Raw genomic sequence first — 72089 nt, forward strand, 5'->3', positions numbered from 1 at the left:
GAGGTCCTACGTTTGACCTACCTCACTGAGAATAAACGTCTCCATCTGAATGGGTACATGTAAAAACCTCTTCTTGGACTCAAATTCTCTCTCTATGTGGAGGGGTATTGGACCTACTATAATTAAAACACCTGAAGCTAGGAGGCGGGGAGTGCACGATCAGAAGGCTAGAGAATACATTTCAAAAACCTGACCTGCACATCCAAACATAGACTGAGTGTGAACAGGTGCTGAACCCAGAGTCGCCAACTCGTATATAGTTAAATAATAGGGCAGCACACTGCAGCGCCAAAACATGCAAACTTGAAAAAATGAAATTTGAACTGCATTACTGCACTAGAAATATGAAAAATGAGAGCTTTTAGCGCACAAAAATGGCCAATTTTATGTGTACCTCGTAGCCACGTTAAGGCATCTCTCTTATACGAGGTCCTACGTTTGACCTACCTCACTGAGAATAAACGTCTCCATCTGAATGGGTACATGTAAAAACCTCTTCTTGGACTCAAATTCTCTCTCTATGTGGAGGGGTATTGGACCTACTATAATTAAAACACCTGAAGCTAGGAGGCGGGGAGTGCACGATCAGAAGGCTAGAGAATACATTTCAAAAACCTGACCTGCACATCCAAACATAGACTGAGTGTGAACAGGTGCTGAACCCAGAGTCGCCAACTCGTATATAGTTAAATAAATAGGGCAGCACACTGCAGCGCCAAAACATGCAAACTTGAAAAAATGAAATTTGAACTGCATTACTGCACTAGAAATATGAAAAATGAGAGCTTTTAGCGCACAAAAATGGCCAATTTTATGTGTACCTCGTAGCCACGTTAAGGCATCTCTCTTATACAAGGTCCTATGTTTGACCTACCTCACTGAGAATAAACGTCTCCATCTGAATGGGTACATGTAAAAACCTCTTCTTGGACTCAAATTCTCTCTCTATGTGGAGGGGTATTGGACCTACTATAATTAAAACACCTGAAGCTAGGAGGCGGGGAGTGCACGATCAGAAGGCTAGAGAATACATTTCAAAAACCTGACCTGCACATCCAAACATAGACTGAGTGTGAACAGGTGCTGAACCCAGAGTCGCCAACTCGTATATAGTTAAATAAATAGGGCAGCACACTGCAGCGCCAAAACATGCAAACTTGAAAAAATGAAATTTGAACTGCATTGCTGCACTAGAAATATGAAAAATGAGAGCTTTTAGCGCACAAAAATGGCCAATTTTATGTGTACCTCGTAGCCACGTTAAGGCATCTCTCTTATACGAGGTCCTACGTTTGACCTACCTCACTGAGAATAAACGTCTCCATCTGAATGGGTACATGTAAAAACCTCTTCTTGGACTCAAATTCTCTCTCTATGTGGAGGGGTATTGGACCTACTATAATTAAAACACCTGAAGCTAGGAGGCGGGGAGTGCACGATCAGAAGGCTAGAGAATACATTTCAAAAACCTGACCTGCACATCCAAACATAGACTGAGTGTGAACAGGTGCTGAACCCAGAGTCGCCAACTCGTATATAGTTAAATAAATAGGGCAGCACACTGCAGCGCCAAAACATGCAAACTTGAAAAAATGAAATTTGAACTGCATTACTGCACTAGAAATATGAAAAATGAGAGCTTTTAGCGCACAAAAATGGCCAATTTTATGTGTACCTCGTAGCCACGTTAAGGCATCTCTCTTATACGAGGTCCTACGTTTGACCTACCTCACTGAGAATAAACGTCTCCATCTGAATGGGTACATGTAAAAACCTCTTCTTGGACTCAAATTCTCTCTCTATGTGGAGGGGTATTGGACCTACTATAATTAAAACACCTGAAGCTAGGAGGCGGGGAGTGCACGATCAGAAGGCTAGAGAATACATTTCAAAAACCTGACCTGCACATCCAAACATAGACTGAGTGTGAACAGGTGCTGAACCCAGAGTCGCCAACTCGTATATAGTTAAATAAATAGGGCAGCACACTGCAGCGCCAAAACATGCAAACTTGAAAAAATGAAATTTGAACTGCATTACTGCACTAGAAATATGAAAAATGAGAGCTTTTAGCGCACAAAAATGGCCAATTTTATGTGTACCTCGTAGCCACGTTAAGGCATCTCTCTTATACGAGGTCCTACGTTTGACCTACCTCACTGAGAATAAACGTCTCCATCTGAATGGGTACATGTAAAAACCTCTTCTTGGACTCAAATTCTCTCTCTATGTGGAGGGGTATTGGACCTACTATAATTAAAACACCTGAAGCTAGGAGGCGGGGAGTGCACGATCAGAAGGCTAGAGAATACATTTCAAAAACCTGACCTGCACATCCAAACATAGACTGAGTGTGAACAGGTGCTGAACCCAGAGTCGCCAACTCGTATATAGTTAAATAAATAGGGCAGCACACTGCAGCGCCAAAACATGCAAACTTGAAAAAATGAAATTTGAACTGCATTACTGCACTAGAAATATGAAAAATGAGAGCTTTTAGCGCACAAAAATGGCCAATTTTATGTGTACCTCGTAGCCACGTTAAGGCATCTCTCTTATACGAGGTCCTACGTTTGACCTACCTCACTGAGAATAAACGTCTCCATCTGAATGAGTACATGTAAAAACCTCTTCTTGGACTCAAATTCTCTCTCTATGTGGAGGGGTATTGGACCTACTATAATTAAAACACCTGAAGCTAGGAGGCGGGGAGTGCACGATCAGAAGGCTAGAGAATACATTTCAAAAACCTGACCTGCACATCCAAACATAGACTGAGTGTGAACAGGTGCTGAACCCAGAGTCGCCAACTCGTATATAGTTAAATAAATAGGGCAGCACACTGCAGCGCCAAAACATGCAAACTTGAAAAAATGAAATTTGAACTGCATTACTGCACTAGAAATATGAAAAATGAGAGCTTTTAGCGCACAAAAATGGCCAATTTTATGTGTACCTCGTAGCCACGTTAAGGCATCTCTCTTATACAAGGTCCTACGTTTGACCTACCTCACTGAGAATAAACGTCTCCATCTGAATGGGTACATGTAAAAACCTCTTCTTGGACTCAAATTCTCTCTCTATGTGGAGGGGTATTGGACCTACTATAATTAAAACACCTGAAGCTAGGAGGCGGGGAGTGCACGATCAGAAGGCTAGAGAATACATTTCAAAAACCTGACCTGCACATCCAAACATAGACTGAGTGTGAACAGGTGCTGAACCCAGAGTCGCCAACTCGTATATAGTTAAATAAATAGGGCAGCACACTGCAGCGCCAAAACATGCAAACTTGAAAAAATGAAATTTGAACTGCATTACTGCACTAGAAATATGAAAAATGAGAGCTTTTAGCGCACAAAAATGGCCAATTTTATGTGTACCTCATAGCCACGTTAAGGCATCTCTCTTATACGAGGTCCTACGTTTGACCTACCTCACTGAGAATAAACGTCTCCATCTGAATGGGTACATGTAAAAACCTCTTCTTGGACTCAAATTCTCTCTCTATGTGGAGGGGTATTGGACCTACTATAATTAAAACACCTGAAGCTAGGAGGCGGGGAGTGCACGATCAGAAGGCTAGAGAATACATTTCAAAAACCTGACCTGCACATCCAAACATAGACTGAGTGTGAACAGGTGCTGAACCCAGAGTCGCCAACTCGTATATAGTTAAATAAATAGGGCAGCACACTGCAGCGCCAAAACATGCAAACTTGAAAAAATGAAATTTGAACTGCATTGCTGCACTAGAAATATGAAAAATGAGAGCTTTTAGCGCACAAAAATGGCCAATTTTATGTGTACCTCGTAGCCACGTTAAGGCATCTCTCTTATACGAGGTCCTACGTTTGACCTACCTCACTGAGAATAAACGTCTCCATCTGAATGGGTACATGTAAAAACCTCTTCTTGGACTCAAATTCTCTCTTTATGTGGAGGGGTATTGGACCTACTATAATTAAAACACCTGAAGCTAGGAGGCGGGGAGTGCACGATCAGAAGGCTAGAGAATACATTTCAAAAACCTGACCTGCACATCCAAACATAGACTGAGTGTGAACAGGTGCTGAACCCAGAGTCGCCAACTCGTATATAGTTAAATAAATAGGGCAGCACACTGCAGCGCCAAAACATGCAAACTTGAAAAAATGAAATTTGAACTGCATTACTGCACTAGAAATATGAAAAATGAGAGCTTTTAGCGCACAAAAATGGCCAATTTTATGTGTACCTCGTAGCCACGTTAAGGCATCTCTCTTATACGAGGTCCTACGTTTGACCTACCTCACTGAGAATAAACGTCTCCATCTGAATGGGTACATGTAAAAACCTCTTCTTGGACTCAAATTCTCTCTCTATGTGGAGGGGTATTGGACCTACTATAATTAAAACACCTGAAGCTAGGAGGCGGGGAGTGCACGATCAGAAGGCTAGAGAATACATTTCAAAAACCTGACCTGCACATCCAAACATAGACTGAGTGTGAACAGGTGCTGAACCCAGAGTCGCCAACTCGTATATAGTTAAATAAATAGGGCAGCACACTGCAGCGCCAAAACATGCAAACTTGAAAAAATGAAATTTGAACTGCATTACTGCACTAGAAATATGAAAAATGAGAGCTTTTAGCGCACAAAAATGGCCAATTTTATGTGTACCTCGTAGCCACGTTAAGGCATCTCTCTTATACGAGGTCCTACGTTTGACCTACCTCACTGAGAATAAACGTCTCCATCTGAATGGGTACATGTAAAAACCTCTTCTTGGACTCAAATTCTCTCTCTATGTGGAGGGGTATTGGACCTACTATAATTAAAACACCTGAAGCTAGGAGGCGGGGAGTGCACGATCAGAAGGCTAGAGAATACATTTCAAAAACCTGACCTGCACATCCAAACATAGACTGAGTGTGAACAGGTGCTGAACCCAGAGTCGCCAACTCGTATATAGTTAAATAAATAGGGCAGCACACTGCAGCGCCAAAACATGCAAACTTGAAAAAATGAAATTTGAACTGCATTGCTGCACTAGAAATATGAAAAATGAGAGCTTTTAGCGCACAAAAATGGCCAATTTTATGTGTACCTCGTAGCCACGTTAAGGCATCTCTCTTATACGAGGTCCTACGTTTGACCTACCTCACTGAGAATAAACGTCTCCATCTGAATGGGTACATGTAAAAACCTCTTCTTGGACTCAAATTCTCTCTCTATGTGGAGGGGTATTGGACCTACTATAATTAAAACACCTGAAGCTAGGAGGCGGGGAGTGCACGATCAGAAGGTTAGAGAATACATTTCAAAAACCTGACCTGTACATCCAAACATAGACTGAGTGTGAACAGGTGCTGAACCCAGAGTCGCCAACTCGTATATAGTTAAATAAATAGGGCAGCACACTGCAGCGCCAAAACATGCAAACTTGAAAAAATGAAATTTGAACTGCATTACTGCACTAGAAATATGAAAAATGAGAGCTTTTAGCGCACAAAAATGGCCAATTTTATGTGTACCTCGTAGCCACGTTAAGGCATCTCTCTTATACGAGGTCCTACGTTTGACCTACCTCACTGAGAATAAACGTCTCCATCTGAATGGGTACATGTAAAAACCTCTTCTTGGACTCAAATTCTCTCTCTATGTGGAGGGGTATTGGACCTACTATAATTAAAACACCTGAAGCTAGGAGGCGGGGAGTGCACGATCAGAAGGCTAGAGAATACATTTCAAAAACCTGACCTGCACATCCAAACATAGACTGAGTGTGAACAGGTGCTGAACCCAGAGTCGCCAACTCGTATATAGTTAAATAAATAGGGCAGCACACTGCAGCGCCAAAACATGCAAACTTGAAAAAATGAAATTTGAACTGCATTGCTGCACTAGAAATATGAAACATGAGAGCTTTTAGCGCACAAAAATGGCCAATTTTATGTGTACCTCGTAGCCACGTTAAGGCATCTCTCTTATACGAGGTCCTACGTTTGACCTACCTCACTGAGAATAAACGTCTCCATCTGAATGGGTACATGTAAAAACCTCTTCTTGGACTCAAATTCTCTCTCTATGTGGAGGGGTATTGGACCTACTATAATTAAAACACCTGAAGCTAGGAGGCGGGGAGTGCACGATCAGAAGGCTAGAGAATACATTTCAAAAACCTGACCTGCACATCCAAACATAGACTGAGTGTGAACAGGTGCTGAACCCAGAGTCGCCAACTCGTATATAGTTAAATAAATAGGGCAGCACACTGCAGCGCCAAAACATGCAAACTTGAAAAAATGAAATTTGAACTGCATTACTGCACTAGAAATATGAAAAATGAGAGCTTTTAGCGCACAAAAATGGCCAATTTTATGTGTACCTCGTAGCCACGTTAAGGCATCTCTCTTATACGAGGTCCTACGTTTGACCTACCTCACTGAGAATAAACGTCTCCATCTGAATGGGTACATGTAAAAACCTCTTCTTGGACTCAAATTCTCTCTCTATGTGGAGGGGTATTGGACCTACTATAATTAAAACACCTGAAGCTAGGAGGCGGGGAGTGCACGATCAGAAGGCTAGAGAATACATTTCAAAAACCTGACCTGCACATCCAAACATAGACTGAGTGTGAACAGGTGCTGAACCCAGAGTCGCCAACTCGTATATAGTTAAATAAATAGGGCAGCACACTGCAGCGCCAAAACATGCAAACTTGAAAAAATGAAATTTGAACTGCATTACTGCACTAGAAATATGAAAAATGAGAGCTTTTAGCGCACAAAAATGGCCAATTTTATGTGTACCTCGTAGCCACGTTAAGGCATCTCTCTTATACGAGGTCCTACGTTTGACCTACCTCACTGAGAATAAACGTCTCCATCTGAATGGGTACATGTAAAAACCTCTTCTTGGACTCAAATTCTCTCTCTATGTGGAGGGGTATTGGACCTACTATAATTAAAACACCTGAAGCTAGGAGGCGGGGAGTGCACGATCAGAAGGCTAGAGAATACATTTCAAAAACCTGACCTGCACATCCAAACATAGACTGAGTGTGAACAGGTGCTGAACCCAGAGTCGCCAACTCGTATATAGTTAAATAAATAGGGCAGCACACTGCAGCGCCAAAACATGCAAACTTGAAAAAATGAAATTTGAACTGCATTGCTGCACTAGAAATATGAAAAATGAGAGCTTTTAGCGCACAAAAATGGCCAATTTTATGTGTACCTCGTAGCCACGTTAAGGCATCTCTCTTATACGAGGTCCTACGTTTGACCTACCTCACTGAGAATAAACGTCTCCATCTGAATGGGTACATGTAAAAACCTCTTCTTGGACTCAAATTCTCTCTCTATGTGGAGGGGTATTGGACCTACTATAATTAAAACACCTGAAGCTAGGAGGCGGGGAGTGCACGATCAGAAGGCTAGAGAATACATTTCAAAAACCTGACCTGCACATCCAAACATAGACTGAGTGTGAACAGGTGCTGAACCCAGAGTCGCCAACTCGTATATAGTTAAATAAATAGGGCAGCACACTGCAGCGCCAAAACATGCAAACTTGAAAAAATGAAATTTGAACTGCATTACTGCACTAGAAATATGAAAAATGAGAGCTTTTAGCGCACAAAAATGGCCAATTTTATGTGTACCTCGTAGCCACGTTAAGGCATCTCTCTTATACGAGGTCCTACGTTTGACCTACCTCACTGAGAATAAACGTCTCCATCTGAATGGGTACATGTAAAAACCTCTTCTTGGACTCAAATTCTCTCTCTATGTGGAGGGGTATTGGACCTACTATAATTAAAACACCTGAAGCTAGGAGGCGGGGAGTGCACGATCAGAAGGCTAGAGAATACATTTCAAAAACCTGACCTGCACATCCAAACATAGACTGAGTGTGAACAGGTGCTGAACCCAGAGTCGCCAACTCGTATATAGTTAAATAAATAGGGCAGCACACTGCAGCGCCAAAACATGCAAACTTGAAAAAATGAAATTTGAACTGCATTGCTGCACTAGAAATATGAAAAATGAGAGCTTTTAGCGCACAAAAATGGCCAATTTTATGTGTACCTCGTAGCCACGTTAAGGCATCTCTCTTATACGAGGTCCTACGTTTGACCTACCTCACTGAGAATAAACGTCTCCATCTGAATGGGTACATGTAAAAACCTCTTCTTGGACTCAAATTCTCTCTCTATGTGGAGGGGTATTGGACCTACTATAATTAAAACACCTGAAGCTAGGAGGCGGGGAGTGCACGATCAGAAGGCTAGAGAATACATTTCAAAAACCTGACCTGCACATCCAAACATAGACTGAGTGTGAACAGGTGCTGAACCCAGAGTCGCCAACTCGTATATAGTTAAATAAATAGGGCAGCACACTGCAGCGCCAAAACATGCAAACTTGAAAAAATGAAATTTGAACTGCATTGCTGCACTAGAAATATGAAAAATGAGAGCTTTTAGCGCACAAAAATGGCCAATTTTATGTGTACCTCGTAGCCACGTTAAGGCATCTCTCTTATACGAGGTCCTACGTTTGACCTACCTCACTGAGAATAAACGTCTCCATCTGAATGGGTACATGTAAAAACCTCTTCTTGGACTCAAATTCTCTCTCTATGTGGAGGGGTATTGGACCTACTATAATTAAAACACCTGAAGCTAGGAGGCGGGGAGTGCACGATCAGAAGGCTAGAGAATACATTTCAAAAACCTGACCTGCACATCCAAACATAGACTGAGTGTGAACAGGTGCTGAACCCAGAGTCGCCAACTCGTATATAGTTAAATAAATAGGGCAGCACACTGCAGCGCCAAAACATGCAAACTTGAAAAAATGAAATTTGAACTGCATTACTGCACTAGAAATATGAAAAATGAGAGCTTTTAGCGCACAAAAATGGCCAATTTTATGTGTACCTCGTAGCCACGTTAAGGCATCTCTCTTATACGAGGTCCTACGTTTGACCTACCTCACTGAGAATAAACGTCTCCATCTGAATGGGTACATGTAAAAACCTCTTCTTGGACTCAAATTCTCTCTCTATGTGGAGGGGTATTGGACCTACTATAATTAAAACACCTGAAGCTAGGAGGCGGGGAGTGCACGATCAGAAGGCTAGAGAATACATTTCAAAAACCTGACCTGCACATCCAAACATAGACTGAGTGTGAACAGGTGCTGAACCCAGAGTCGCCAACTCGTATATAGTTAAATAAATAGGGCAGCACACTGCAGCGCCAAAACATGCAAACTTGAAAAAATGAAATTTGAACTGCATTGCTGCACTAGAAATATGAAAAATGAGAGCTTTTAGCGCACAAAAATGGCCAATTTTATGTGTACCTCGTAGCCACGTTAAGGCATCTCTCTTATACGAGGTCCTACGTTTGACCTACCTCACTGAGAATAAACGTCTCCATCTGAATGGGTACATGTAAAAACCTCTTCTTGGACTCAAATTCTCTCTCTATGTGGAGGGGTATTGGACCTACTATAATTAAAACACCTGAAGCTAGGAGGCGGGGAGTGCACGATCAGAAGGCTAGAGAATACATTTCAAAAACCTGACCTGTACATCCAAACATAGACTGAGTGTGAACAGGTGCTGAACCCAGAGTCGCCAACTCGTATATAGTTAAATAAATAGGGCAGCACACTGCAGCGCCAAAACATGCAAACTTGAAAAAATGAAATTTGAACTGCATTACTGCACTAGAAATATGAAAAATGAGAGCTTTTAGCGCACAAAAATGGCCAATTTTATGTGTACCTCGTAGCCACGTTAAGGCATCTCTCTTATACGAGGTCCTACGTTTGACCTACCTCACTGAGAATAAACGTCTCCATCTGAATGGGTACATGTAAAAACCTCTTCTTGGACTCAAATTCTCTCTCTATGTGGAGGGGTATTGGACCTACTATAATTAAAACACCTGAAGCTAGGAGGCGGGGAGTGCACGATCAGAAGGCTAGAGAATACATTTCAAAAACCTGACCTGCACATCCAAACATAGACTGAGTGTGAACAGGTGCTGAACCCAGAGTCGCCAACTCGTATATAGTTAAATAAATAGGGCAGCACACTGCAGCGCCAAAACATGCAAACTTGAAAAAATGAAATTTGAACTGCATTGCTGCACTAGAAATATGAAACATGAGAGCTTTTAGCGCACAAAAATGGCCAATTTTATGTGTACCTCGTAGCCACGTTAAGGCATCTCTCTTATACGAGGTCCTACGTTTGACCTACCTCACTGAGAATAAACGTCTCCATCTGAATGGGTACATGTAAAAACCTCTTCTTGGACTCAAATTCTCTCTCTATGTGGAGGGGTATTGGACCTACTATAATTAAAACACCTGAAGCTAGGAGGCGGGGAGTGCACGATCAGAAGGCTAGAGAATACATTTCAAAAACCTGACCTGCACATCCAAACATAGACTGAGTGTGAACAGGTGCTGAACCCAGAGTCGCCAACTCGTATATAGTTAAATAAATAGGGCAGCACACTGCAGCGCCAAAACATGCAAACTTGAAAAAATGAAATTTGAACTGCATTACTGCACTAGAAATATGAAAAATGAGAGCTTTTAGCGCACAAAAATGGCCAATTTTATGTGTACCTCGTAGCCACGTTAAGGCATCTCTCTTATACGAGGTCCTACGTTTGACCTACCTCACTGAGAATAAACGTCTCCATCTGAATGGGTACATGTAAAAACCTCTTCTTGGACTCAAATTCTCTCTCTATGTGGAGGGGTATTGGACCTACTATAATTAAAACACCTGAAGCTAGGAGGCGGGGAGTGCACGATCAGAAGGCTAGAGAATACATTTCAAAAACCTGACCTGCACATCCAAACATAGACTGAGTGTGAACAGGTGCTGAACCCAGAGTCGCCAACTCGTATATAGTTAAATAAATAGGGCAGCACACTGCAGCGCCAAAACATGCAAACTTGAAAAAATGAAATTTGAACTGCATTACTGCACTAGAAATATGAAAAATGAGAGCTTTTAGCGCACAAAAATGGCCAATTTTATGTGTACCTCGTAGCCACGTTAAGGCATCTCTCTTATACGAGGTCCTACGTTTGACCTACCTCACTGAGAATAAACGTCTCCATCTGAATGGGTACATGTAAAAACCTCTTCTTGGACTCAAATTCTCTCTCTATGTGGAGGGGTATTGGACCTACTATAATTAAAACACCTGAAGCTAGGAGGCGGGGAGTGCACGATCAGAAGGCTAGAGAATACATTTCAAAAACCTGACCTGCACATCCAAACATAGACTGAGTGTGAACAGGTGCTGAACCCAGAGTCGCCAACTCGTATATAGTTAAATAAATAGGGCAGCACACTGCAGCGCCAAAACATGCAAACTTGAAAAAATGAAATTTGAACTGCATTGCTGCACTAGAAATATGAAAAATGAGAGCTTTTAGCGCACAAAAATGGCCAATTTTATGTGTACCTCGTAGCCACGTTAAGGCATCTCTCTTATACGAGGTCCTACGTTTGACCTACCTCACTGAGAATAAACGTCTCCATCTGAATGGGTACATGTAAAAACCTCTTCTTGGACTCAAATTCTCTCTCTATGTGGAGGGGTATTGGACCTACTATAATTAAAACACCTGAAGCTAGGAGGCGGGGAGTGCACGATCAGAAGGCTAGAGAATACATTTCAAAAACCTGACCTGCACATCCAAACATAGACTGAGTGTGAACAGGTGCTGAACCCAGAGTCGCCAACTCGTATATAGTTAAATAAATAGGGCAGCACACTGCAGCGCCAAAACATGCAAACTTGAAAAAATGAAATTTGAACTGCATTACTGCACTAGAAATATGAAAAATGAGAGCTTTTAGCGCACAAAAATGGCCAATTTTATGTGTACCTCGTAGCCACGTTAAGGCATCTCTCTTATACGAGGTCCTACGTTTGACCTACCTCACTGAGAATAAACGTCTCCATCTGAATGGGTACATGTAAAAACCTCTTCTTGGACTCAAATTCTCTCTCTATGTGGAGGGGTATTGGACCTACTATAATTAAAACACCTGAAGCTAGGAGGCGGGGAGTGCACGATCAGAAGGCTAGAGAATACATTTCAAAAACCTGACCTGCACATCCAAACATAGACTGAGTGTGAACAGGTGCTGAACCCAGAGTCGCCAACTCGTATATAGTTAAATAAATAGGGCAGCACACTGCAGCGCCAAAACATGCAAACTTGAAAAAATGAAATTTGAACTGCATTGCTGCACTAGAAATATGAAAAATGAGAGCTTTTAGCGCACAAAAATGGCCAATTTTATGTGTACCTCGTAGCCACGTTAAGGCATCTCTCTTATACGAGGTCCTACGTTTGACCTACCTCACTGAGAATAAACGTCTCCATCTGAATGGGTACATGTAAAAACCTCTTCTTGGACTCAAATTCTCTCTCTATGTGGAGGGGTATTGGACCTACTATAATTAAAACACCTGAAGCTAGGAGGCGGGGAGTGCACGATCAGAAGGCTAGAGAATACATTTCAAAAACCTGACCTGCACATCCAAACATAGACTGAGTGTGAACAGGTGCTGAACCCAGAGTCGCCAACTCGTATATAGTTAAATAAATAGGGCAGCACACTGCAGCGCCAAAACATCCAAACTTGAAAAGATGAAATTTGAACTGCATTACTGCACTAGAAATATGAAAAATGAGAGCTTTTAGCGCACAAAAATGGCCAATTTTATGTGTACCTCGTAGCCACGTTAAGGCATCTCTCTTATACGAGGTCCTACGTTTGACCTACCTCACTGAGAATAAACGTCTCCATCTGAATGGGTACATGTAAAAACCTCTTCTTGGACTCAAATTCTCTCTCTATGTGGAGGGGTATTGGACCTACTATAATTAAAACACCTGAAGCTAGGAGGCGGGGAGTGCACGATCAGAAGGCTAGAGAATACATTTCAAAAACCTGACCTGCACATCCAAACATAGACTGAGTGTGAACAGGTGCTGAACCCAGAGTCGCCAACTCGTATATAGTTAAATAAATAGGGCAGCACACTGCAGCGCCAAAACATGCAAACTTGAAAAAATGAAATTTGAACTGCATTACTGCACTAGAAATATGAAAAATGAGAGCTTTTAGCGCACAAAAATGGCCAATTTTATGTGTACCTCGTAGCCACGTTAAGGCATCTCTCTTATACGAGGTCCTACGTTTGACCTACCTCACTGAGAATAAACGTCTCCATCTGAATGGGTACATGTAAAAACCTCTTCTTGGACTCAAATTCTCTCTCTATGTGGAGGGGTATTGGACCTACTATAATTAAAACACCTGAAGCTAGGAGGCGGGGAGTGCACGATCAGAAGGCTAGAGAATACATTTCAAAAACCTGACCTGCACATCCAAACATAGACTGAGTGTGAACAGGTGCTGAACCCAGAGTCGCCAACTCGTATATAGTTAAATAAATAGGGCAGCACACTGCAGCGCCAAAACATGCAAACTTGAAAAAATGAAATTTGAACTGCATTGCTGCACTAGAAATATGAAAAATGAGAGCTTTTAGCGCACAAAAATGGCCAATTTTATGTGTACCTCGTAGCCACGTTAAGGCATCTCTCTTATACGAGGTCCTACGTTTGACCTACCTCACTGAGAATAAACGTCTCCATCTGAATGGGTACATGTAAAAACCTCTTCTTGGACTCAAATTCTCTCTCTATGTGGAGGGGTATTGGACCTACTATAATTAAAACACCTGAAGCTAGGAGGCGGGGAGTGCACGATCAGAAGGCTAGAGAATACATTTCAAAAACCTGACCTGCACATCCAAACATAGACTGAGTGTGAACAGGTGCTGAACCCAGAGTCGCCAACTCGTATATAGTTAAATAAATAGGGCAGCACACTGCAGCGCCAAAACATGCAAACTTGAAAAAATGAAATTTGAACTGCATTACTGCACTAGAAATATGAAAAATGAGAGCTTTTAGCGCACAAAAATGGCCAATTTTATGTGTACCTCGTAGCCACGTTAAGGCATCTCTCTTATACGAGGTCCTACGTTTGACCTACCTCACTGAGAATAAACGTCTCCATCTGAATGGGTACATGTAAAAACCTCTTCTTGGACTCAAATTCTCTCTCTATGTGGAGGGGTATTGGACCTACTATAATTAAAACACCTGAAGCTAGGAGGCGGGGAGTGCACGATCAGAAGGCTAGAGAATACATTTCAAAAACCTGACCTGCACATCCAAACATAGACTGAGTGTGAACAGGTGCTGAACCCAGAGTCGCCAACTCGTATATAGTTAAATAAATAGGGCAGCACACTGCAGCGCCAAAACATGCAAACTTGAAAAAATGAAATTTGAACTGCATTACTGCACTAGAAATATGAAAAATGAGAGCTTTTAGCGCACAAAAATGGCCAATTTTATGTGTACCTCGTAGCCACGTTAAGGCATCTCTCTTATACGAGGTCCTACGTTTGACCTACCTCACTGAGAATAAACGTCTCCATCTGAATGGGTACATGTAAAAACCTCTTCTTGGACTCAAATTCTCTCTCTATGTGGAGGGGTATTGGACCTACTATAATTAAAACACCTGAAGCTAGGAGGCGGGGAGTGCACGATCAGAAGGCTAGAGAATACATTTCAAAAACCTGACCTGCACATCCAAACATAGACTGAGTGTGAACAGGTGCTGAACCCAGAGTCGCCAACTCGTATATAGTTAAATAAATAGGGCAGCACACTGCAGCGCCAAAACATGCAAACTTGAAAAAATGAAATTTGAACTGCACTACTGCACTAGAAATATGAAAAATGAGAGCTTTTAGCGCACAAAAATGGCCAATTTTATGTGTACCTCGTAGCCACGTTAAGGCATCTCTCTTATACGAGGTCCTACGTTTGACCTACCTCACTGAGAATAAACGTCTCCATCTGAATGGGTACATGTAAAAACCTCTTCTTGGACTCAAATTCTCTCTCTATGTGGAGGGGTATTGGACCTACTATAATTAAAACACCTGAAGCTAGAAGGCGGGGAGTGCACGATCAGAAGGCTAGAGAATACATTTCAAAAACCTGACCTGCACATCCAAACATAGACTGAGTGTGAACAGGTGCTGAACCCAGAGTCGCCAACTCGTATATAGTTAAATAAATAGGGCAGCACACTGCAGCGCCAAAACATGCAAACTTGAGTCCAAGAAGAGGTTTTTACATGTACCCATTCAGATGGAGACGTTTATTCTCAGTGAGGTAGGTCAAACGTAGGACCTCGTATAAGAGAGATGCCTTAACGTGGCTACGAGGTACACATAAAATTGGCCATTTTTGTGCGCTAAAAGCTCTCATTTTTCATATTTCTAGTGCAGTAATGCAGTTCAAATTTCATTTTTTCAAGTTTGCATGTTTTGGCGCTGCAGTGTGCTGCCCTATTTATTTAACTATATACGAGTTGGCGACTCTGGGTTCAGCACCTGTTCACACTCAGTCTATGTTTGGATGTGCAGGTCAGGTTTTTGAAATGTATTCTCTAGCCTTCTGATCGTGCACTCCCCGCCTCCTAGCTTCAGGTGTTTTAATTATAGTAGGTCCAATACCCCTCCACATAGAGAGAGAATTTGAGTCCAAGAAGAGGTTTTTACATGTACCCATTCAGATGGAGACGTTTATTCTCAGTGAGGTAGGTCAAACGTAGGACCTCGTATAAGAGAGATGCCTTAACGTGGCTACGAGGTACACATAAAATTGGCCATTTTTGTGCGCTAAAAGCTCTCATTTTTCATATTTCTAGTGCAGTAATGCAGTTCAAATTTCATTTTTTCAAGTTTGCATGTTTTGGCGCTGCAGTGTGCTGCCCTATTTATTTAACTATATACGAGTTGGCGACTCTGGGTTCAGCACCTGTTCACACTCAGTCTATGTTTGGATGTGCAGGTCAGGTTTTTGAAATGTATTCTCTAGCCTTCTGATCGTGCACTCCCCGCCTCCTAGCTTCAGGTGTTTTAATTATAGTAGGTCCAATACCCCTCCACATAGAGAGAGAATTTGAGTCCAAGAAGAGGTTTTTACATGTACCCATTCAGATGGAGACGTTTATTCTCAGTGAGGTAGGTCAAACGTAGGACCTCGTATAAGAGAGATGCCTTAACGTGGCTACGAGGTACACATAAAATTGGCCATTTTTGTGCGCTAAAAGCTCTCATTTTTCATATTTCTAGTGCAGTAATGCAGTTCAAATTTCATTTTTTCAAGTTTGCATGTTTTGGCGCTGCAGTGTGCTGCCCTATTTATTTAACTATATACGAGTTGGCGACTCTGGGTTCAGCACCTGTTCACACTCAGTCTATGTTTGGATGTGCAGGTCAGGTTTTTGAAATGTATTCTCTAGCCTTCTGATCGTGCACTCCCCGCCTCCTAGCTTCAGGTGTTTTAATTATAGTAGGTCCAATACCCCTCCACATAGAGAGAGAATTTGAGTCCAAGAAGAGGTTTTTACATGTACCCATTCAGATGGAGACGTTTATTCTCAGTGAGGTAGGTCAAACGTAGGACCTCGTATAAGAGAGATGCCTTAACGTGGCTACGAGGTACACATAAAATTGACCATTTTTGTGCGCTAAAAGCTCTCATTTTTCATATTTCTAGTGCAGTAATGCAGTTCAAATTTCATTTTTTCAAGTTTGCATGTTTTGGCGCTGCAGTGTGCTGCCCTATTTATTTAACTATATACGAGTTGGCGACTCTGGGTTCAGCACCTGTTCACACTCAGTCTATGTTTGGATGTGCAGGTCAGGTTTTTGAAATGTATTCTCTAGCCTTCTGATCGTGCACTCCCCGCCTCCTAGCTTCAGGTGTTTTAATTATAGTAGGTCCAATACCCCTCCACATAGAGAGAGAATTTGAGTCCAAGAAGAGGTTTTTACATGTACCCATTCAGATGGAGACGTTTATTCTCAGTGAGGTAGGTCAAACGTAGGACCTCGTATAAGAGAGATGCCTTAACGTGGCTACGAGGTACACATAAAATTGGCCATTTTTGTGCGCTAAAAGCTCTCATTTTTCATATTTCTAGTGCAGTAATGCAGTTCAAATTTCATTTTTTCAAGTTTGCATGTTTTGGCGCTGCAGTGTGCTGCCCTATTTATTTAACTATATACGAGTTGGCGACTCTGGGTTCAGCACCTGTTCACACTCAGTCTATGTTTGGATGTGCAGGTCAGGTTTTTGAAATGTATTCTCTAGCCTTCTGATCGTGCACTCCCCGCCTCCTAGCTTCAGGTGTTTTAATTATAGTAGGTCCAATACCCCTCCACATAGAGAGAGAATTTGAGTCCAAGAAGAGGTTTTTACATGTACCCATTCAGATGGAGACGTTTATTCTCAGTGAGGTAGGTCAAACGTAGGACCTCGTATAAGAGAGATGCCTTAACGTGGCTACGAGGTACACATAAAATTGGCCATTTTTGTGCGCTAAAAGCTCTCATTTTTCATATTTCTAGTGCAGTAATGCAGTTCAAATTTCATTTTTTCAAGTTTGCATGTTTTGGCGCTGCAGTGTGCTGCCCTATTTATTTAACTATATACGAGTTGGCGACTCTGGGTTCAGCACCTGTTCACACTCAGTCTATGTTTGGATGTGCAGGTCAGGTTTTTGAAATGTATTCTCTAGCCTTCTGATCGTGCACTCCCCGCCTCCTAGCTTCAGGTGTTTTAATTATAGTAGGTCCAATACCCCTCCACATAGAGAGAGAATTTGAGTCCAAGAAGAGGTTTTTACATGTACCCATTCAGATGGAGACGTTTATTCTCAGTGAGGTAGGTCAAACGAGGGCCTCGTATAAGAGAGATGCCTTAACGTGGCTACGAGGTACACATAAAATTGGCCATTTTTGTGCACTAAAAGCTCTCATTTTTCATATTTCTAGTGCAGTAATGCAGTTCAAATTTCATTTTTTCAAGTTTGCATGTTTTGGCGCTGCAGTGTGCTGCCCTATTTATTTAACTATATACGAGTTGGCGACTCTGGGTTCAGCACCTGTTCACACTCAGTCTATGTTTGGATGTGCAGGTCAGGTTTTTGAAATGTATTCTCTAGCCTTCTGATCGTGCACTCCCCGCCTCCTAGCTTCAGGTGTTTTAATTATAGTAGGTCCAATACCCCTCCACATAGAGAGAGAATTTGAGTCCAAGAAGAGGTTTTTACATGTACCCATTCAGATGGAGACGTTTATTCTCAGTGAGGTAGGTCAAACGTAGGACCTCGTATAAGAGAGATGCCTTAACGTGGCTACGAGGTACACATAAAATTGGCCATTTTTGTGCGCTGAAAGCTCTCATTTTTCATATTTCTAGTGCAGTAATGCAGTTCAAATTTCATTTTTTCAAGTTTGCATGTTTTGGCGCTGCAGTGTGCTGCCCTATTTATTTAACTATATACGAGTTGGCGACTCTGGGTTCAGCACCTGTTCACACTCAGTCTATGTTTGGATGTGCAGGTCAGGTTTTTGAAATGTATTCTCTAGCCTTCTGATCGTGCACTCCCCGCCTCCTAGCTTCAGGTGTTTTAATTATAGTAGGTCCAATACCCCTCCACATAGAGAGAGAATTTGAGTCCAAGAAGAGGTTTTTACATGTACCCATTCAGATGGAGACGTTTATTCTCAGTGAGGTAGGTCAAACGTAGGACCTCGTATAAGAGAGATGCCTTAACGTGGCTACGAGGTACACATAAAATTGGCCATTTTTGTGCGCTAAAAGCTCTCATTTTTCATATTTCTAGTGCAGTAATGCAGTTCAAATTTCATTTTTTCAAGTTTGCATGTTTTGGCGCTGCAGTGTGCTGCCCTATTTATTTAACTATATACGAGTTGGCGACTCTGGGTTCAGCACCTGTTCACACTCAGTCTATGTTTGGATGTGCAGGTCAGGTTTTTGAAATGTATTCTCTAGCCTTCTGATCGTGCACTCCCCGCCTCCTAGCTTCAGGTGTTTTAATTATAGTAGGTCCAATACCCCTCCACATAGAGAGAGAATTTGAGTCCAAGAAGAGGTTTTTACATGTACCCATTCAGATGGAGACGTTTATTCTCAGTGAGGTAGGTCAAACGTAGGACCTCGTATAAGAGAGATGCCTTAACGTGGCTACGAGGTACACATAAAATTGGCCATTTTTGTGCGCTAAAAGCTCTCATTTTTCATATTTCTAGTGCAGTAATGCAGTTCAAATTTCATTTTTTCAAGTTTGCATGTTTTGGCGCTGCAGTGTGCTGCCCTATTTATTTAACTATATACGAGTTGGCGACTCTGGGTTCAGCACCTGTTCACACTCAGTCTATGTTTGGATGTGCAGGTCAGGTTTTTGAAATGTATTCTCTAGCCTTCTGATCGTGCACTCCCCACTTCCTAGCTTCAGGTGTTTTAATTATAGTAGGTCCAATACCCCTCCACATAGAGAGAGAATTTGAGTCCAAGAAGAGGTTTTTACATGTACCCATTCAGATGGAGACGTTTATTCTCAGTGAGGTAGGTCAAACGTAGGACCTCGTATAAGAGAGATGCCTTAACGTGGCTACGAGGTACACATAAAATTGGCCATTTTTGTGCGCTAAAAGCTCTCATTTTTCATATTTCTAGTGCAGTAATGCAGTTCAAATTTCATTTTTTCAAGTTTGCATGTTTTGGCGCAAGGACAGCATGAGGTAGTGGCTAAGACACAGATTTCAGCTATGTGTCATTTCTTTTCGGCTTCACCACCCATGTCAACTTGATTACTCCCTCTATTTTTTGATTCCTCTTACGTGTATCATGCTTATTTTTTATTCATGTTTGTTTTAATGTGTAATATTTTGTGAATAAAAAATTGTTACTATCTCTCTTTTTGAGCAGTGTTATTTTAAATACCTGCTATCTGCTCTTTGGTGATATAGGTCTTGGAAAATGGCAGCATTTTTTTTTACCAAAGTTTGGATTTTTTTTAACCACTTAAATAAAAAAGAACATAGACATGTTTGGTGTCTATTAACTCATAATGCAAGAAATGATAAACCTTTGCACTCAACTTAATGCTCAGGTGAACTTTATTGTAGTACTTAAACGTTTCGGTCCAAAATATACAGGACCTTCATCAGTAACTACAAGGTGAAACGATTATATACATAAATACAGTGCAGTGCAAAATTATATACATAATATATACAAAAATTATACAAAAATTGCCAGTATATAATGTAACTGAGCCATATTAAAAAAGGGTCATATAAAGAAGCTATGTTTATAGACAAAACGTCATGCAGACCGAGAGCCATAACATCTGACATCAATGTGTTTTGAGAGCAAGGCTAGAGAAAAAAACAACAGAATAGGAGAGACATACCGTACTAGTGGGTAAATGAAGGGATAGGGAATTGAACCAATTAATCCCAGAAATCGAGCACAGGTTGCGCCTAAACAAAGAATTGTGAGGGGTGTTACATCCAAAATACCACAGCTGACGGCCCACATAACTATGAAGGGAAGCCATACCTGAAATGACCCTGTGAAAAGCGCCAACAAGGCTAGGGGGAGGGAAAAAGATGTATAATAAACATCTAAAAGGAAACCATATGGCCGGGAGAGTATAAGTATATCCGCAACAAGGTTGTATATTACCTGCAGGATGAGGATGGAGAGTGCTCTAGATAGACGCGGTGTCCCCCGCTAGTCTGGAGTGAGGTCGGCAAAAGCGCGCACTAATAGACAGGAGGCGAGTCCAGGAAAAAGACGTGCACGAATCAGAGTGCCCAGAATTGTGGGCGGAAGTGACGACGTGTAAGGAGCACGGGCGCGTCTCCTAGGAACGGAGTATGACGCCGGTAATCAGAGCGGAAGAGAGAGGGAGTGCAGCCTAGGGAGACCGCCCCACGAAACTGGGGGACGGCATAAATGGTTCCTATGGGAGATACAGCGCTATGCAGGAGGAGAGCAGGGGGTGGACCTACAATAGAATGACGTGGCCGGAGTGGGTGTCCACAAATCTAGAAGGCACAAAAATAACAAGTGAAGCAAATAGTGTCTCCGTGCTAAGCGGCAAAACAGATGTGCAGTGGGTATGATCCGGTGGAACGGAGTCCAGGTGGTGATGAGACAGCAGAGGCAGTATAGCAGAAGAATACTTCAATAGAGACGACTCTAAAATGGAAAAAAGATAGTTAGGAGCAGAAGAAAAGGCACATCTTAATTACAGATAACAAACCAATGAACAATGGTAACCAGTCTAAGTAGAAAACTAGTGACACTAGGGATAGCCCCGGAGGGCTAAACCATGTAACATGTAAATTAAGAATACTAATGAGCCGAACTCATAACGGGACCTATGTGTACATATATAACAAAGTAAATAAATTGCGCTTATACCCTAACCACAAAGCCCATATGATGATAGGACAAGTCACGTCTGTAACTACTAGAGGTGTAACAATGAATGGGTAAGACGAATCCCATATTAAAGTGTGGACCAATGAAAAAACCTGGTCAAAGACCAAACGGGGGGGAGGAGGGCTCCCAACTATAAAAAGGCTGCCAGGTCATAGTCCCTATTGAGGCCTTTGGGGTATAGGGTGTCCAGAGTGTGAATCCAAAAGGCCTCTCTGCGTTTTAGATGCGAAATTCTGTTCCCACCCCGTCTCGGCATGGGGACATGCTCTATGACCTGGAATTTGAGTTGTGAAATGGTGTGGCCCTTATCGCTAAAATGTGCGGGGATGGGTAGTAATAAATTTTGACAACGTATGGTAGATTTATGTTTTGAGATTCGGTTGCGGATAGCCTGCGTAGTTTCACCCACATATAGTAAGCCACATGGGCATTTGATGATGTAAATGGCCCATGATGTGTCACAGGTGAAAAAATCTGGTATAGGGAAAATTTTACCCGAATGGGGATGGTGAAATGACGGGCCCTTGAGTACGTTGTTACATTGGGAACAGTGAAGGCAAGGGAAGGTACCTATGCGTGGAGTATGTAGGAACCGTTGGCGTGGAATCAATTTATTGGTGCCAATATCTGCCTTCACCAGTGAATCTCTAAAGTTAGGGGCCCGTCTAAAGCAAGGAAGGAAAGGTTCATGAAATTCAGGAACCTCTGGGTGGGCACTAGATAGGAGATGCCAATGTCTACGAATGGACTTGTGTAGAATAAAAGCGAAAGGGTGAAACGAGTGGACGAAGGGGATGCGTTTGGCCGATTGATTAGGTCTCGGTTGGGAAGGGGCCAATGCTGTCTGAAGTGTAGAGGCTGGATAGCCACGTTGTGAAAATTTAGATGCCATTTCACGCAGTCTGGTAGGGCGGAGGTCTGGGTCCGACACTATTCTGGAGACTCGATGAAATTGGGACCGAGGTATAGATCGTATCGTAGAGGGGGGATGAAAACTGGTAAAGTGTAGCAGACTATTGCGATCGGTGCTTTTGGTGTATAGATCCGTTGAGATGGACCCATCTGGTTTGCGTATAACCATTGTATCCAGGTAGTTGATCTTACTGGGATCTTGAGACATCGTAAAAGAAATTCCGGGCCAGGCTGTGTTGAGCCATTCGAAGAATGAAGCGAGGGCTTCCAATGAGCCCCCCCATATGCAAAACACGTCATCTATATAGCGTTTCCAAAGGAGAACGCTGGATAGAAACATAGGGTTGGGGTAAATCTTACTCTCCTCAAAGTCAGCCATGTAACAATTAGCATAGGGGGGTGCTACATTGGAGCCCATCGCGGTGCCACGTACCTGCAAATAGAAATCATCCTGGAACATGAAGTGATTAGACGTCAAAATGACTGTTAGAAGTTCAATACACAAGTTGACCTGGTCATGGAGGAGACCAGACTGTGTTAATAGCTTATGAACCGAGTTAATCCCGTCTATATGTGGTATCGAAGTATAGAGATCTTTAACGTCCATGGTTACTAGTAAGGCGGTAGGTGGAATATCGTTAAGACCCTGTAAGATCTTTAGAAAAGCCCCTGTGTCAAGAATGTAAGACCTAGATTTCTGTATCAGGGGTGTCAGGATTTTCTCGAGATACACAGCTAGAGGAGATAAAATAGAATCAGTGGAGGCCACAATAGGCCTCCCTGGGGGGTTTTCCAGGTTTTTGTGTATTTTAGGAATGGTATAGAAGACCGGGGTCACCGGATCCGAATTGGTTAAGAAGTCACAAGTTTTGGAGTCTAAAATGCCCAAGGAAGTGTATTTGGTAAGTATATCTGAAATACTCTGACGAATGGACGCCAAGGGGTCCCCAGGGAGTCTACGATAAATGGAAGTATCATTAAGTTGTCGGGAGATCTCACGTAGATAGTCTGTCTTATTCATGACAACTATGGCCCCACCTTTGTCGGCTGGTTTAATGACTATGTTCCTATCCTCCTGGAGCCCTCGTAGAGCCTGACGCTCAAGGGCGGTAAGATTGGGGGGATAAAATAGTTTGCCTCTATTGATATCATCTTTTAGTTGGTAGAAAGAGGTTTGAACAAACCCAATGAAAGTCTCCATGGCGTGGGACCCATGGGGAGGCCTAAAACGGCTCTTCTTATGCAACCCCAAACTACGAGCCGACATGATAGAAGGAGAGGCATCCATCGGAGGGGGTGGAGTGGTAGAAAAATATGCTTTAAGCCTAAGTGTCCGGAAGAACCGCTGAAGGTCCATTTCCAAATCGAAAGTACGACAACGGTACGTAGGACAAAAGGATAGTCCTTTTTGTAAAACATTGTGTTCCGCCACCCCCAAAGTCCTGTCCGAAATATTAATCACCAGCGGGTCCATACCTGGGATCTCGTGACTCGTATTGGATCTGGAGTTTGTCCTGTGCCCATGGCCCCGCCTCGTTGTTTTCTTCGTGGTGGACGTTGACGTTGTCCTAAAAAATGTGGCAAGGAAGCTGGAGGGTCGTTGCGTTCCTGTTCTGAACCCGAGGAAGCATAGTCGAAAGAGGAGCGGGGAGAAGGACGAGATGGATACCGTCGGTTGGAGGAGGCGTCCTGCCATCTGTAGACTTGACTCCGTTCGTAATCTGCCGTGTCTCGACTGAACTTGATTCTTTTCCTCTCCTCTGTTTCGCGGCGATGTTTTTCGATATTCTTGGAAATCTGTTCCTTTAGGGAACTCAGTTCCTCAGGAGCTCCTGTTGTCGAGAGTTGTGCTTCAATCGTTTTGATGTTCTCCGAACTCGTGGCGATGGCTTTCTGTAGATGCTCAATAGTCAAAGTAATGATATCGAAAGAACATTTATTAAGAATATGTTCATATTTGGTGCAATAGTCAGGAGAGTCCCGAAACAGTGTGGGACGGAGAGGTACACGGAGGCCCCTAGGAATCCTCTGCACCCGAAGGTACTCCGTGAGAGTGGCACAGTGAAGCTCGATGTTAACAAAGTGACGGAGCTCACGCTCAAGGTCACGTCCCCGTGTTTCTCTCGGTGGAATTTTCAAGAACTCACAATTCAGTGTAGAACGTGCCAGAATGTTAGAGGTCTCTTCTGCATTGTAGGAGAAGGTGGTCATGACCCACTAATGTGCTACGCGTAAGGGGATATAGCGTAAATAGAAAATAGCGCGTGCACAATTAGAAGTGGTGCAAAAGGTAGGTTCCCACACCTTGGTAGAGCAAGAAATGATAAACCTTTGCACTCAACTTAATGCTCAGGTGAACTTTATTGTAGTACTTAAACGTTTCGGTCCAAAATATACAGGACCTTCATCAGTAACTACAAGGTGAAACGATTATATACATAAATACAGTGCAGTGCAAAATTATATACATAATATATACAAAAATTATACAAAAATTGCCAGTATATAATGTAACTGAGCCATATTAAAAAAGGGTCATATAAAGAAGCTATGTTTATAGACAAAACGTCATGCAGACCGAGAGCCATAACATCTGACATCAATGTGTTTTGAGAGCAAGGCTAGAGAAAAAAACAACAGAATAGGAGAGACATACCGTACTAGTGGGTAAATGAAGGGATAGGGAATTGAACCAATTAATCCCAGAAATCGAGCACAGGTTGCGCCTAAACAAAGAATTGTGAGGGGTGTTACATCCAAAATACCACAGCTGACGGCCCACATAACTATGAAGGGAAGCCATACCTGAAATGACCCTGTGAAAAGCGCCAACAAGGCTAGGGGGAGGGAAAAAGATGTATAATAAACATCTAAAAGGAAACCATATGGCCGGGAGAGTATAAGTATATCCGCAACAAGGTTGTATATTACCTGCAGGATGAGGATGGAGAGTGCTCTAGATAGACGCGGTGTCCCCCGCTAGTCTGGAGTGAGGTCGGCAAAAGCGCGCACTAATAGACAGGAGGCGAGTCCAGGAAAAAGACGTGCACGAATCAGAGTGCCCAGAATTGTGGGCGGAAGTGACGACGTGTAAGGAGCACGGGCGCGTCTCCTAGGAACGGAGTATGACGCCGGTAATCAGAGCGGAAGAGAGAGGGAGTGCAGCCTAGGGAGACCGCCCCACGAAACTGGGGGACGGCATAAATGGTTCCTATGGGAGATACAGCGCTATGCAGGAGGAGAGCAGGGGGTGGACCTACAATAGAATGACGTGGCCGGAGTGGGTGTCCACAAATCTAGAAGGCACAAAAATAACAAGTGAAGCAAATAGTGTCTCCGTGCTAAGCGGCAAAACAGATGTGCAGTGGGTATGATCCGGTGGAACGGAGTCCAGGTGGTGATGAGACAGCAGAGGCACTATTTGCTTCACTTGTTATTTTTGTGCCTTCTAGATTTGTGGACACCCACTCCGGCCACGTCATTCTATTGTAGGTCCAGTTTCGTGGGGCGGTCTCCCTAGGCTGCACTCCCTCTCTCTTCCGCTCTGATTACCGGCGTCATACTCCGTTCCTAGGAGACGCGCCCGTGCTCCTTACACGTCGTCACTTCCGCCCACAATTCTGGGCACTCTGATTCGTGCACGTCTTTTTCCTGGACTCGCCTCCTGTCTATTAGTGCGCGCTTTTGCCGACCTCACTCCAGACTAGCGGGGGACACCGCGTCTATCTAGAGCACTCTCCATCCTCATCCTGCAGGTAATATACAACCTTGTTGCGGATATACTTATACTCTCCCGGCCATATGGTTTCCTTTTAGATGTTTATTATACATCTTTTTCCCTCCCCCTAGCCTTGTTGGCGCTTTTCACAGGGTCATTTCAGGTATGGCTTCCCTTCATAGTTATGTGGGCCGTCAGCTGTGGTATTTTGGATGTAACACCCCTCACAATTCTTTGTTTAGGCGCAACCTGTGCTCGATTTCTGGGATTAATTGGTTCAATTCCCTATCCCTTCATTTACCCACTAGTACGGTATGTCTCTCCTATTCTGTTGTTTTTTTCTCTAGCCTTGCTCTCAAAACACATTGATGTCAGATGTTATGGCTCTCGGTCTGCATGACGTTTTGTCTATAAACATAGCTTCTTTATATGACCCTTTTTTAATATGGCTCAGTTACATTATATACTGGCAATTTTTGTATAATTTTTGTATATATTATGTATATAATTTTGCACTGCACTGTATTTATGTATATAATCGTTTCACCTTGTAGTTACTGATGAAGGTCCTGTATATTTTGGACCGAAACGTTTAAGTACTACAATAAAGTTCACCTGAGCATTAAGTTGAGTGCAAAGGTTTATCATTTCTTGCTCTACCAAGGTGTGGGAACCTACCTTTTGCACCACTTCTAATTGTGCACGCGCTATTTTCTATTTACGCTATATCCCCTTACGCGTAGCACATTAGTGGGTCATGACCACCTTCTCCTACAATGCAGAAGAGACCTCTAACATTCTGGCACGTTCTACACTGAATTGTGAGTTCTTGAAAATTCCACCGAGAGAAACACGGGGACGTGACCTTGAGCGTGAGCTCCGTCACTTTGTTAACATCGAGCTTCACTGTGCCACTCTCACGGAGTACCTTCGGGTGCAGAGGATTCCTAGGGGCCTCCGTGTACCTCTCCGTCCCACACTGTTTCGGGACTCTCCTGACTATTGCACCAAATATGAACATATTCTTAATAAATGTTCTTTCGATATCATTACTTTGACTATTGAGCATCTACAGAAAGCCATCGCCACGAGTTCGGAGAACATCAAAACGATTGAAGCACAACTCTCGACAACAGGAGCTCCTGAGGAACTGAGTTCCCTAAAGGAACAGATTTCCAAGAATATCGAAAAACATCGCCGCGAAACAGAGGAGAGGAAAAGAATCAAGTTCAGTCGAGACACGGCAGATTACGAACGGAGTCAAGTCTACAGATGGCAGGACGCCTCCTCCAACCGACGGTATCCATCTCGTCCTTCTCCCCGCTCCTCTTTCGACTATGCTTCCTCGGGTTCAGAACAGGAACGCAACGACCCTCCAGCTTCCTTGCCACATTTTTTAGGACAACGTCAACGTCCACCACGAAGAAAACAACGAGGCGGGGCCATGGGCACAGGACAAACTCCAGATCCAATACGAGTCACGAGATCCCAGGTATGGACCCGCTGGTGATTAATATTTCGGACAGGACTTTGGGGGTGGCGGAACACAATGTTTTACAAAAAGGACTATCCTTTTGTCCTACGTACCGTTGTCGTACTTTCGATTTGGAAATGGACCTTCAGCAGTTCTTCCGGACACTTAGGCTTAAAGCATATTTTTCTACCACTCCACCCCCTCCGATGGATGCCTCTCCTTCTATCATGTCGGCTCGTAGTTTGGGGTTGCATAAGAAGAGCCGTTTTAGGCCTCCCCATGGGTCCCACGCCATGGAGACTTTCATTGGGTTTGTTCAAACCTCTTTCTACCAACTAAAAGATGATATCAATAGAGGCAAACTATTTTATCCCCCCAATCTTACCGCCCTTGAGCGTCAGGCTCTACGAGGGCTCCAGGAGGATAGGAACATAGTCATTAAACCAGCCGACAAAGGTGGGGCCATAGTTGTCATGAATAAGACAGACTATCTACGTGAGATCTCCCGACAACTTAATGATACTTCCATTTATCGTAGACTCCCTGGGGACCCCTTGGCGTCCATTCGTCAGAGTATTTCAGATATACTTACCAAATACACTTCCTTGGGCATTTTAGACTCCAAAACTTGTGACTTCTTAACCAATTCGGATCCGGTGACCCCGGTCTTCTATACCATTCCTAAAATACACAAAAACCTGGAAAACCCCCCAGGGAGGCCTATTGTGGCCTCCACTGATTCTATTTTATCTCCTCTAGCTGTGTATCTCGAGAAAATCCTGACACCCCTGATACAGAAATCTAGGTCTTACATTCTTGACACAGGGGCTTTTCTAAAGATCTTACAGGGTCTTAACGATATTCCACCTACCGCCTTACTAGTAACCATGGACGTTAAAGATCTCTATACTTCGATACCACATATAGACGGGATTAACTCGGTTCATAAGCTATTAACACAGTCTGGTCTCCTCCATGACCAGGTCAACTTGTGTATTGAACTTCTAACAGTCATTTTGACGTCTAATCACTTCATGTTCCAGGATGATTTCTATTTGCAGGTACGTGGCACCGCGATGGGCTCCAATGTAGCACCCCCCTATGCTAATTGTTACATGGCTGACTTTGAGGAGAGTAAGATTTACCCCAACCCTATGTTTCTATCCAGCGTTCTCCTTTGGAAACGCTATATAGATGACGTGTTTTGCATATGGGGGGGCTCATTGGAAGCCCTCGCTTCATTCTTCGAATGGCTCAACACAGCCTGGCCCGGAATTTCTTTTACGATGTCTCAAGATCCCAGTAAGATCAACTACCTGGATACAATGGTTATACGCAAACCAGATGGGTCCATCTCAACGGATCTATACACCAAAAGCACCGATCGCAATAGTCTGCTACACTTTACCAGTTTTCATCCCCCCTCTACGATACGATCTATACCTCGGTCCCAATTTCATCGAGTCTCCAGAATAGTGTCGGACCCAGACCTCCGCCCTACCAGACTGCGTGAAATGGCATCTAAATTTTCACAACGTGGCTATCCAGCCTCTACACTTCAGACAGCATTGGCCCCTTCCCAACCGAGACCTAATCAATCGGCCAAACGCATCCCCTTCGTCCACTCGTTTCACCCTTTCGCTTTTATTCTACACAAGTCCATTCGTAGACATTGGCATCTCCTATCTAGTGCCCACCCAGAGGTTCCTGAATTTCATGAACCTTTCCTTCCTTGCTTTAGACGGGCCCCTAACTTTAGAGATTCACTGGTGAAGGCAGATATTGGCACCAATAAATTGATTCCACGCCAACGGTTCCTACATACTCCACGCATAGGTACCTTCCCTTGCCTTCACTGTTCCCAATGTAACAACGTACTCAAGGGCCCGTCATTTCACCATCCCCATTCGGGTAAAATTTTCCCTATACCAGATTTTTTCACCTGTGACACATCATGGGCCATTTACATCATCAAATGCCCATGTGGCTTACTATATGTGGGTGAAACTACGCAGGCTATCCGCAACCGAATCTCAAAACATAAATCTACCATACGTTGTCAAAATTTATTACTACCCATCCCCGCACATTTTAGCGATAAGGGCCACACCATTTCACAACTCAAATTCCAGGTCATAGAGCATGTCCCCATGCCGAGACGGGGTGGGAACAGAATTTCGCATCTAAAACGCAGAGAGGCCTTTTGGATTCACACTCTGGACACCCTATACCCCAAAGGCCTCAATAGGGACTATGACCTGGCAGCCTTTTTATAGTTGGGAGCCCTCCTCCCCCCCGTTTGGTCTTTGACCAGGTTTTTTCATTGGTCCACACTTTAATATGGGATTCGTCTTACCCATTCATTGTTACACCTCTAGTAGTTACAGACGTGACTTGTCCTATCATCATATGGGCTTTGTGGTTAGGGTATAAGCGCAATTTATTTACTTTGTTATATATGTACACATAGGTCCCGTTATGAGTTCGGCTCATTAGTATTCTTAATTTACATGTTACATGGTTTAGCCCTCCGGGGCTATCCCTAGTGTCACTAGTTTTCTACTTAGACTGGTTACCATTGTTCATTGGTTTGTTATCTGTAATTAAGATGTGCCTTTTCTTCTGCTCCTAACTATCTTTTTTCCATTTTAGAGTCGTCTCTATTGAAGTATTCTTCTGCTATACTGCCTCTGCTGTCTCATCACCACCTGGACTCCGTTCCACCGGATCATACCCACTGCACATCTGTTTTGCCGCTTAGCACGGAGACACTATTTGCTTCACTTGTTATTTTTGTGCCTTCTAGATTTGTGGACACCCACTCCGGCCACGTCATTCTATTGTAGGTCCACCCCCTGCTCTCCTCCTGCATAGCGCTGTATCTCCCATAGGAACCATTTATGCCGTCCCCCAGTTTCGTGGGGCGGTCTCCCTAGGCTGCACTCCCTCTCTCTTCCGCTCTGATTACCGGCGTCATACTCCGTTCCTAGGAGACGCGCCCGTGCTCCTTACACGTCGTCACTTCCGCCCACAATTCTGGGCACTCTGATTCGTGCACGTCTTTTTCCTGGACTCGCCTCCTGTCTATTAGTGCGCGCTTTTGTCGACCTCACTCCAGACTAGCGGGGGACACCGCGTCTATCTAGAGCACTCTCCATCCTCATCCTGCAGGTAATATACAACCTTGTTGCGGATATACTTATACTCTCCCGGCCATATGGTTTCCTTTTAGATGTTTATTATACATCTTTTTCCCTCCCCCTAGCCTTGTTGGCGCTTTTCACAGGGTCATTTCAGGTATGGCTTCCCTTCATAGTTATGTGGGCCGTCAGCTGTGGTATTTTGGATGTAACACCCCTCACAATTCTTTGTTTAGGCGCAACCTGTGCTCGATTTCTGGGATTAATTGGTTCAATTCCCTATCCCTTCATTTACCCACTAGTACGGTATGTCTCTCCTATTCTGTTGTTTTTTTCTCTAGCCTTGCTCTCAAAACACATTGATGTCAGATGTTATGGCTCTCGGTCTGCATGACGTTTTGTCTATAAACATAGCTTCTTTATATGACCCTTTTTTAATATGGCTCAGTTACATTATATACTGGCAATTTTTGTATAATTTTTGTATATATTATGTATATAATTTTGCACTGCACTGTATTTATGTATATAATCGTTTCACCTTGTAGTTACTGATGAAGGTCCTGTATATTTTGGACCGAAACGTTTAAGTACTACAATAAAGTTCACCTGAGCATTAAGTTGAGTGCAAAGGTTTATCATTTCTTGCTCTACCAAGGTGTGGGAACCTACCTTTTGCACCACTTCTAATTGTGCACGCGCTATTTTCTATTTATATTAACTCATAATGACCTGGGAAATCATAATGGCAGGTCAGTTCTAGTATTTAGTCAACATGGTAGAAAAAAATTGTGGAATTGCACTTTTTTATGCAATTTCACTGCACTTGGAACTTTATTACAGCTTTCCGGTACCCAATATGTTAAAAACCAATTGTGCTGTTCAAAAGTACTCGTCCCACAAAAACAAGCCCTTGCATGGCCATTTGGACAGAAAAGTGCTGTTCAAAAGTACACATCCCACAAAAACAAGCCCTCGCATGGCCATTTGGACAGAAAAGTGCTGTTCAAAAGTACACATCCCACAAAAACAAGCCCTCGCATGGCCATTTGGACAGAAAAATAAAAAGTTATGGCTCTGGGAGGAAAGGGAGCAAAAAACAAAAACACAAAACAAAAATACATATGTCATTAAGGGGTTAAGAGACATATGCCTATTCATGAATCATAAGTAGCTGACCCCACCATTGCCTTACTTGGGGCCTGCATCATTGCTGGTCAGTATTGGTAAGCGAACATGCTCGGATAATGTGTTATTATTAGTGTTGAGCATTCCGATACTGCAAGTATCGGGTATCGGCTGATATTTGCTGTATCGGAATTCCGATACCGAGTTCCGATTTTTTTTCAATATCGGAAATCGGAATCGGAAGTGTTCCCAGTCATCTTCGGCGTGTGCGGTGCGTATGGTTCTCAGGGTCTGGAGCAGAGGAAACTCTCCTTCGGGCCCTGGGATCCATATTCATGTAAAAAATAAAGAATAAAAATAAAAAATATGGATATACTCACCCCTCCGGCGAACCCTGGCTTTCACCACTGTGAGCGTCTGCCTCCGTTCCTAAGAATGCAGAAAGTGAAGAACCTTCGATGACGTCATGGTCACGTGAGCGGTCACCTGACCGCGACGTCATCGAAGGTCCTTCACTCACTGCATTCTTAGGAACGGAGGCAGACGCTCGCAGTGGTGACAGCCAGGGTTCGTCCGAGGGGTGAGTATATCCATATTTTTTATTTTTATTCTTTATTTTTTACATGAATATGGATTCCAGGGCCTGAAGGAGAGTTTCCTCTCCTTCAGACCCTGGGAACCATCCAGGATAGCTTCCGATATATGTGTTCCATTGACTTGCATTGGTATTGGGTATCGGTATCGGCGATATCCGATATTTTTTGGATATCGGTCGATACCATCTGATACCGATACCTTTGAATATCGGAAGGTATCGCTCAACACTAGTTATTATGCTAATGTGTTAACATGGCATGCTTGAATAATATGTTTAAGACCCTGCCGCCACATGTTTTGCAGCTGGTAGACAGATGAAACACATGCAGGGATTGTCTGACAAACAGGCAATCTCCACATGAGTTGCCACTGTCTAACAGCTACGAATCATGCAGTCATGGTGACTCAAGCATATTATTGGAGCATGCCAAGATACTTGGATGGTACTGAAGCATGCTTGGATAACACATTATCAAAGCACGTTTTCTCATCACTACTGGATGGTCATTAGCTGTATTATTAATCTAAGATATGGCTCTGACAGCACTGAGTGGAGCTAAACCCAGCATGCTGCTGAAAACCACATAAATGCTGCTTTCATTATTTTATTGTGATATTTTATGTGCATGTTTCTGTTGGCTCACAGTTTCATGCTCACCCATCCACCCACATCACAGGTTGCAGATGGGTTGCTGTGACTACCGATGGTCTGTATCCCAATATGTGAACACTTCAGGAAGTAAAGGCTCACCTTACTAAGGAAACTGAAAGTGAAAATAGAGGACTAGGTAACATGGATGGAGTATTAAGAGAACATGTGATTGTAGGCCTTAGATACACTTACCTGAGATAGGTCCTGATGGAACGTCTGCGCCAAAATCCCAACATGAGCCTCTCCGAGGGAATCTGAGTAGAAGCTAGAGTCTAGGAACAAGAGACTTCAATGGTGTCTGCTTTGGTCCAAAGCCAGGAAGTAAACGCCTAAAGGTTGCACAATGTTGAACCAGACTGGGCACTTGAGTTATGGCAGGAAATGCAAGAAATCGGTTTAGAGCTACACAGCATAAGCAAAACCGTATAGCTACCTCAGAACCAAATCCTGTACCCCAGAATTAAAAACAGCTATTGAAGGTATCCTTGTCCTGGAGAACAGTGACATAGGCCTAGGCGATCACCAGATGAGCCCAGAGTTCAATTTTGGACTTGTGAAGGTAAGGGACATATGTCAAGGGACTGACCACTTGAGGCAGTCAACAGGGAGCATACCACGGTGCTACGTCAAAACAGATAGAGTGTCCATGGTGAGGAATGCCTACCCCATAGGGTAAAGTGGAGAGAGAAGGGCTGCTCATTGTAAAGTGACCACAGAGAATGGGCAGAGGCCTGGCGGAATCAGAATGGTAAGCAGAGTAGAACCTCACACAATGTAAGACAGAGCAGTGATGCAGAATGCCAAAGGTTGACAAAGACATTGTCAGTTGCCTGCAGAAAGATGTCTGCACTTCCCTTGTGTTTGAAAGTGACTTTATTGGAACCAGTATGTGCCATGAAAGTTGAAGAAGGTGACAATCCCAGAGAACAATCGAAGATAGGAATCACACCTAATACACGGTCAGGTGTTGGAGACATGACGCTGATGCAACTGAAAGAGGTACCACATACAAGAGTGTCACCTCATGTTCTGCACTTCTGTGGGGCTGGAAAGCCCAAAGCTCTGCAGCCTGATGGTGAAGATCCATCAGATAGCCTGGTGGAGAAGGTCACTGAGTCCTATGGAGAAGAGCCAGAGGTTGGACTATTACATAAGGTACATTAAGTTCTGAGTATTCCTGACAAGGCAGCCTAAGAGGAGCCTTGAAGAACTCAATGCTGATGTTTTGCGTACAAGATATGCACAGGATGATTTCCAATAGCTACGCGAAATGCAACAGACGCCGGAGTGGGTGTGAGAAGTGTGCAAATCTGACAAGCTTTCAAACATTGAGGGACGCAAAAACTCTTCTTGCCAAAGGACAGGCAAGGTTAAAGAAGAGAGGAATGTAAGGAAGTGTAAAAGAGAGAAGAAGAGTACAATCAAAGCTGATGCTTATCTGATTAAAGGGATCATTGCCACCTGCTGGTTAAAGGTGAAAAGTAAAGTAATGAAAGAATTACTTTAGTTGAAATCTAATAGTGGAAACCTATGTTCAAAGAGGAACAGTTTAAAGACAACACTGGGTCAGGTGACACCTGTGTCACAGTTACTAAATATAAAAGCATTTGCTGGGGTCATGCTTCAGGGAATGGAGACAGCTAGTGTGACAAGATAACTGTGTACCCAGTGATTCGCATATTTAAAACTTGTGGCCAAGAGGGAAGTTCCATAGACCTCTACTATGGCCGGTGTAACGATCAGAGGTGTTATGATGAGGATGGACCTAGTGCTGAGACGCCCATGAAATTGAGACATAAAGGCATTAACAGTCATTTAATTGCTAGTTATCAAGTACAGTGTATGTAATAGAACTTTGCATAGATATTGTATTTAGTCATATTGCTTTGTCATTATTTACTGTATTAACTCTGCTACTGCACCCAGCTAAATAGTGCTTACTTGTATACAGTATATACTTAGAAATAAATTTTCTTTTTTCTGTTAGTTAAATAGTGTTGATTAAGTATCACTGTCTCCCCATTGTCTGTGCTATTGCATCCAAGTACTCTGATTACATAAAATTCAATGTGTGAACAAAGTCTAAGGGCTTTATTCACTGAATGAAATAAAAATAAGACTGCACTTAAAAGCTTAATGAAAAAAGAAAGTGGATCTTTATTTGTCTATCTGAATAGAGGAAAAGCTTCATTATGGAAATAGGAACACATGGGCTACTCGCACAGTGAACAAGTCTGTAGGAACATGCTCACACACCACCAAGAAACTTAAAGACACAAAAGAGCATAGTAGAACCAAAAACACTCAGTTTCAAAAAATCACAGTAATCCGCAAGTGCTAGTAAAAAGATGTAAAAAACAGAGTATTTGGTTGATACTTTTTTTTGCAAAAAATGTATACTAAACTGCTCCGCCAAATGTCAAGGTATACCCATATCAGAGCAGTCCTAACTGATGTATGCAATCCCTATCTTATGTATTTAAAAACCTGATCATCTGTATATTACCTGTGTGAACAGGGTTCAGAGAGGAAAAGTCCATGTGGACATGCTGAGTGGAACAGCTTTTGTGCAGATAGCCTAAGAGGAGTGGTGGGTAACTCCCCAGTCTTGTAGACACAAGAGAACAATTATGGAATCAGGAACACATGGGCTACTTGCACAGTGAACAAGTCTGTAGGAACATGCTCACACACCACCAAGAAACTTAAAGACACAAAAGAGTGTCTTTTCATTATGACTAGTAATCACATTCACAAAGCAAAACATGAAAACAAACACCAAGAATTTTGGAGAACTTTGGATGTTACTTGGTTTCATATTGTTTTCATAGTCCTAGATTATGTACCTTGACAAATGTCTAACAAAAAATCATGTTTGGGGAAAGTCAGCGGTAATTATTATATTCTCCTGCAGCTTTATTGTTGAAATAAAGAATTATACAGTATTCAATGGACAACCATGTAGGAGACTCCCTTCATGGGTACTCTCTGCACTGCTGGTATAAACAATGATCATTGCATTTGATTTAAACAAAACATGATTATGTCTCTTGCATCAAAATCTTTAAATGTTTTACTTTCTTTTCATCTTATACTAATTTGCATTTTATAGATGTGTCTATTTTCATCATCTACATTGCCTCTCTTTCTCAGCTTGGACTAATTAACGTTTTTATTTTGCTTGTCTTACCTGTCATAAGTATTCATCTACCCCTGTGAAAACCCTTTCATATCATAAGATTTAAAACAAAGCTTAATCAGCACCACACTGCCATTCTCTTTCTTTTCATATTCCCTAGATAAGTGTCCTACAATGTCTTATGAAAAATATATGTTTATAAAGCAGCAACATATACAGTATTGTTGTGACATACAGATTGCCATATCTCACAATCCCTATCCATGTCCCCTTTAAGGCTCACAATCTAAATACCCTATCTGATACACAAGTATTCTGATAGGTTCCTGTTAGTTTTAAAACATTAATGTTAAGCTAGGGTCACATGACGATATTTTCTTTTATTTAAGAAATTTGGATGCTTATTAGAGATGAATCACTGTCTGATCATGGTGTGATCCATTTTTTCCGAACAAGGAGAAGATGGAAAAAAAATACTATCTTTTCCTTTCCATCAGTCCATGAAAATCGGACCACACTTGGATATTCTCTGAGTGTGGTTCTAAATTTTTGATGCACCCATTAACTTACTTGGCTGAGTTTGATCCATTTTAAGGATGCAAATTGTGCATGCTGGGATTATTTGCCTCGGAGAGACTCAGTCCTAAGAACATTTCCCACATGTACACAGACTTATACTGTTGAATAATATTGGCGTGGAATCCAAAATTTTATCATATTTCACTCGGATCGAAAATACAGTCGTTGACAGGACCCTTTAATGTGTGTACTAGAACTTCAAAGTATTCAACATTATTAGGAGTGATAAGTAACTAACAAGCTTATCATGTGTATATTGCAACCATCTGTCTTACTGTGTCTTTTATGAACACTTTCCAATGTGCAAAAATAGAAAACTGCTACCAACAGATGCACCATTAGAACTGAGAATGAAGTTAATTATTAATATTTTGATTACGACAGCTTATTTTGAGATCGGTCTGACCAAAGAAGACAACATTTTAAAATACAATTTAAATTAGTGAATAAATATCATCTGATAAAAAAAGGATAACAATTAATTTGGAAACAATTTTTCTTTTTTAATAGTATTTTTTACTTACTTTAAATTTATTTAAATATGTTGTTTTTACTATTATCTATTGGTGTTTTGTGTTCGGTTCACTAACCACTATATTTGGCACACATTTTTCCCTTTTGTCTTATATCTAACGTAAGTCATGCTAACATGAAATTCCTTACAATTTTCAGCATTTTAGTAGAGGCTTCAAAGTTTTGATGCAAAATTGATGGATATTTGGAGGTTTTCATACTTCCCTCCACCTTAGCTAAAGTCCTAGTTCCCGCTACTGAAAAACCACCCAAAATCATTACACTGCTTTATTTGTGGGTTTGGTGTTCCTTTAGTGAGGCGCAGTGTTGGCTTTGCACCAGACATATTTTAGAATTAAGCTGTTTGCGGACAATGGCTTTTGCTGTAAAATGCAGCTAGCAAAATTAAATTAATTAAATCCTACTAAAAATGACAAATTTTATATGCAGATGATCAAAATAACTTTGATTAGTTTTAATTGATTATATTTGAAATGACAAAAACATGACATTTTAACAGTGCTGTAGATATTTTTATATCTCCTGTACACTGTGTTGAGTCCACTCTGACCTAAAGGCTATGTTTCTGTTATAGAGCTTGAAAGGGGTTGAATTCAGTGTTTGGAGACCTATAATTTGCTCATCTGTAACATACATGTTAATTGTGTTTTGATCTGAGGAAGAGCTCAACTCAATGTAAAAATGCATTGTACTAATCATCGTAATAATAATCTTGCACTTCATCATTCCTAGCAGGACTTCTATTGATGGTGATTCACCTTTTTTGTACATAGGTATTTTCTGCTCCAAACCAATGAAATCCACTTAGGTGCAACGATCTTATCCCACCTGCTTTGACTAGAATTGTGTCTAATTGTACGACTTCAATAAGGGAGTGCAAACTATATATCCTTTAATATTTATAACTAAAGATGAACAAATCATACACAATTTGAATTCTCTAGCTTCATTGAATTTTCTCCCAAAATCTGATTTGCTTTAAATAAATTCACAGTGAAACTCAATGCTGAAAAAGTCTTTAAATGCCACTGCCTCATTAAGCTCATGTGTCTTAAACCTTTCTGGCTAAATGTGATCGGATTATAAGCAGTGGCGTTGGTGGCAGTGGAAGTTTCCCTTTTGGAAGGAAAAATAAATATATATATATATATTCAGGATTTAGTAATAAAATTAGCCCTCCTGATTAGCTGTGCATGTGTTAGGCTCACTTTGTGAAGTGGACCCACTAAGCTCCAGGGCCGGGTGGGTACATGGTCACAAGCATCGGTACAGCTGGTGGAATTCCACATGGAGACCGAGCATGTGGTACACTCAGGAGTCTGTGGATCAACAGGACAGATGAAATGAAGTCAGCAAGGAAAAAGGCAGGTTAGTACGGTGCATGCAGGCGGTATCGAAAATAAAATAATAATCTCTCTGTCAGTGAGCTTTAAATAGAACTGTGAAGAACTGCACCTCACAGCCCCATCGGAGTTCACTAATACTGTACGTCGGGGGGCTCATGCAGTACACTCTCTTCACTTTCACCAACATGAGGTTCCACAATCCTTGCGTACATATAATGTCAGTTTTGCACAGTTTTGCAGTTTTAAACAAACAGACCATGTCCACACAGGCACAAGGAGGCAAAGGAAATGAGAGCGGGTTGCCCACAAATCACAACACTGGCTCACAACCTTGACAGTCTGAGAGATCCATTTCACTAGCACCAGTGAAACAGATCTTTGCAAGCTCCATAGGACTGCCACCAGTTCCTCTTTGGATTAAGCCCGGTTAGTTAACAGTATTATATCAGGACAGAAACCATCCCAAGTATTTGGGATATGAAGTTTAATCGAGAAAACGGACATGTGGATTCATGGATGAAGATAAAAAAGCAGCCCAAGGCTAAATTGAATATTTAATCGCCCTAAGGGCACACTAGACAAAACACTTTATACACCACAAATATACTTATAAAATGGTCAGATATGCAAATACAGGTAGTAGTACGATAAGTATAAACAGATGATACACAAGTCAGTTATCGGCTTGATGATTGGTCTTGGTGCTGGCAGCTACATGGAAGGTTTGGAATGCCAGCAGTTTCCAACACGATTCACAGTGTGACCTCCCTTAAAAATTAACAAAAGGCAACAGCCTTGCATGAAGACTTAACCCCTTTTCCCATCCCCGGGATGGCCCCAGCCCATCCCCATTGGCTTTGACAGCTGACACTCAAAAACATATGATAGATCATAACTTTTCAATGAAAGGTCATAGGGAAGCAGTTTTGGCACCATCTGACCCAGCCGGGCCCCCATTACATTTGGAGACCAAACACAGCTGCGCTACCTGGCCTCTACTAGCCATTCTATGCAAATCCCCACCCTAGGGTTCTAGAAAGGTCTGAGACCCCAGGAGGTGATCAGCCCATTTCTGAGATCTCAAAAATATAACTGGTATATGACTAGGACGCATGATAATTATTATGTCCTCCTTTTGTCTAGGAAATTTGTTTGAAGCAGTTAAGCAGCTAGAACTCCCAGAAGGGTTTCATCCTGCCAGGAAGGCCTTGATACAAGCTGAACTGCAGGGATTGTGAGCTTTTTCACCTTGAGAGTGCTTGTCTAGGACTGTGTGTGCACAGTATATCAGAGTGCTGTAGTTTTGATACTGGTGCTGAAGTTGAACCATCATGCTAACAGCCCTTCAAAGGGATGTTTGTCTTACATACGTTCTGCATTTAGCTAAGGGAGGGAGAGAGAGTTGCAAGAGCAGGGACAGTGACAGAATACAGTCTGCAGGCAGGGATTCGGTATGTGCAGTCCCTTGCAAAATATAGAGCTGCAGCATTTTTTGTGGAACCATAGTACTCTGGATCCAATAACCCCTTCCTAACTTGGTGAGAATGTTCCTTTATTTACACACAGACAAGAAGTTTATTATGGGTCATGCTAAGTGGTTTGATGATTTTTCCATTTTGTAATTGTGCTGCAGTGGATTAAAAGGCATAAGATCGGGGGCGTGGCCTGGCTGCACATGAGACAAGTCGTGTTTGCAAGGAGCTCTTCTGCAAAACAGGGAATTCTTAAGAAAAAAGACCCAACAGCTGCAATTTTACACCCAAAGCTGCTAAAATATCCTCCAGCACCCCCGAGAGAGGATTTTTGAAGTGAAAGACCCGTCTCCTAATAGCCCTGGACAGACATTTAGCTCGGAGGTGGACAACAACTGAACTGACAAGCGCCATCTTTGGAGACGGTAAAAGACAGCTTGCAGCAGTGGGCAGAAGACACATCGGAGGTATTATCTGACCAAGCTCCAGGCTCTCCTGCTCCTCTGCCTGGTTACTAACCTGGATCGGCTCCCCGCCACTCCTCTGGACTCTGGCGTGGCATCCTCTGTGGTGCCTCGCCGCAAGTGGCCCTCAGGCTCTCTGTTTCTCCTGCCTGCTACATACAGGTAGGAGCATCCCGGCTGTGGATGGCAGTGCGGTGTGGGCTCTATGTGGGACCCGGTGTTTGCGCTCCTAGCCTTGCTTGGTCCAGTGGTAAGGCCCCTTGAGATCAAGCCCTGAGCTGAGGACAACAAGCGCTGCAGTTTTCCCGCCTTAGCCGGCGCCATCTTGAGATCTGTACCACTCTGCAGTGGCTGTCCAGCTCCAGCTCCGGCTCTTGTGAGGACACAATAAACCTCCCAGTCACTCCCGCTGGTGCACTTTCCTGGAGCACCATATACCATGCTCTTGTGCATAAAGCGCTAATGGCTAATCCTTTGTAGTGCTGATATTTTCATATCATCGCACTATTATAGAAAAACCCTACAAGTATCTAGTGCATAATCTGAGACACCAAACAACATCATATTAAGAGGGCAGATCATAATAGTCCTCAAATCTATTCCTGGTCGTTTATTATTCTGTCACACTATATAGGAGAACTCTGTGAGACTCTCTACAGGATTTCAAAATCACTGGTGGAGAACAAAAATCGCACAACTACTGCCTTGTGGTGTTATACTGCCATCTCGTGTCCACCAGAAGGAATTGTATCTACCTGTATACTTCCAGAACATCTCTTCCCTGATTTCCATTATTTTGGTTTCCTATAATTGACTTGCATTTCTCGTATTCATGATAGATCTATTGTAATATGGTGTACTAGTAAGCCTTCTTGCTAGATAGGGAAGGTACTAGAAGTGTTGCTACTTGATCCAAGATTCCACACAATGGTTAAATCCGGTGCTAAGTTACCCAGATCTACCAAAGCAAAAAACCTAGCTACTCAATCAGATCTGGACAAATACTTAAAAAAAGCCATACAACCCCAGGAACTGTTAAAACGAACTATCCATCTAATTCAGCACAAGAGGGAGAAACAGACACAGATATGGAGGAACAACTTCAACTGGTCCATTCCACACTAGAGGACCATGAAAATTGGGAGCGCAGAAATAATATCCGGATTAAAGGTCTACCCGAATCTGTTGCCTCCGACGCCTTAAATAAAGCGGCAACTGAGATATTCTGCTCACTTCTACTGGAACAAGACCCTCAAGACATTGAAATAATAAGAATCCACAGGGCACTACACCCTAAGCCTAAACAAGGAGAACCGCCTCGAGATGTACTGTGCAGGTTCCTAGTCTTTCACACCAAAGATTTGATACTAAAACGCGCAAGAGAAGCACAGGAAATTCAATTTGAAGCACCACACCTTAAACTATTCCAGGACCTTTCAGCAATCACACTGAAGAAGCATCAATTACTTAAACCATTTACTGAAGCTGTTCTCCAGAAAAAACTACAATACAGCTGGCTATTTCCATTTGGGATTCAGATTGTCACTAGTGTTGAGCGATACCTTCCGATATCGGAAAGTATCGGTATCGGTTTGGATCGGCCGATATTCAAAAAATATCGGATATCGCCGATACCGATACCCGATCCCAATGCAAGTCAATGGGACCAAAATATCGGAATTAAAATAAACCCTTTCTTTCCTTGTAGGTTCATTCTACCTGAAGGAAAACAACTAAGAATAATGTAGGATGTATGGGGGAGGTGGCGGAGACATTAAAGGCAATGAGGATTAGTCCAATCAAATAGAATAGCATGTTTTTTTTTTTTTTTTAAAGACGTTCGGATTGAAAAAGATATTGAGTATGTAAATTTTTTTTATTTTGTCAGATATTGATGTTTCACTATTCCACGCCCTTCCCCTTCTTTTTTTTCTTTTTTTTTTTTTCTTTTCCCACACTTTCATCTTCATCATCATCAGCATCCTTGACATCAACTTCTTCACCTTATTCATCTTCTTCTTCATCTTCTACCTATTTTTTTTTTTTATTACATTCTTCATATTCATTTTCTTCAACTATTATTATTCTTCCTATTCTACATATTCTTTTTATTCCACTGTTATTATTCTTCCTATTCTACTTCTTCATCATATTCTCATTTGTGACAGGCATTCCCGTAGTTGTTATCTATAAAAGTTGGAAGATTACACCTTCCGTTCTGCCAGTCACAAAAGTTACATTTGTCCGCGTTCAGTTTGGCCTGCAGCATCAGGCTTTATCCAGGGGCACCACGAGGAGGAACGGACTCACCCCCATACACTGCTTAGTCTTCTTCTGCATATAATTTAGATAATATCTTTTGCTCTGATATTAAGTCTTATGCTTAATGTTCTTCTGCTCTTTGTTCTGCAGCCTCTTGTTCTTCTGCTTCTCGGTCTTCCATGTTGTCGTCTCCAGGGTCTTCGTCTCCAGTGTCGTCATCTCCGCCGTCGTCGTCTCAGCCGTCGTCGTCTCCGCCGTCGTCGTCGTCATCGGGGTGGTCTTCCGGGTCGTCGTCATCGGGGTGGTCTTCCGGGTTGTCGACGTTAGGGTCTTCAACTTGGAAATGTAGCAGAAGGTACAAGAAGGCTGAGAAAATGCCAAGAACCAGCTGATGGAACTGGAACTCGGATGGCTACCCGAAGGTTCAAGAGCCTATGGAACTACCGAGGACCAGCTGACGTTACTGGAACCCGGTTACTAAGCAGGAGGTACCCGTGCTAAAAAGCACTACCAAGGACCGCCTGACGTTGGCGGAACTCGGATACCCAGAAGGAGGCACCTAAGCCAAAGGCTCTGCCCGGAACCAGATGACGTTACTGGAACCAGGATGGGGAGCAGAAGGTACAAGAGCAAAAGACACTGCCGAGAACCAGCTGACGGTACTGGAACCCGGATGGGTAGCCGAATGTCCAAGAGCCAATGGAACTACCAAGGACCAGCTGACGTTACTGGAACCCGGTTACTAAGCAGGAGGTACCCGTGCCTGAAAGCACTACCAAGGACCACCTGACATTGGTGGAACTTGGATACCCAGAAGGAGGCACCTAAGCCAAAGGCTCTGCCCGGAACCAGCTGACGGTACTGGAACCAGGATGGGGAGCAGAAGGTACAAGAGCAAAAGACACTGCCGAGAACCAGCTGACGGTGCTGGAACCAGGTGGTGGACCCGAAGGCCCACAGGAGAGGAGAGAACAGCTAGGCCGCGAGGCAGCCGCAGTTACCGAACCCCAACAGTCCTACAGGGGGAGCTGGGCCTACTGGCACTACAGAACCAGCCTTGACTACCAGTTCACGCAGCCCACATAGGAAGCTCCTAAACTGGAGGCACCCTGGAGTTGGCTAACTCGACCGCCCCACGACGGGGCAAGCATAGGCGTCTCAGTGAAGTTGACACAACCCGGAAACAGCTGACGGTGCTGAAACCAGGCTTGGCACGAGGGAGTACCTGTGACAAGAACACTGCCGAGAACCAGCTGGCGGTGCTGGAACCCGGATGCGTTGCCCCAGTGTGCAAGAGCCAATGGCACGACCGAGGACCAGCTGACGGTGCTGGAACCCGGTTACTAAGCTGTAGGTGCCCGCGCTTAAAAGCACTACCAAGGACCGCCTGGCGTTGGCGGAACTCGGATACCCAGGAGGAGGCACCTAAGCCAAAGGCTCGGCCCGGAACCAGGTGACGGTGCTGGAACCAGGTGGTGGACCCGAAGGCCCACAGGAGAGGAGAGAACAGCTAGGCCGCGAGGCAGCCGCAGTTACCGAACCCCAACAGTCCTACAGGGGGAGCTGGGCCTACTGGCACTACAGAACCAGCCTTGACTACCAGTTCACGCAGCCCACATAGGAAGCTCCTAAACTGGAGGCACCCTGGAGTTGGCTAACTCGACCGCCCCACGACGGGGCAAGCATAGGCGTCTCAGTGAAGTTGACACAACCCGGAAACAGCTGACGGTGCTGAAACCAGGCTTGGCACGAGGGAGTACCTGTGACAAGAACACTGCCGAGAACCAGCTGGCGGTGCTGGAACCCGGATGCGTTGCCCCAGTGTGCAAGAGCCAATGGCACGACCGAGGACCAGCTGACGGTGCTGGAACCCGGTCACTAAGCTGTAGGTGCCCGCGCTTAAAAGCACTACCAAGGACCGCCTGGCGTTGGCGGAACTCGGATACCCAGGAGGAGGCACCTAAGCCAAAGGCTCGGCCCGGAACCAGCTGACGGTGCTGGAACCAGGTGGTGGACCCGAAGGCCCACAGGAGAGGAGAGAACAGCTAGGCCGCGAGGCAGCCGCAGTTACCGAACCCCAACAGTCCTACAGGGGGAGCTGGGCCTACTGGCACTACAGAACCAGCCTTGACTACCAGTTCACGCAGCCCACATAGGAAGCTCCTAAACTGGAGGCACCCTGGAGTTGGCTAACTCGACCGCCCCACGACGGGGCAAGCATAGGCGTCTCAGTGAAGTTGACACAACCCGGAAACAGCTGACGGTGCTGAAACCAGGCTTGGCACGAGGGAGTACCTGTGACAAGAACACTGCCGAGAACCAGCTGGCGGTGCTGGAACCCGGATGCGTTGCCCCAGTGTGCAAGAGCCAATGGCACGACCGAGGACCAGCTGACGGTGCTGGAATCCGGTCACTAAGCTGTAGGTGCCCGCGCTTAAAAGCACTACCAAGGACCGCCTGGCGTTGGCGGAACTCGGATACCCAGGAGGAGGCACCTAAGCCAAAGGCTCGGCCCGGAACCAGCTGACGGTGCTGGAACCAGGTGGTGGACCCGAAGGCCCACAGGAGAGGAGAGAACAGCTAGGCCGCGAGGCAGCCGCAGTTACCGAACCCCAACAGTCCTACAGGGGGAGCTGGGCCTACTGGCACTACAGAACCAGCCTTGACTACCAGTTCACGCAGCCCACATAGGAAGCTCCTAAACTGGAGGCACCCTGGAGTTGGCTAACTCGACCGCCCCACGACGGGGCAAGCATAGGCGTCTCAGTGAAGTTGACACAACCCGGAAACAGCTGACGGTGCTGAAACCAGGCTTGGCACGAGGGAGTACCTGTGACAAGAACACTGCCGAGAACCAGCTGGCGGTGCTGGAACCCGGATGCGTTGCCCCAGTGTGCAAGAGCCAATGGCACGACCGAGGACCAGCTGACGGTGCTGGAACCCGGTCACTAAGCTGTAGGTGCCCGCGCTTAAAAGCACTACCAAGGACCGCCTGGCGTTGGCGGAACTCGGATACCCAGGAGGAGGCACCTAAGCCAAAGGCTCGGCCCGGAACCAGCTGACGGTGCTGGAACCAGGTGGTGGACCCGAAGGCCCACAGGAGAGGAGAGAACAGCTAGGCCGCGAGGCAGCCGCAGTTACCGAACCCCAACAGTCCTACAGGGGGAGCTGGGCCTACTGGCACTACAGAACCAGCCTTGACTACCAGTTCACGCAGCCCACATAGGAAGCTCCTAAACTGGAGGCACCCTGGAGTTGGCTAACTCGACCGCCCCACGACGGGGCAAGCATAGGCGTCTCAGTGAAGTTGACACAACCCGGAAACAGCTGACGGTGCTGAAACCAGGCTTGGCACGAGGGAGTACCTGTGACAAGAACACTGCCGAGAACCAGCTGGCGGTGCTGGAACCCGGATGCGTTGCCCCAGTGTGCAAGAGCCAATGGCACGACCGAGGACCAGCTGACGGTGCTGGAACCCGGTTACTAAGCTGTAGGTGCCCGCGCTTAAAAGCACTACCAAGGACCGCCTGGCGTTGGCGGAACTCGGATACCCAGGAGGAGGCACCTAAGCCAAAGGCTCGGCCCGGAACCAGCTGACGGTGCTGGAACCAGGTGGTGGACCCGAAGGCCCACAGGAGAGGAGAGAACAGCTAGGCCGCGAGGCAGCCGCAGTTACCGAACCCCAACAGTCCTACAGGGGGAGCTGGGCCTACTGGCACTACAGAACCAGCCTTGACTACCAGTTCACGCAGCCCACATAGGAAGCTCCTAAACTGGAGGCACCCTGGAGTTGGCTAACTCGACCGCCCCACGACGGGGCAAGCATAGGCGTCTCAGTGAAGTTGACACAACCCGGAAACAGCTGACGGTGCTGAAACCAGGCTTGGCACGAGGGAGTACCTGTGACAAGAACACTGCCGAGAACCAGCTGGCGGTGCTGGAACCCGGATGCGTTGCCCCAGTGTGCAAGAGCCAATGGCACGACCGAGGACCAGCTGACGGTGCTGGAACCCGGTCACTAAGCTGTAGGTGCCCGCGCTTAAAAGCACTACCAAGGACCGCCTGGCGTTGGCGGAACTCGGATACCCAGGAGGAGGCACCTAAGCCAAAGGCTCGGCCCGGAACCAGCTGACGGTGCTGGAACCAGGTGGTGGACCCCAAGGCCCACAGGAGAGGAGAGAACAGCTAGGCCGCGAGGCAGCCGCAGTTACCGAACCCCAACAGTCCTACAGGGGGAGCTGGGCCTACTGGCACTACAGAACCAGCCTTGACTACCAGTTCACGCAGCCCACATAGGAAGCTCCTAAACTGGAGGCACCCTGGAGTTGGCTAACTCGACCGCCCCACGACGGGGCAAGCATAGGCGTCTCAGTGAAGTTGACACAACCCGGAAACAGCTGACGGTGCTGAAACCAGGCTTGGCACGAGGGAGTACCTGTGACAAGAACACTGCCGAGAACCAGCTGGCGGTGCTGGAACCCGGATGCGTTGCCCCAGTGTGCAAGAGCCAATGGCACGACCGAGGACCAGCTGACGGTGCTGGAACCCGGTTACTAAGCTGTAGGTGCCCGCGCTTAAAAGCACTACCAAGGACCGCCTGGCGTTGGCGGAACTCGGATACCCAGGAGGAGGCACCTAAGCCAAAGGCTCGGCCCGGAACCAGCTGACGGTGCTGGAACCAGGTGGTGGACCCGAAGGCCCACAGGAGAGGAGAGAACAGCTAGGCCGCGAGGCAGCCGCAGTTACCGAACCCCAACAGTCCTACAGGGGGAGCTGGGCCTACTGGCACTACAGAACCAGCCTTGACTACCAGTTCACGCAGCCCACATAGGAAGCTCCTAAACTGGAGGCACCCTGGAGTTGGCTAACTCGACCGCCCCACGACGGGGCAAGCATAGGCGTCTCAGTGAAGTTGACACAACCCGGAAACAGCTGACGGTGCTGAAACCAGGCTTGGCACGAGGGAGTACCTGTGACAAGAACACTGCCGAGAACCAGCTGGCGGTGCTGGAACCCGGATGCGTTGCCCCAGTGTGCAAGAGCCAATGGCACGACCGAGGACCAGCTGACGGTGCTGGAACCCGGTCACTAAGCTGTAGGTGCCCGCGCTTAAAAGCACTACCAAGGACCGCCTGGCGTTGGCGGAACTCGGATACCCAGGAGGAGGCACCTAAGCCAAAGGCTCGGCCCGGAACCAGCTGACGGTGCTGGAACCAGGTGGTGGACCCGAAGGCCCACAGGAGAGGAGAGAACAGCTAGGCCGCGAGGCAGCCGCAGTTACCGAACCCCAACAGTCCTACAGGGGGAGCTGGGCCTACTGGCACTACAGAACCAGCCTTGACTACCAGTTCACGCAGCCCACATAGGAAGCTCCTAAACTGGAGGCACCCTGGAGTTGGCTAACTCGACCGCCCCACGACGGGGCAAGCATAGGCGTCTCAGTGAAGTTGACACAACCCGGAAACAGCTGACGGTGCTGAAACCAGGCTTGGCACGAGGGAGTACCTGTGACAAGAACACTGCCGAGAACCAGCTGGCGGTGCTGGAACCCGGATGCGTTGCCCCAGTGTGCAAGAGCCAATGGCACGACCGAGGACCAGCTGACGGTGCTGGAACCCGGTTACTAAGCTGTAGGTGCCCGCGCTTAAAAGCACTACCAAGGACCGCCTGGCGTTGGCGGAACTCGGATACCCAGGAGGAGGCACCTAAGCCAAAGGCTTGGCCCGGAACCAGCTGACGGTGCTGGAACCAGGTGGTGGACCCGAAGGCCCACAGGAGAGGAGAGAACAGCTAGGCCGCGAGGCAGCCGCAGTTACCGAACCCCAACAGTCCTACAGGGGGAGCTGGGCCTACTGGCACTACAGAACCAGCCTTGACTACCAGTTCACGCAGCCCACATAGGAAGCTCCTAAACTGGAGGCACCCTGGAGTTGGCTAACTCGACCGCCCCACGACGGGGCAAGCATAGGCGTCTCAGTGAAGTTGACACAACCCGGAAACAGCTGACGGTGCTGAAACCAGGCTTGGCACGAGGGAGTACCTGTGACAAGAACACTGCCGAGAACCAGCTGGCGGTGCTGGAACCCGGATGCGTTGCCTTGCCTATTAAAGATTGTCTTCCTAGAGCCCCAACTAGCGGTGTTGGAGCAAAGGGTAAGCAGGGGGAGATGAGTGTAGGCCGAAGCCTGCACTGGAGGCAGCTTTGTGTCTGCGTTGCGTTTGCAGGACACTTTGCCGGCTACACACTGGGGGAACAGCTGGCGTTGCTGAACCCCACTAACACAATGGCGTGTGTTTTTATCTGTGCAGCTAGCACTTGCGGGCAAAAACTAGCGATGTTAGAGCCCGTGTTGAAGCAGGAGGAGGAGGAGAGGAGCAGAGTGTAGGCCGAAGCCTAGTTGAACCAATTTCAAAGGAAACCTTTAACCCCCCCCTCAGGTGTTACAAAGTACAAGAGACACACCTTGTGCAGTATTAATGCTGCACAAGTGAAAGGTTGCTCTATTAATTTGTCTACTTGCACACGCTGAATGAAAGACATACACAATTTACCCCATTCTACAGTCAAACTGTAGTGGATGCGTGACTTGGTTTTTTGATGAGACGCAGCACAGGTGTCCAAAATAACGCCTTGGTGCTTGGCGCAGCTTCCTGAGCGTTGTTATTTGCTGTACAGGAGTCTGCGCTCTTGTGTTATCCCTTGGCAATGCCCTGTTAGCGCTGCCCATCTTATGACCTCATTTCATGTTGGCCGGTGCGGTTAACGATGGCCATAAATCCCAGACCCACAGTGTCTTTTCATAAAGCCACACTGCGGTGCTGGGATTCGTGGCCTTGAGCAGTAAATATTTTGGCCGCTCACACACGTCCTTACACCTGCTTCAGACTGGGCGGCCTCTGCTGATCCCTTCTCGCATGCCGCGGCCATGAGGCTGCACAGTCTGAAGAAGGCGGAAGGAGATGAGTTAAGACAGGCGAAGATATGCACTGCTCGTGCCCATCAATCACACCCTCGCAGTCAAAATAATTAAGACAACGAGGAGCATTTTATTCAGGCAGGGCGGACGAACAGGCGCAAGTAGCCAACCAATGATGTCAGAAGACGGGAAGCGCTACCAAGGGGGGTGCTGCGTATCATTAGAAAGGAAAGTCACACCTCAGGGACAGTGGAATGGTCTCAAAGAGACACATTTTGTACGTGTTGAGTTCCACGTGGGCAAGGAGAAAACATCAGCCACCTTGTACAAATGCAGCAGTACTGCTGTACAAGGTGGCTGTTATACATAGAAACACCTGGGGGTGGGGGCCAGGCTCCCTTCAATTTCAGTTCATGTGCCTGCGTGGCGTTTGCAGGTCACGTTGCAAGCTGCACAGCAGGGGAACAGCTGGCGGTGCTGAACCCCACTAACACATTGGCTGGTGTTTTTCTCTGTGCAGCTAGCATGTCCGGGCAGAAACTGGCGTTGTTTGAGCCCAGGGTCAGCAGGAGGAGGAGAGGAGCAAAGTGTAGGCCGAAGCCTGCACTGGTGGCAGCTTTTGTTCTGTTGTGCCAGCGTGGCTTGTGCTGGACACGTTGCCGACTACACAGCAGGGGAACAGCTGGCGGTGCTGAACCCCACTAACACATTGGCTGGTGTTTTTCTCTGTGCAGCTAGCATTTCCGGGCAAAAACTAGCGGTGTTTGAGCCCAGGGTCAGCAGGAGGAGTAGAGGAGCAGAGTGTTGGCCAAAGCCTAGTTGAACCAATTTCAAAGGTTACCTTTAACCCCCCCCTCAGGTGTTGCAAGGTACAAGAGCCACACCTTGAACAGCATTATTGATGCACAAGTCAAAGGTTGCTCTATTTAATTTTGCTCCTTGCACACGCTGAATTGAACACGTACACTATTTAGCCCATTATACTGTCAAACAGTAGTGGAGGCGTGATTACTAGTCTTTTTAAGGAGACGCAGCACAGGTGTACAAATTTACACCTAGGTGCTGTGCGCAGATTCCTTACCGTTGTTATTTGCAGTACAGGAAACTGCGCTCTTGTGTTATCCCTTGGCAATACCCTGTTAGTGCAGGCCGTCTCATGACCTCATTTCATGTTGGCCGGTGCGGTTAACGATGGCCATAAATCCCAGACCCACAGTGGCTTTTCCTAAAGTCACACTGCGGTGCTGGGATTCGTGGCCTTGTGCAGTAAATATGTTCGCCGCTCACACATGTCCTTACACCTGCTTCAGACTGGGCGGCCTCAGCTGATCCCTTATCGCATGCCGCGGCCATGAGGCCGCACAGTCAGAAGAAGGCGGAAGGAGGGGAGTGAAAACAGGGGAACATATGCACTGCTCGTGCCCATCAATCACACCCTCGCAGTCAAAATATATGAGACAACGGGGGGCGTTGTGTCGGGCAGGGGGGACGCACAGGCACAGCCAGCCAACCAATGATGTCAGGAGACGGGCAGCGCTAACAATGGGGGTGCTGCGTGTCATTAAAAAGGAAAGTCACACCTCAGGGACATTGTAATGGTCTGTAATGAGACACATTTTGTACTTGTTGAGTTCCACGTGTGCAAGGAGAAAAAGTCAGCCACCTTGTACAAATGCAGCAGTACTGCTGTACAAGGTGGCTGTTATACATAGAAACACCTGGGGGGGTGGGGGGCAGGCTCCCTTCAATTTCAGTTCATGTGCCTGCGTGGCGTTTGCAGGTCACGTTGCAAGCTACACAGCAGGGGAACAGCTGGCGTTGCTGAACCCCACTGACACATTGACTGGTGTTTTTCTCTGTGCAGATTGCATGTCCGGGCAAAAACTAGCGGTGTTAGAGCCCAGGGTCAGCAGGAGGAGGAGGAGAGGAGCAAAGTGTAGGACGAAGCCTGCACTGGTGGCAGCTTTTGGTCGGTTGTGCCAGCGTGGCTTGTGCTGGACACGATGCCGGCTACACAGCGGGGGAACAGCTGGCGGTGCTGAACCCCACTAACACATTGGCTGGTGTTTTTCTCTGTGCAGCTAGCATGTCCGGGCAGAAACTGGCGTTGTTTGAGCCCAGGGTCAGCAGGAGGAGGAGAGGAGCAAAGTGTAGGCCGAAGCCTGCACTGGTGGCAGCTTTTGTTCTGTTGTGCCAGCGTGGCTTGTGCTGGACACGTTGCCGACTACACAGCAGGGGAACAGCTGGCGGTGCTGAACCCCACTAACACATTGGCTGGTGTTTTTCTCTGTGCAGCTAGCATTTCCGGGCAAAAACTAGCGGTGTTTGAGCCCAGGGTCAGCAGGAGGAGTAGAGGAGCAGAGTGTAGGCCGAAGCCTAGTTGAACCAATTTCAAAGGTTACCTTTAACCCCCCCCTCAGGTGTTGCAAGGTACAAGAGCCACACCTTGTGCAGCATTAATGCTGCACAAGTAAAAGGTTGCTCTATTTGTTTTGCTCCTTGCACACGCTGACTAAAACACGTACACTATTTAGCCCATTATACTGTCAAACAGTTGTGGAGGCGTGACTTGTCTTTTTAACGAGACGCAGCACAGGTGTCAAAATTTGCACCTAGGTACTGGGCGCAGATTCCTGAGCGTTGTTATTTGCTGTACAGGAGTCTGCGCTATTGTGATCCCTTGGCCATGCGCTGTGAGCGCTTCCTGTCTTCTGACCTCATTTCATGTCGGCCGTTGCGGTTAGCGATGGACATGAATCCCAGACCCACAGTGTGTTTTTAAAAAATCACACTGCGGTGCTGGGATTCGTGCCCTGGTGCACTAAATATGTTTGCCGCTCACACATGTCCTTACACCTGCTTCAGACTGGGCGGCCTCATCTGATCCCTTATCGCCTGCCGCGGCCATGAGGACACCCAGTCTGAAGAAGGCGGAAGGAGATGAGTGAACACAGGCAAACATATGCACTGCACATGCCCATCAATCACACCCTCGCTGTCCAAAAAAATAAGACACCGAGGGCCGTTGTTTCGAGCAGGGGAGATGCACAGGCGCAGCCAGCTAACCAATGATGTCAAAAGACGGGCAGCGCTAACAAGGGTGGTGCTGCGTGTCATTACAAAGGAAAGTCACACCTCAGGGACATTGTAATGGTCTCTAATGAGACACATTTTGTACGTGTTGAGTTCCACGTGGGCAAGGAGAAAAAGTCAGCCACCTTGTACAAATGCAGCAGTACTGCTGTACAAGGTGGCTGATATACATAGAAACACCTGTGGGTGGGGGGCAGGCTCCCTTCAATTTCAGTTCATGTGCCTGCGTGGCGTTTGCAGGTCACGTTGCAAGCTACACAGCAGGGGAACAGCTGGCGTTGCTGAACCCCACTGACACATTGACTGGTGTTTTTCTCTGTGCAGATTGCATGTCCGGGCAAAAACTAGCGGTGTTTGAGCCCAGGGTCAGCAGGAGGAGGAGGAGAGGAGCAAAGTGTAGGCCGAAGCCTGCACTGGTGGCAGCTTTTGGTCGGTTGTGCCAGCGTGGCTTGTGCTGGACACGATGCCGGCTACACAGCGGGGGAACAGCAGGCGGTGCTGAACCCCACTAACACATTGGCTGGTGTTTTTCTCTGTGCAGCTAGCATGTCCGGGCAGAAACTGGCGTTGTTTGAGCCCAGGGTCAGCAGGAGGAGGAGAGGAGCAAAGTGTAGGCCGAAGCCTGCACTGGTGGCAGCTTTTGTTCTGTTGTGCCAGCGTGGCTTGTGCTGGACACGTTGCCGACTACACAGCAGGGGAACAGCTGGCGGTGCTGAACCCCACTAACACATTGGCTGGTGTTTTTCTCTGTGCAGCTAGCATTTCCGGGCAAAAACTAGCGGTGTTTGAGCCCAGGGTCAGCAGGAGGAGTAGAGGAGCAGAGTGTAGGCCGAAGCCTAGTTGAACCAATTTCAAAGGTTACCTTTAACCCCCCCCTCAGGTGTTGCAAGGTACAAGAGCCACACCTTGTGCAGCATTAATGCTGCACAAGTAAAAGGTTGCTCTATTTGTTTTGCTCCTTGCACACGCTGACTAAAACACGTACACTATTTAGCCCATTATACTGTCAAACAGTTGTGGAGGCGTGACTTGTCTTTTTAACGAGACGCAGCACAGGTGTCAAAATTTGCACCTAGGTACTGGGCGCAGATTCCTGAGCGTTGTTATTTGCTGTACAGGAGTCTGCGCTATTGTGATCCCTTGGCCATGCGCTGTGAGCGCTTCCTGTCTTCTGACCTCATTTCATGTCGGCCGTTGCGGTTAGCGATGGACATGAATCCCAGACCCACAGTGTGTTTTTAAAAAATCACACTGCGGTGCTGGGATTCGTGCCCTGGTGCACTAAATATGTTTGCCGCTCACACATGTCCTTACACCTGCTTCAGACTGGGCGGCCTCATCTGATCCCTTATCGCCTGCCGCGGCCATGAGGACACCCAGTCTGAAGAAGGCGGAAGGAGATGAGTGAACACAGGCAAACATATGCACTGCACATGCCCATCAATCACACCCTCGCTGTCCAAAAAAATAAGACACCGAGGGCCGTTGTTTCGAGCAGGGGAGATGCACAGGCGCAGCCAGCTAACCAATGATGTCAAAAGACGGGCAGCGCTAACAAGGGTGGTGCTGCGTGTCATTACAAAGGAAAGTCACACCTCAGGGACATTGTAATGGTCTCTAATGAGACACATTTTGTACGTGTTGAGTTCCACGTGGGCAAGGAGAAAAAGTCAGCCACCTTGTACAAATGCAGCAGTACTGCTGTACAAGGTGGCTGATATACATAGAAACACCTGTGGGTGGGGGGCAGGCTCCCTTCAATTTCAGTTCATGTGCCTGCGTGGCGTTTGCAGGTCACGTTGCAAGCTACACAGCAGGGGAACAGCTGGCGTTGCTGAACCCCACTGACACATTGACTGGTGTTTTTCTCTGTGCAGATTGCATGTCCGGGCAAAAACTAGCGGTGTTAGAGCCCAGGGTCAGCAGGAGGAGGAGGAGAGGAGCAAAGTGTAGGCCGAAGCCTGCACTGGTGGCAGCTTTTGGTCGGTTGTGCCAGCGTGGCTTGTGCTGGACACGATGCCGGCTACACAGCGGGGGAACAGCAGGCGGTGCTGAACCCCACTAACACATTGGCTGGTGTTTTTCTCTGTGCAGCTAGCATGTCCGGGCAGAAACTGGCGTTGTTTGAGCCCAGGGTCAGCAGGAGGAGGAGAGGAGCAGAGTGTAGGCCGAAGCCTAGTTGAACCAATTTCAAAGGTTACCTTTAACCCCCCCCTCAGGTGTTGCAAGGTACAAGAGCCACACCTTGTGCAGCATTAATGCTGCACAAGTAAAAGGTTGCTCTATTTGTTTTGCTCCTTGCACACGCTGACTAAAACACGTACACTATTTAGCCCATTATACTGTCAAACAGTTGTGGAGGCGTGACTTGTCTTTTTAACGAGACGCAGCACAGGTGTCAAAATTTGCACCTAGGTACTGGGCGCAGATTCCTGAGCGTTGTTATTTGCTGTACAGGAGTCTGCGCTATTGTGATCCCTTGGCCATGCGCTGTGAGCGCTTCCTGTCTTCTGACCTCATTTCATGTCGGCCGTTGCGGTTAGCGATGGACATGAATCCCAGACCCACAGTGTGTTTTCAAAAAATCACACTGCGTGGCTGGGATTCGTGGCCTTGTGCAGTAAATAGGTTTGCCGCTTACACATGTCCTTACACCTGCTCCAGACTGGGCGGCCTCAGCTGACCCCTTATCGCCTACCACGGCCAGGAGGCCGCACAGTCTGAAGAAGGCGGAAGGAGATGAGTTAAGACAGGCGAACATATGCACTGCTCGTGCCCATAAACCACACCCTCGCTGACAAAATAAATATGACAACGAGGGGCGTTGTTTCTAGCAGGGCGGATGCACAGGCGCAGCCAGCTAACCATGATGACAAAAGACGGGAAACGCTACCAAGGGGGGTGCTGCGTATCATTACAAAGGAAAGTCACACCTCAGGGACAGTGGAATGGTCTCAATGAGACACATTTTGTACGTGTTGAGTTCCACGTGGGCAAGGAGAAAAAGTCAGCCACCTTGTACAAATGCAGCAGTACTGCTGTACTAGGTGGCTGTTATACATAGAAACACCTGGGGGGGTGGGGCCAGGTTCCCTTTTAATTTCAGTTCCTGTGCCTGCATGGCGTTTGCAGGTCACGTTGCCGGCTACACAGCAGGGGAACAGCTGGCGTTGCTGAACCCCACTAACACATTGGCTGGTGTTTTTCTCTGTGCAGCTAGCACTTCCGGGCAAAAACTAGCGGTGTTTGAGCCCAGGGTCAGCAGGAGGAGGAGAGGAGCAGAGTGTAGGCCGAAGCCTGCACTGGTGGCAGCTTTTGTTCTGTTGTGCCAGCGTGGCTTGTGCTGGACACGTTGCCGACTACACAGCAGGGGAACAGCTGGCGGTGCTGAACCCCACTGACACATCACCTAGTGTTTTTTTCTGTGTAGACAACACTTCCAGGTGGCAACTGACAGTGTTGAAACCCAGGGAATCAAAGAGGAGCAGAGTGTAGGCCGAAGCCTGCAGTGGAGCAAGTTGAAAGGGAACCTTTAACCCCCCCCCCCAGGCATTTGTTGCTGAAAGAGCCATCTTGTACAGCAGTAATACTGCACATGGAAAATGGTGGCTCCGAAAATTATGCTCCTTGCAAACGCTGAAGTACACACTCATATAATGTGTCCCCTCACACCGTCAAACCATCCCGGAAGTGGGACTTTCCTTTGTAATGTGACACAGCACAGCCGTCATTCCAACCCCCTTGGTGCCGGGCACCACCTCCTCAACGTTGTTTGGTTCTGTCACGGAGCCCGCACTGTAATGTTATCCCTTGGCCATGCACAGTTAGCGGTGCCCGTCTTCTGACATCATGTAGGTGTCAGGCTGGCAGTGCCTGTGCGTCCAAGCTGCCCGAGATCCAACCTTGCAGTGTCATCTAATGTAGTCCCACTGCGGGCCAGGGATCCATGGGCATGCGCAGTGCATATCATCGCCTCTCACTCACCTCCTTCCTGCTTCTTCAGACTGTGCGGCGTCACGGCCGTGGCATGCTATTAGGGATCAGCTGACGCCGCCTAGTCTGAAGAAGCGTGAAGAAGGGGAGTGAGAGGCTAGTATATGCACTGCGCATGGCCATGGATACCAGGCCCACTGTGGGATCACATTAGACGACACTGCGAGGTGTGATTTCGGGCAGCGTGGACGCACAGGCGCAGCCAGGACGACAACAAATGATGTCAGAGGACGGGCAGCGCAAACTGTGCATGGCCAAGGGATAACATAACAGCGCAGGGTCCATGACGGAATCAAACAACGCTAAGGAGGCAGCGCACGGTGCCAAGGGGGTAGCAATGACGGCTGTGCTGCGTCACATTACAAAGGAAAGTCCCACCTCCGGGACGGTTGGACGGTGTGAGGGGACACATTACATGAGTGTGTAGTTCAGCGTTTGCAAGGAGCATAATTTCAAGAGCGACCTTTCCCTTGTGCAGTATTAGTGCTGCACATGGTGGCTCTTTCAGTAACAAACGCCTAGGGGGGGGGGGGACAGGTCCCCTTACATTTTAGTTGTGCCAGCGTGGCGGTCGCATGACACGTTGCCGGATACACAGCTGGGGATCAGCTGACGTTACTGAACCCCAATAACAGAGGAGCGACTGTTGACTGTGCACACAGCACTTCCAGGCACCAACTGGCGGTGTTAGAGCCCAGGGACAGCAGGAGGAGCAGATTGGAGGTATTGCCGCACACACAGCTGGGGATCAGCTGACGTTACTGAACCCCAATAACAGAGGAGCGACTGTTGACTGTGCACACAGCACTTCCAGGCACCAACTGGCGGTGTTAGAGCCCAGGGACAGCAGGAGGAGCAGATTGGAGGTATTGCCGCACACACAGCTGGGGATCAGCTGACGTTACTGAACCCCAATAACAGAGGAGCGACTGTTGACTGTGCACACAGCACTTCCAGGCACCAACTGGCGGTGTTAGAGCCCAGGGACAGCAGGAGGAGCAGAGGAACAGAGTGTAGGCCGAAGCCTGATTGGAGCAAGTTGAAAGGAAACCTTTAACCCCCCCCCCCAAGACGTTTGTAGCTGAAAGAGCCATGTTGTGCAGCACTAAGGATGCAAAAGGAAAAGGTTGCTCTTTTAATTATGCTCCTTGCAAACACCGAAGTAAACACTAAAAATGTGTCCCTTTATACCGTTAAACCGTTCCGGAGGTGCGAATTTCCTTCGTAATGGGACACAGCACAGCTGTCATTCCTATCCCCTTGATGCCGTGCGCTGCCTCCTCAGCGTTGTTTTAAGCTGCCACGGAGCCTGCGCTGTTCTGTTAGCCCTTGGCCATGCCCAATTAGCGCTGCCTGTCTTCTGACATAATTTGGTGTCAGGCTGTCAGTGCCTGTGCGTCCACGCTGCTCCAGATCCCACCTCGCAGTCTCATCTAACGTAATCCCACTGCGGGCCTTGGAACCATGGGCATGCACAGTGCATAACCTCGACTCTCACTCCCCTCCTTCCCTCTTCTTCAGACTGTGCGGTGTCACGGCCGTGGCATGCTAGGGATCAGCTGACGGCGCACAGTCTAAAGAAGGCGGAGGGAAATGAGCGAGAGCCCGAGGGGAAGATATGCACTGCGCATGCCCATGGATCCCAGGCCCGCAGTGTGACTCAATCAGAAGACACTGCGAGGCGGGATCTCGGGCACCGCGGCCGCACAGGCGCAGCCAGCCTGACACCAAATTATGTCAGAAGACAGGCAGCGCAAATAGGGCATGCCCAAGGGATAACAGAACAGCGCAGGCTCCGTGACAGCTTAAAACAACGCTGAGGAGGCAGCGCATGGCACCAAGGGGGTAGGAATGACGGCTGTGCTGCGTCACATTACGAAGGAAAGTCCCAGCTCCGGGACGGTATAACGGTATCAGTGAACACATTTTATAAGTGTTAAGTTCTGCGTGTGCAAAGAGCTAAAAAAAAAGAGCTACCTTTTCCTTGCGCAGCATTACTGCTGCACAAGATGGCTCTTTCAGTAACAAACGACGGGGGGGGGGGGGGAGAGGTTCCCTTACATTTAGGTTGTTGTGCCAGCGTGGCGGTCGCAGGACACATTGCCGGCTACACAGCTGGGGATCAGCTGACGTTACTGAAACCCAATAACACTGGGTCGTATGTTTTTACTGTGCAGCCTGCACTTCTGAGCCGCAACTGGCGGTGTTGGAGCCCAGGAATAGCAGTTCAGGTGGTAGAAAGATGAACACAGCAGGAGACCTGGATGACACCCAATTACTTAATCAGGCAGAGGAGTGGCAAATTCCTGCGAGATCCAGGCCTGGTTCATTTTCAGGAAAGTAAGCCGGTCAACGTTATCGGAGGATAGTCGCATGCGACGGTCTGTTAGTACACCACCTGCGGCACTAAAGACACGTTCCGATAAGACACTAGCCGCAGGGCAAGCCAGCACCTCCAATGCATACTGGCTTAGCTCTGGCCATGTATCCAGCTTAGAGACCCAAAACTTGAACGGGGAAGAGCCGTCTGGGAGTACAGTAAGAGGGCAAGCCATGTAGTCTGTCACCATCTGACGGAACCGTTGCCTCCTGCTGACTGGAGCCGCCGGTGATGGTGTAGACATTTGGGGCGGGCACACAAAAGTGTGCCAGAGTTGTGCCATACTGGGCTTGCCTTGGGCAGAGGCACTGCTTCTGCTCCCTCTTTGGGCAGAGCCTCCCCCACTGCCTCGACGCACTGAGCTGCTTTGTAAAGCACTAGCAGCACTCCTCTCAGTTGGACAGGAGAAGATGATGGAATTCACCAGTGTGTCGTGGTACTCCTGCAATTTACGCTCCCGGGTCAACGCAGGGATGAGGTTTTGGACGTTGTCCCGGTAGCGAGGATCGAGGAGGGTGAACACCCAATAATCAGGCATGTTGAGAATGTGGTCGATGCGGCGGTCGTTTCTCAGGCACTGCAGCATGAAATCCACCATGTGCTGCAGAGTGCCAACCGGCCCAGAAACGCTGTCCCCTGCTTGAGACATGATCTCTGCCCGCTCGTCATCACCCCACCCTCGCTGTACACACTGACCACTGGACAATTGTGTCGCTCCCTCCTCTGGACGGAGCTCTTCCTCCTCCATTGACTCCTCCTCATCCTCCTCACAAATTGGCCCCTGCGTACCCCTTTGTGAGGAACCACGTGGCGCTGACTCTCCAGAAGCTGATGGAAAAGGTGACTCCTCATCCTCCACCTCTTCCACCACATCATCCCTTAACCCTTGCAAAGTTTGCTGAAGCAGGCAGATAAGGGGGACAGTCATGCTGACTAGTGCATCATCTGCACTTGCCATCCGCGTGGAATAATCAAAAGGACGCAAAACCTGGCAGACGTCCTTCATAGTGGCCCACTCTGTGGTTGTGAAGTCTGATCGGCGCTGACTGCGACTTCTTTGCGCCTGATGCAGCTGGTACTCCATAACTGCTTGCTGCTGCTCACACAACCGCTCCAACATATGTAACGTGGAATTCCACCGGGTAGGTAGGTCACATATGATGCGGTGTTCCGGAAGGCGGAATCGGCGCTGCAGAGCAGCAATGCGGGATCTGGCCAAGCTGGAACGCCGCAAGTGAGCACACTCTAGGCGGACCTTGTGCAGCAGGGCATCAAGATCCGGATAGTCCCTCAGAAAACTCTGCACAACCAAATTGAGCACATGTGCCAGACATGGGATGTGAGTGAGGTTGCCAAGGGCCAAAGCTGCCACCAGATTTCGGCCATTGTCACACACTACCATGCCTGGCTGGAGATTCGCTGGCAGTAACCACACATCGCTCTCCTGCTTTATGGCATTCCAGAGCTCCTGCGCTGTGTGGCTTCGATGCCCCAATGAAACTAGTTTCAAGACGGCCTGCTGACGTTTGGCCACGGCTGTGCTCATGTCGGTCATAGGTAAACGTTCACGGGTCCATGTGGGGGTGGACTGTGACGGATCCTGCAGAGAGGAATCAGAGGAACTGGTGTAAGAGGAGGAGTCGATGCGTACAGACTGGATTCCTGCAATCCTTGGAGTGGGCAGGACACGTCCTGCGCCACTCGCACGATATGTACCTGGCTCAACAACATTAACCCAATGGGCATTGAGGGAAACATATCGCCCCTGTCCATGCTGACTGGTCCACGCATCGGTGGTGAGGTGGACCTTGCTACTGACGGCGTTCAGTAGCGCATGTTTTATGTTTGCCTCAACATGCCTGTGCAGGGCAGGGACAGCCTGCCTGCTGAAGTAAAAGCGGCTGGGCACCTTGTACTGTGGGACTGCCAATGCCATCAAGTCACGGAAGCTGTCAGTCTCCACCAGCCTGAACGAGAGCATTTCCAGGGACAACAGTTTGGCAATGCCTGCATTCAGAGCCTGTGCTCGGGGGTGGTTGGCCGAGAATGCCCGCCTTTTCTCCCATGCCTGTACTACCGATGGCTGTAGAGTAGACTGGGAGTGTGAGGATGACTGGGAAGGTGGTGCTGTGGGTGGAATTACACAAGGTCTCTGGGAGGAAGCCAAACCAGCTGTGCGTGAGCTGGAGGAAGAGGCAACACGAGCTGAAGAGGTGGTAGCTGCCGCTGTTGGTTGGCCTACATCTTCAGTGTGTTTCTGTAACTCCACCGCGTGCCTGGTCCGCACATGTTTCCACATATTTGTGGTATTGAGGTTGCTGACATTTTTCCCTCTTTTTACTTTATGATGACACAGCTTGCATTTGACAAAACAAATGTCATCTGCAACTGTGTCAAAAAAGGACCAGGCACTGCAAGTCTTGGGAGCGCCCTTTTTGGCTTTGGAAAGAGACAGGCTCCTAACGGGTGCCAAAGTGGAGGCTACAGGCTCCGCAGTCTTCCCCCTCCCTCTCCCTCTTTGGCCCGTAAGAGGAAGCTCTTCCTCTGAGCTGCTCCCACCACCTTCCTGTTCCTCACGCCACGATGGGTCAAGGACCTCATCATCTCCACTACCCTCTGCCACCAACTGCTCCTCCTGGGTAGTCTCAGCAGCACAGTACGCACGAGAAAGCGGCACCTGAGTTTCATCATCAGATGCGTACTGCGCTGTGGTCACCGGAGGCACTGGCCCACCTGCCTCTTCAGAGTCAGAGAGAAAAAGGTGTTGGGCATCACTGCACACTGCCTCTTCTTCCATTTCTCCAATGCTGCTTGGCTGGCCCCCTGTTTCCAAGCCAAGAGATTCAGAGAACAGAAGTAGAGACGGCTCCTGTCCTGGGCTCTCTGACTGCCTGGCCAATTTGGCAGGTGGTGAAGAGACAGATGGCTGCTCTCCAGTGCTCTGTGCCTGAGAGGATGTGGCACTAACTGAAGTCGATGCCGAGGCGTTAGCTGCCATCCACCCGACAACGGCTTCAATTTGGTCTTCACGCAGCAGCGGTGCACGGCGCTCTCCGACAAAGCTGCGCATGAAGGACTGTTCCCTGCTGAAACTGAGTGACGACGAGTCACCGGCGCCCGCAGCAGGCACAGAATCACCACGTCCTCTCCCTGCTCCTCTCCCTGCTCCGCGCCCACGCCCACGTGCCTTACTCCCTGCCCTCTTCATCTTGGTTGACAGATAAAGATAAGCAGAAAAGTACTAAGGCCTTAGTGTGCTTATTCCTGTAATGCTCCTCCTAACAGGTGTAAGAAACACTAATGTTGTAAATTGTGGACTAAACTTTATTATTTTTCAAATGTGGCCTACACAAGTGTAAGTTGTGTTTGGTGAACTTAACCTTTTTTTTGGTGCAGATCGGGCTACAGAGCTAGTTTAAATCACACGGAGACCGTGCAGACAGCCGTAAACGGCGCTGCAAGGCCAAGAAACCCTCCTCTAGGTTATCCTATATAGTGTTTTTCCACTATTTAGCTGGATACAAGTGGAAAGACACTAATAGGAATTTTTTTTTTCAAATTTTAAACTGGCTGCACTATTTGAAAAAAAGGAAATTGTTTTTCAAGGTATGAGGCAGTAACGCACCCTGAGCTGAATCCAACCGGCTATGGCTGCACACAGACTACAGGGCGAGCTGCGCTCACACAGAGACCGTGCAGACAGCCGTAAACGGCGCTGCAAGGCCCCCAAAAAAACCTCTAGGTTATCCTATGTAGTGTTTTTCCACAATTGAGCTGGAGACTGGTGGAAAGACACTAATAGGAATTTTTTTTTTTTTCAAATTTTAAACAGGCTGCACTATTTGAAAAAAAGGAAAATTTTTCTCAAGGTATGAGCCAGTAACGAACCCTGAGCTGAATCCAACCGGCTATGGCTGCACACAGACTACAGGGCGAGCTGGGCTCACACGGAGACCGTGCAGACAGCCGTAAACGGCGCTGCAAGGCCAAAAAACCCTCCTCTAGGTTATCCTATATAGTGTTTTTCCACTATTTAGCTGGATACGAGTGGAAAGACACTAATAGGAATTTTTTTTTTCAAATTTTAAACAGGCTGCACTATTTGAAAAAAAGGAAAATTTTTCTCAAGGTATGAGCCAGTAACGAACCCTGAGCTGAATCCAACCGGCTATGGCTGCACACAGACTACAGGGCGAGCTGGGCTCACACGGAGACCGTGCAGACAGCCGTAAACGGCGCTGCAAGACCCAAAAACCCCCCTCTAGGTTATCCTATGTAGTGTTTTTCCACAATAGAGCTGGAGACTGGTGGAAAAACACTAATAGGAAATTTGAGAAAAAATGTGCAGCAGGCTGCACTAAGAGCAAAAAAGAACAACTGTGTGAGGCAGTGTGAACCCCCCCTGAGCTGAATACAACCGGGTATATGGCTGCACACAGACTACAGAGTGAGCTGCACACACACACACACACACAGAGACCTTGCAGAACGCTGTTAAAACAGCGCTGCAAGGCAAGAGCAAGGTGAACAGTGAAGAACACACAGCGTTTTGCTAAATTAGCCTTTGGAAAGGAAAATAAAGCAATTAGCTAGCTCAACTGGCCCTCAGTTAGAACACAGCGTCCTGTCCCTAACTGAAATCACAGCAGAGTGAGCGCAAAATGGCGGCAGCGCTTTTTTATAGTGCAGAGTGACATCATTTCAGCAGCCAATCCAAGCCTTGCCAGTACTTACATGCCCACCATGCTAAACAGGATGTGCCCACACTTTCATTCATTCCTCATTGGCTGCTGCGTTCAATTTGAATTCTGGGAACTTCCGATTCCGGTATCCGATACGCGGGAAGTATCGGAATTCAGTATCGGAATTCCGATACCGCAAATATCGGCCGATACCCGATACTTGCGGTATCGGAATGCTCAACACTAATTGTCACTGAAGACAAATGATTAAAAGCCAGATCTTCAGCTGAAATCCGAAAACTATGCAAAGAACTAAATATATCCCTGGACCAATACCCAGACATTGAGACTTTCCATGCAGCTTCCTTATTACAATCCCTACCCCTACCAACCCCATGGCACTCTGTCTCCACCCTGAAATCACAGAAATCAAGGCATAAAATCTCAAGGCTGACTCCCACCAAAGACCCGGTTACCTGAAGAGGACACCTTTACCGGTGACTAGTGTTGAGTGATACTTTCCGATATTCAGAAATATCGGTATCGGATTGGATCGGCCGATATTCAAAAAATATCGGATATCACCGATACCGATACCCGATACCAATGCAAGTCAATGGGACAAAAATATCGGAATTAAAATAAACCCTTTCTTGCCTTGTAGGTTAATTCTACATGAAGAAAAACAACTAAGAATAATGTAGGATGTATTGGGGGAGGTGGAGGAGACATTAAATGCATAGAGGTTTAGCCCAATCTAATGGAATAGCAGGAACTAATTTTTTTTAAGATGTTCGGAGTTACAAAGATATTGACTATGTTAAGATATTTTATATTTTGTCAGATATTTATGATTCACTAATTCCATGCTCTTCAACTTCTTTTTTACTTCTCCCACACTTTCTTCTTCATCATCCTCAGCAGCAGCATCTTTTTCATCCACTTCTCCTTCACCTTATTCATCTTCTTCTTCACCTTCTTCCTATTATTCTTTTTTTTTAAATTCTTCATATTCTTTTTATTCAACTATTATTCTTCTTCATATTCTACTTCTTCATCATATTCTTATTTGTGACAGGAATTCCTGTAGTTGTTATCTATAAAATGTAGAAGATTACACCTTCGTCTTAGTCTTCTTCTGCTTATATTTTAGATAATATATTTTGCTCTGATTTTTAGTCTTATGCTTAATGTTCTTCTGCTCTTTGTTCAGCAGTATCTTGTTCTTCTGCGTCTCGGTCTTCAGGGTCGTCATCTCCAGGTCGTCGTCTCCAGGGCCATCGTCTCCGGGGTTGTCGTCTTCTTTGGGGTGGTCTTCAGGGTCATCGTCTCCAGGGTCGTCGTCTCCGGGGTCGTCGTCTCCGGGGTCGTCGTCTCTGGGGACGTCGTCGTCTTCTTTGGGGTGGTCTACAGGGTCGTTGTATTTAGGGTCTTGAACTTGGAAATGTAGCAGAAGGTACAAGAAGGCTTAGGTACCGCCAAGAACCAGCTGACGGTACTGGAACCCGGATGGCTACCCGAAGGTCCAACAGCCAAGGGAACTACCGAGGACCAGCTGACGGTACTGGAACCCGGTTACTAAGCAGGAGGTACCCATGCCAGAAAGCACTACCAAGGACCACCTGACATTGGTGAAACTCAGATACCCAGAAGGAGGCACCTAAGCCAAAGGCTCTGCCCAGAACCAGCTGATGGTGCTGGAACCAGGATGGGGAGCAGAAGGCACAAGAGCCAATGGAACTACCAAGGACAAGCTGACAGTACTGGAACCTGGTTACTAAGCAGGAGGTACCCATGCCAGAAAGCACAACCAAGGACCACCAGACGTTGGTGGAACTCGGATACCCATAAGGAGGCATCTAAGCCAAAAGCTCTGCCCGGAACCAGCTGACGGTACTGGAACCAGGATGGGGAGCAGAATGCACAAGAGCAAAAGACACTGCCGAGAACCAGCTGATGGTACTGGAACCAGAAGGACCTATTCAAGATTGTCTTCCTAAGAACCAGCTATTGGTGCTGGAACTCAGATAGGCAGCAGAAGGTCCACAGGAAAAAAAATTGCTAGGCCGCGAGCCGGCCGTAGTTACCGAAAACCCACAGTCCTACAGGGGGAGCTTGTCCTATTGGCACTACGGAACCAGCCTTGATTGCCAGTTCCCACAGCCCAAATAGGAAGCACATAAACTGCAGGCACCTTAGAGTCGGCTAACCCGACCGCAACACGACAGGACAACGAATTGGAGGCAAAGTGACCTTGACACTACCCGGAAACAGCTGGCGTGCTGGAACCAGGCTGGGCAGGAGGGAGTACCCGTGCCAAAGACACTGCCGAGAACCAGTGACGGTACTGGAACTCGGAAGCGTTGCCGAAGGTACAAGAGCCAAGGGAACTACCGAGGACCAGCTGATGTTACTGGAACCAGGTTACTAAGCAAGAGGTACCCATGCCAGAAAGCACTACCAAGGGCCTCCTGACGTTGGTGGAACTCGGATACGCAGAAGGAGGCACCTAAGCCAAAGGCTCTGCCCAGAACCAGCTGATGGTACTGGAACCAGGGGGAACTTTTCAAGATTGTCTTCCTAAGAACCAGCTAATGGTGCTTGAACTCAGATAGGCAGCAGAAGGTCCACAGGGAAAAAAAATTGCTAGGCCATGAGCCGGCCGTAGTTACTGAAAACCCACAGTCCTACAGGGGGAGCTTGTCCTATTGGCACTACGGAACCAGCCTTCATTGCCAGTTCCCGACGCTCACATTGGAAGCACCTTAACTGCAGGCACGAAAGAGTCGGCTAATCCGACCGCAACACGACAGGACAATGTATTTGAGGCAAAGTGGCCTTGACATTACCCGGAAACAGCTGGCGTGCTGGAACCAGGCTGGGCAGGAGGAAGTACCCATGCCAAAGACACTACTGAGCAGCAAATGGCAGTGTTGGAGCCCAGGGATTACATGACAAGCAGAGTATAGGCTGAGGCCTAATTGGAGCAAGTTGAAAGGGAACCTTTACTCCCCCTAGGTGTTTGCATCTAGAAGAGCCACCTTGTGCAGCAGTAATGCTGCACAAGGAAAAGGTGGCTCTTTAAATTATGCTCCTTGCACATGCTGAATGAAACACTTATAAAATGTGGTCCCTCATACTGTGAAACCGTCCCGGAGGCGGGACTTTCCTTCTTAATGAGACGCAGCACAGCCGTCATTCATAACCCCTTGGCGTCTGGCACAGCCTCCTGAGCGTTGTTTGTTTCTGTCCTGGAGCCTGCGCTGTTATGTTACCCCTTGGCAATGCGCGGTTAGCGCTGCCCATCTTCTGACATCATTTGGTGTCTGGCTGACTGGGCCTGTGCGGTTGCGCTGCTCGAGATCCCGCCCCGCAGTGTCTTCTGATTTATTCACACTGCGGGGCTGGGATTCATGGGCATGTGGAGTGCATATTTTCGCTTATCACTCATCTACTTCCACCTTCTTCAGACTGTGCGGCGTCACGGCCGTGGCATGTGATTAGGGATCAGCTGACGGCGCACAGTCTGAAGAAGACAGAAGGAGGTGAGTGACAGGCAAAGATATGCTCTGCGCATGGCCATGAATCCCAGCCCCGCAGTAAGAATAAATCAGAAGACACTGTGGGGCAAGATTTCAGGCAACGCGACCACACAGGAGCAGTAAGCCTGACATCAAATGATGTCAGAAGATGGGCAGCACTAACTGCGCATGCCCAAGGTTTAACATAACAGCACAGGTTCCGGGACAGATTCAAACAACGCTGAGGGGAAGGCACACAGTGCCAAGGGGGTATGAATGCCGGCTGTGCTCCGTCTCATTACGAAGGAAAGTCCCACCTCCGGGACGGTTTCACGGTACGAGGGGACACGTATTTTTTAAGTGTTAAGTTCAGCGTGTGCAAGGAGCATAACTTTTTAGCTTTGCACCTTTCCTGGTGCAGCATTTGTGCTGCACAAGGTGGTTCCTAAAGTTACAAATGCCTGGGGGGGACAGGTTCCCTTTAATTTCTGAAGTAGTGTGAGTGTCGGGGTAGCAAGAGCAATTGCCGGATACACAACAGGGGATCAGCTGACGTTACTGAAACCAAATAACACTGGGTCATGTGATGACTGTGCAGATGGCATTTCTGAGCAGCAACTGGCGGTGTTGGAGCCCAGGCATTACAGTTCAAGTGGTAGAAACATGAACACAACAGGAGATATGGATACTTTTCCCAACCAAGTATTTAATCTGGAAAAGGAGTGGCAAATTCCTGCGAGATCCAGGCCTTGTTCATTTTCAGAAAAGTAAGCCGGTCAATATTATCGGAGGATAGTCGCATGCGACGGTCTGTTAGTACACCACCTGCTGCACTAAAGATGCGTTAAGATAATACACTAGCAGCAGGGCAAGCCAGCACCTCCAATGCATACTGGCTAAGCTCTGGCCATGTATCTAGCTTAGAGACAAAAAACTTGAAGGGGGAAGAGCCGTATGGGAGTACACTGAGAGGGCAAGACATGTAGTCTGTCATCATCTGATGGAAACATTGACTCCTGCTGACTGGAGCCATCTGTGATGGTGTAGACATTTGTGGCGGGCACACAAAAGTTTGCCACAGTTGGACCATACTGGTCTTGCCTTGTACTGAGGCACTGCTTCTGCTCCCTGTTTGTCCTGAGCTTCTTCCACTGCCTCGAGGCACTGAACTGCTTTGTAAAGCACTAGCATCATTGCTCTCAGTTGGACTGGAGAAAATGATGGAATGCACCAGTGTGTCTTGGTACTCCGACATTTAATTCTCCTGGTTCAAAGGTGTTATGAGGCTTTGTAAGTTGTCCCGGTAGCATGTATCTAGGAGGGTGTACTCCCAATATTCAGCCGTGTTGAGAATGGTGGCGATGCGGCAGTCGTTTCTCAGGCACTGCAGCATGAAATCAACCTTGTGCTGCAGACTGCCAACTGGCCAAGAAACGCTGTCACCTGCTTGAGGTGTGATCTCTGCCTGCTCTGCATCACCCCACCCTCGCTCTACATACTGACTACAGGAGCTTTGTGTAACTCCCTCCTCTGGACAGATGTCTTTCTCCTCCATTGACTCCTCCTCATACTCCTCACAAAGTGTTTCCTGCCCAGGCCTTTGTGAGGAACCACATCACGCAGACTGTCCAGAAGCACATGGCATTTGTGACTCCTCATCCTCCACCTCTTCCACAACCTCATCCCTTATCGCTTGCAGTGTTCTTTCAAGCAGGCAGATAAGGGAGACAGTCATGCTGACTAGTGCATCATCTGCACTCGCCATCCACGTGGAATCATAGAAGGCATGCAAAACCTGGCAGATGTCGTTCATAGTGGCCCACTCAGTGGTTGAGAAGTCTGAACGGCGCGCAGTGCGACTTCTTTGCACCTGATGCAGCTGGTACTCCATTACTGCTGGCTGCTGATCACACAACTGCTCCAACATATGTAATGTTGAATTCCACCAGGTGGGTAGGTCACATATGATGCAATGTTCCGGAATGCGGAATCGGCGCTGCAGAGCTGCAAGGCACGATCTTGCCATGCTGGAACGCCTCAAGTGAGCGCACTCTAGGCGGACCTTGTGCAGCAGTGCATCAAGATCCGGATAGTTTCTAAAAAAACTCGGCACGACCAAGTTGAGCACATGTGCCAGACATGGTATGTGAGTGAGGTTGCCTAGGCCCAGAGCTGCCACCAGATTTCGACCATTTTCACACACTACCATGCCTGGCTGGAGATTCGCTGACACAAACCACATGTCACTCTACTGCTTGATGGAATTCCAGAGCTCCTGAGCTGGGTGGCTTTGATTCCCCAAAGAAATTAATTTCAGTACGGCCCGTTGACGTTTGTCCATGGCTGTGCTCAGATCGGTCGTAACAGGTAAGCGTTCACGGGTCAATGTGGAGGTAGACCGTGACGGCTCCTGCAGCATTGATTCAGAGGAACTGGAGTATGAGGAGGAGGCAATGTGTACAGACTGGATTCCTGCAATCCTTGGAGTTGGCAGAACACTTACAGTGCCACTCGCAAGATCTGTACCCGGCTCCACAACATTGACCAATGGGCAGTGAGGGAAAGTTATCGTCCCTGTCCATGGTGAGGTGTACCTTGCTACTGGCGGCGTTTAGTAGTGCATGTTTAATATTTCCCTCCACATGCTTTTGTAGGGCAGTGACAGATTGCCTGCTGAAATAAAAGCGGCTGGGCACGTTGTATTGTGGGACTGCCAATGCCATCAAGTTACGGAAGGTGTCAGTCTCCACCAGCCTGAATGACAGCATTTCAAGGGAGAGTAGTTTTGCAATTCCAGCATTCAGAGCCTGTGCTCGGAGGTGGTTTGCTGAGAATGGCCGCCTTTTCGCCCATGCCTGTGCTGCCAATGGCTGTAGACTGGGCTGGGAGTGTGAGGATGACTGGGAACGTGGTGCTGTGGGTGGAATTACACTGAGTCTCTGGACAACAGTGCCAGAGGTTCTTCCATGGCGATCCTGTGAGGAAGCCAAACCAGCTGTGTGTGAGCTGGAGGAAGAGGCTACAACACAAGCTGAAGAGGTGGTAGGTGCCGCTGTTGGTTGGCCTAGGTCTTCAGTGTGTTTTATAACTCCACCACGTGCTTGGTCCGCACATGTTTCCACATATTTGTGGTACTGAGGTTGCTGACACTTTTCCCTCTTTTGACTTTCTGATGACACAGCTTACATTTGACAATGCAAATGTCATCTGCAACTGTGTCAAAAAAGGACCAGGCACTGCAAGTCTTGGGAGCACCCGTTTTGGCTTTTGGAAGAGGCATGCTCCTAATGGGTGCTGAGCTGGAGGCTACAGGCAATAAAGTCTTCCCCCTCCCTCTCCCTCTTTGGGCCGTTCGGGGAATCTCTTCCTCAGAGCTGCTCCCACCACCTTCCTGTACCTCACACCATGATGGGTCAAGGACCTCATCAACTACACTACCCTCTTCCAACAACTGCTTCTCCTGGGTAGTCTTGGCAGCACAGTATGCACCAGAAAGTGGCACCTGAGTCTCATCATCAGATGCGTACTGAGGTGTGCTGACCGGAGGCACTGGCCCACCCGCCTCTTCAGATTTAGAGAGACAAAGCTGTTGGGCATCACTGTATACTGCCTCTTCTTCCATTTCTCGAATGCTTCTTGGCTGGCCCCCTCTTTACGAGCCAAGAGATTCAGAGAACAGAAGTATAGATGGCTCCTGTCCTGGGCTCTCTTACTGCCTGGGCAATTTAGCAGGTGGTGAAGAGACAGATGGGTGCTCTTCAGTGCTTTGTGCCTGAGAGGATGTGGCACGAATTGAAGTCGATGCGTTAGCTGCCATCCATCTGACAACGGCTTCAATTTGTTCATCTCCCAGCAGCGGGATACGGCGATCTCCTACAAAGCTGCGCATGAAGGACTTTTCCCTGCTGAAACTGGGGATGATGAGTCACCATTGCCAGCAGCAGGCATAGAATCCCCACGTCCTCTCCCTGCTCCACGCCCATGACCATGTGCCTTACTCCCTGCCTTCTTCATCTTGGTAGACTGATAAAGATAGGCAGAAAAGTACTAAGGACTTAGTGTGCTTATTCCTGAACAGCTCCTATCAGGTATAAGAAACACAAATTTTTTAAAGTGTGGACTAGACTTATATATGAGCTAATGTGGCCTACACAACTGTAAAGTGGAGTGATTGGTGAACTTTATTAACTTTTTGTTTTTTTCGCAGAACAGACTACAGAGTGAGCTGAACTCTCACACAGACCGTGCAGACAACCGTGAACGGCGCTGCAAGGCCAAAGAAAGTGCCCCTGTGTACTCCAATATAGTGTTTTTCCACAATTTAGCAGGATAGGGATGGAAACCCACTAATAGCATAAATTTGAAAAAAATGTGCAGCAGGCAGCACTAATTGAAAAAAGGACAATGGAACAGTATGAGGCAGTGATGCACCCTGAGCTGACTACAACCGGCTGTGGTGGCAGAACAGACTACAGAGTGAGCTGCACTCACACACAGACCGTGCAGACAGCCGTGAACGGCGCCGCTAGGCCAAAAAAAGCTACTCTTTGTACTCCTATATAGTGTTTTTCCACAATCTAGCAGGATACGGATGGAAACCCACTAATAGGAGAAAAA

This window comes from Ranitomeya imitator, chromosome 6 (assembly GCF_032444005.1).
Source record: "Ranitomeya imitator isolate aRanImi1 chromosome 6, aRanImi1.pri, whole genome shotgun sequence".
NCBI classification, from domain to species: Eukaryota; Metazoa; Chordata; class Amphibia; order Anura; family Dendrobatidae; genus Ranitomeya; species Ranitomeya imitator.